Source organism: Leiobunum rupestre, chromosome 3, assembly GCF_980474605.1.
Source record: "Leiobunum rupestre chromosome 3, qqLeiRupe1.1.hap1, whole genome shotgun sequence".
Taxonomy (NCBI): domain Eukaryota; kingdom Metazoa; phylum Arthropoda; class Arachnida; order Opiliones; family Sclerosomatidae; genus Leiobunum; species Leiobunum rupestre.
In genome coordinates, this window is record NC_143386.1 from 36,006,869 (window position 1) to 36,078,957 (window position 72,089).

The window sequence follows — 72,089 nt, forward strand, 5'->3', positions numbered from 1 at the left end:
AATGTCTTCGAACATTCAACTATGCAAATTATTGGATTCATTGGGGCATTACAAAAATCAAATTTTGAATACATATAATTAAAGTTCTAAAGATAAATTACATTTTTCAAAAACATTTTTAACAATGCTCACAATTGAACAAATCCGTAAGCCTTAGAGAAACAGACGAAAAACAGACGGCACGAACTCTAGCCCACAAAATAGTTTTGTTATTTTACTTACGTCATTAAGCAGTTGTTGTAACCATCCGCGTTTTCCCGCCAAAACCACTCTCTACGAAATGGCGCGAAAAAATCGAGAAAGTGACGCCTCGCGAAATTTACAAAGAAACGTATTCCCCCCTATTTTCTTCTGATAAAACGTATTCAAAGCAGCTATGATATTATAGAGATGGTACCCGCGAAGAAATCCAAGATTTGGCAGGATAATAACAATAGCATTATTGGTGGATTATACTTTAGTGCAAGTGGTAAGAAGAGCGGATCAGATATTTTACCTATTTTCTTTACTCTCAAGTGAGAAGTTTGATAATGTTCCCGAAGGACAGGCCCGTAGCCAGGATTTTTCAGTTGAGGGGGCCTGAAAAATTCCTAAGGGGCACGCTCAGTGGCGTACCGAGGGTTTGTGGCGCCCAGTTCCAAATGTGTATATGGCTCCCAAAATTAAAGTAAATTAGGAACAAGTATTATTTACACAACACACTACTTTAAAGCAAGTTTCGGCTCTAGTTGAGTTTCGTTCTGGCTCGACAGTTGTCGCCACCGTGCAAATTTAAACAAGTTGATTAGGCACATTAGCCAACATAATTTACCTATATGGCGTGACCAAAAGCATGCTTTTAGGTCATTGGGTATTCTTACTCACGTATCAGAAAAGACTATTTGTAATCACGTACTCAGTCGACCTCGCTTGGATTGGCTTTTCGGCAAACACGTAATTGTCGACTTGAAAATAAACGATAAATCGTTTTTGAAAGTCGATACTAGGTGGAAGCACCTTCCCGGCGATCTGAGCAACCATAGCCATCTTCGATACATAGACCCAATCAAAAATAACGTAGGTAAATGATCGAGGAGTTGGTCACCCCGCGAACTCGGTCAGGGCTGGATGAAGACCTTGAGGGGCCTTAGGCTAAAGCTAATTTTGCTGCCCCCTTTCATTGACAAATGGATGGAAAATACAATTTCAATGTAGACTTTGCGTATATTTTCGTGACTTTGTACAATGATTGCTTTACATGGTATCAGAAAATGTGGACGCATTTACTCAATTAATCCGGAATTTTTTTTCTGAAAGTAAATGATTGAATTTTTTTTTTTAATTTTTTCGAAACCTGTTGGTGCCCCTTGTAGGCTTGGTGCCCTAGGCCCAGGCCTAGTCGGCCTATTGGGTAATCCGGCCCTAAACTCGGTGTACACTGCCGTACGTCTGACTGTGCTAATAAGAGTTCGTGAATTCTTTAAAATCCGTACCTTTAACAGTACTAAGTACGCGAACTCGGTGTACAGGTCATCCGAAAGTGACTTTCCCCTCGTAAATGATTTAGAAACCTCTACATCGGCATCTCTTTTCCTTTTCCGACAATAATTGCCATTCGCTTTACGTTAAGACATTTTCTACTAAAACACTTTTATTTAAAGTTAGGAACTGTGTCAATATTAGTCCTGTTTTTAAAAATTGTAACTTCTTTTTATAAATAGGACTAGTACTGACACTGTTCCTAACTTATACCGTTTGTTGTATTTTACCAAAACTAACGTGAAAGGCTTAGTTTTTTTAATTACTAATATGTTAGGCACATTGAATAGTTCTGCTATCATAACTATTATAATAAACGATAATCATGTAACAATAGCACAAATATAAATTTACATTTCAATCGATTGCCCCAATTTGGGTTTTGTTTTAATTGTTTGTTACGAACTTTTAAATATTAAGTAACAGAAACTGACACCTAATAGATTAATACCTATAAATATCTGCTGAATTCTTGATAAAATTATTTATAATAGTAAGAGACTCCTTCTGTTAAAGTCTGTTAAACAAAACAACTAGAGATCTCCATTAAATGGCCTTTCGATATAGACTACATTCTAAATTGACGATTTGGACTAATTTCACAACAGACAAGTTGTTTTTCTTCCTTACTTCTTACGTCGTTAGTTCTGTTCTACCGATAATTTAATATTTTATACTGATTAAATTGCCAACGAGATTGAATAAAGATAAGTCCGTTCTTCGACCGGGTTTTTTTAAAACCGTTGTAAACTGAGAACTACGTGGAGGGAATAAAGTGAAATACGCCGCGATTAATAGATGGATAACTTGGAAACAACTGAATACACGACGACGACGACCATTAGCAGTTAGACTACAGTGCTACGGGATATTAACCTTAGTTAGTATAGTCAAATCAATATTTGTACCTGATTACGTCCCATATCATTGTTTCTGCTACAGTTTAAACTTTCAACTTGGCGCACGTGGAAGGGAACTAATATAGTAAAGCGAGGTACACGAAAGGTAATAATATATTTTGTACAGTTGGACTGAACTAAATATAATATGTAAATAGGACATATTTTATTGATTTTGTTTACTTACTTTGAAATTTTTCTAGGGGCACAATAATATTTTTAGGGGGCACCGAGACTTTTTGAGGGGGCGCCACGGGCCACTCTCAGATTTTTTTGAGGGGGCACAAATTATTTTTGAGGGGGCCAGGCCCCCTCAGGCCCCCTCGCTGGCTACGGCCCTGGGACTGTTGGATAATATTGTTTTCGAAGTTATTATAGGAAAAGAGCGTATAGAGAACTTTCCACTAAATCTTACACCTGCAGCGGATCTAACATCGCAACCTGAAAAGCATTAATATCACAGCAACTGCAACGAAGATGATCCCCGTACATAAAAAACTGCCAAGTTCTGCACTCACCAAAAACCAAGAACTGCAGCAAAAGGATTCTAATCTAAAAGTTTGTTATGAAACGTTCATGGAGGTAAGATAAAAACTTCGAAATTCAGATTGCTCTACAACTTGAGAATTTGGAAAGGTATTTTAAATAATCTAATGTATCAGAATAACTGAAAATGTACTTTACCGGATTTGTATCAACAGAAGAATTTAACACTTTGTACACTAGTATTGAGCCAGAATCAGTAAATATTAAAATGTGTAATAACGGTTGTTGCTATGAATGAAGTATAGATTGACAAAGTGGAAACGAAGCTTCAACAGGCCGACCTTAATGTTTCTGGATTTTAGAAGTCAGCTTTTTTAACTTTGTGCAATCTAAGTTCAGTGGCGTCGCCAGACTCTTTTTTTGGGGGGAGGACATGTTTTCAAAGCCCGTAGCTCCCCCAATAACTATAAAAACCTCGTTTTTTTAGATTCGAATTCGCGAGTTCACATTTATTTTCGCGTGATTCAGTCTTCAATTCCACGGAAAAAAATCCATAGAGATAGAAAAGAAATAGAGGGAAGATTACCGCGTTAAGGCACCCCTGTTTTCGACCGGGAAAATTCATCCCCCCGCGCATGTATGAAAGCGGAGATGGGCAGAATTTGCAACGCCATCTATCCTTCCTTTGTTTACATCAAACACAGCCAACTTTGATCTCATTCGTTGACGTTTCTGTGTTAACCTATGAGCAAAATATGTGTATGACGTGAGCGCCCCTAGCGGATTATTATTTTTAGAATAGCTTTTACATTGAAGACAATATAAAAACTGAGCGTGGCGCTGAACTCCAACACATTATAGTACAGTTTATAGGAGGAAAATCCTTGCTCGCGGAATTTCGACGAATGTGTTGGCCGTTGTAGCGCGAACAGCGCGTGATCAAAGTTAGCCGTGCATCAAATGACAGTTGATTTCCATAAAGGAATAATGTATTTCATTTCCCCGCGCGTCGATTGCGCCACGTAACCTGCCCATCCCATGGCTTCCTACATTGGCGAAAAGGGGGTCGGCATTCGCGGTCAACTTCGCCAGATACAATAGTGCCTCTATTTCTTTTCTATCTCTATGGAAAAAACCATCCACGGTTGGCAACACTATCTATCACATGCGCGTAGTCGATAACCCTTGTACCGCTTTCTCCAACTACCGGCACGGACTTAACAATTTCGTTAAGTTTCATATTAATTAATTTACCGATTTGAATTCTAGGGAAGAATACAACTAAACGCTTAACACTGACAAGTAAGAATACAACTAAACGATTAACACTGACAAGTAAGAATACAACTAAACGCTTAACACTGACTTGCAAGTATAATAACCTTACTACCGGCGTTAACGGGAATAACGGCTAGGCCTATTTAGTTTTGCGCCTGAAAATAACGCCTGTAGCCGCGTCGCGGTTCTTGTAATTCTAGTTCATTTTCAGAGTATTTAGTAAATTGCACTTCGTAGAAAATTGATATTGATCGTAAGTAATTTTTTTAAATAAAAGTCAGGTTTATTTAAAATTTATGAAGACGTCTAACCATTTCAATATTGTTGGATTAAGGAAGAGGTACAAAATATGGTTTATGAAAATAAAAAATAAGTGCAAGCCTGAATCTATTTAAAATCTAAGCATTTAGTTTAATCCATATACACACTAGAAACTCAGGTACATCGCTTTATGAAATAAGCTTCAAATGTACTGAAATTCCAGGAAGATTGTCATGTTTCTAGTCTGAACAAATAATTGTGACATACTAGTTTTTGGATGAAGGAAGAAGTCCTGACTCGAAGAAATTTATTAATTAGGAAATCATGGATAAGTTCTTAGTCAGAAAACCGAAAGGTGACTCGTTTAACTCTAATACTAATCAAAATGAGAATAAGGAGGAGGTTTGGGAATTCGATGGAATGTTCGAAGATGATAATAATTCTTATACCGAGAAGGACACTGGAGATCAAGAACCCAGTGTTTCGGATCAGAGCAAGGCAGCCAGTGATTTTAAAGATTTAAGTAAGTCTCCATATGAAGTTCCTGGACAACCGGTTCTATTTCAGTTTCCATCCAGAGAATTAGGCAAGCGAAAAAGATCTTTCAACGGTTCCAGGTACAAAAGTTTTAAATGGTTGGAATATGGTAAAAGCCAAGATGCAACGTTTTGTTTCGCGTGCAGACATTTCAAGACCAATTCCGGTAAACAAGAAGAAATATTTCAATCAATTTCGAATGAGAAACTGGAAACGAGCCATATAAAATTCAAAGAACAGGATTCCATGAAACTTAAAAGTCGGGATCGGTAGCCATTCCAACGGTTACCGCAAATTTGGAGCCAATTATGAAAGAGCGTTCGTACCTTCGAAGAGTCATTGAAATATTACTTTTAACTACTAGACAAGGAATAGCTCAACGTGGACACGATGAATCTCTTAACTCTTTGAATAGGGGGAATTTTCTGGAAATTCTTAAGACTTTTTCGAAGTTTGATGGAAAGTTTGGCGATGCACTCTTAAACGACCTTATTGAAGTTTCTGCTAATATTATATCCAACACAATTATTGCTGAAATTAAAGAAGCTGAATTTTATTCAATAATGCGTGACGACACACGGGATATTAGTAAACTGGAACAAATGAGCTTCTGCGTCCGTTATTTTGCAAATGGTAAAATAGTCAAACGTTTTCTGTTCTTTCAAGAAGTCAGAGACTCATCAGCGACTGGATTAAAGTAATGCATTTGTAATAGAATATCAAAGTACGGCTTTGATAGTGCCAATTGCGTTGGCCAAGGTTACGATGGTGCCAGCTTCATGAGCGCTAATTGTAATTGCAATTTAAAGAAGACCACCCAATGGCGATTTACGTCCATTGTTGCGCGCATCGATTGAACTTTGGTCGACACGTGCAACGACATTCAAGAAGCCAAGGTTTTTTTTTTATCTTTTAAACAGCGTGCATGGGTATTTCTCAATTTCAGGCATAGCACATATGAAATTTCAAGAAATACAGCAGGAATTACAATTAGATTGTACTAAACTTCAAGCCCTTAGCAATTCACGCTGGGCATACCAAATTAGTTCGATAAAGGCAGTTAAGAAAACGTACCCGGCTTTCTTGCAGTATTAAGAGAAACCTAAGGATGGCTCCGAGTGATGCAAGGCTCTCGGATTGTACACTTTTCTGCGAAAGTTTTCAACTTTATTTACTTTACTTGTTTTCGAGAAAATGCTTTCTGTCACTAACTTTTAAATAATCAACTTCAATCAAGCAACCTTGACCTATCCCAAGCTATTAATTATTTACCAATTACTCTGCAGTTATCATTTTCTACCGCCCATATTAATCCTGATTGCGTGAGTTTAAGTTTAAACTTTTGTAGCTTAAGTAGCCAAATTTAATTGGTTCATTAGTACCCATTGGGAAAGCTTGTTTACAATATTGCATTTATTTTATTAAAATGATACTCATCGACAATATCAACTTTGGGGGGGGGGGCATGGCTCCCAGGAAACCCCCCCCCCCCCGCTGGAGCCGCCCCTGGGTATTAGCCTAGCTGATGATAATTATTATGTTTAAAGGACTATGATTTAAGACACTGACGACTATGCAAGAAAAATTCCATCACCAACGACCTCGAGTTTGAATTACTCTGGGTCGTCCCAAACCGGGCAAGATGGAGAATTGTCAAAGCATGTCACGACTACATAGGACACTTCGCTCTCGATAAGACACGACGGGTGTTCGGTTGTACACATCGTAATTTTGTATAGTACATGTACCTATATTCGTTTTCAAATGTTTATATAGCGCACGCGCGCGTGAAAGTGAGTTTTTGGTTGCTGTTAAAAAAGGTGTTATTTTGCGCGTGTAAAAATAAATTAACGGCCAGTTCTGTTTTGAAATAAGAGGAAAAAGGTTTACCGGTTTTTATGTCGGAAAAGTTCGCGTCTTTTATTTCGCTGTTCACGACATTTTTTGGTCCGTCGAGCCGGATACATTCGTCAACTTGATTATGTTCCTCAACTAATCATCGAATCGGCTATCTTTCCGTGAGAGACAGTGAAAATTAGCGTGGATTAAACCATCGATCATATCCCGATCGTAAACGAATCAACATAAGTCATCATGGATGTTCTGGTGAGAAGAAGAGCAGCTATCAAGGGACAGATCACCAGGATTGAAAATGCGGTGGGTCAAACAGCAACGAATCTATCTGACGTCGCCTTGAAGCTGTATGTAGACAAGGTGGAAAAACTATCGAAAGACTTGGATGAGGTTCACGATGCCGTAGTTGCAAATATCGATCCCGACGACGACGACTTCGCGGATCACGAAGATGAATACAACCCTCTAGTCGCTCGACTCGAAGATCTGACAATCCTACTCGTCACTGAATCAAATGAAAGAGCAGCAAACATTCCAGTGAGACAAGTCAGACCAGCTAGTGATGTACGTTTACCTAAGCTGGAACTTCCATCATTCAGCGGTGGTTACGTCGATTGGCTTCCATTTCATGATCTCTTCACGGCCACCGTACACAACAACGAATCGCTCACCGGAGCTCAGAAGTTTCAGTATTTGAAGTCATCATTACGAAACGAAGCAGCGCTCCTAGTTCAATCTATTCCGGTAACTGACGCTAATTATCTGGAAGCTTGGGATATCTTAAACAATCGGTTCAACAATACCCGGGAAATCATCGATGCACACGTAAAACGTCTCTTCAGTCAAACTAACGTCATCCAAGAATCTTCATCCGCTTTACGAACGCTCATCGATACCACCGCCGAATGCATAAGGGCGCTCAAGGTTCTCAAAGAACCAGTACAACATTGGGACTCCATACTACTTCATCTTGTAAAGGAAAAACTGGATTCAGAATCTCGCCGACAATGGGAACTTTCCCTGAGGGGGACCGAAAGACCAACTTTCGAGGATCTCGTTACATTTCTTGAACAACGGGCCAGAGCCTTAGCAGCAGCTCCGCCTACAACTACTGCAATCAAGTCGAAGCCTCCATTACATCAGAGACCGAGTACAAAGGCTCATCATGGTGCTCTGAGCGAGACGTGTCACTTTTGCAACGAAACACACTCGGTATACAAATGTACCAATTTTCTGAATGCATCTTCGGACGAGCGTTGGAACATGGTCAAGAGGAGTGCCATGTGTTTCAATTGCTTACGAACCGGTCATCAAAGCAATGACTGCAAATCTGGTCATTGTAGGAAATGCAACGCACGACATAACACACTTCTACATCAAGAAAAGGAATTAACGAAGACGAAGGCAACCTCCGGTGTAGTTTCATGCCCATCTCGTGAAATAATTGGATCAACCCAAGTTATCTTGGCAACCGCAATGGTCCAAGTCAAGGGACTTGACGAGCAACTTTATCCAGCCCGAGCGCTTCTGGACTCGGGTTCTCAAGCCAGTTTCATCACGGAACAATTCACGAGGAAACTAAGATTGAAGCGAACACGTTTCAACGTCTCAGTTGACGGAATTGGAGCAACCGGAATGAACACCTCTCAAGGCAGTGTCATGGTGAATATTCAGTCAAATATCATTAACACGTCGGAGGTCATCGTCGAGGCAATCGTCCTGAAAAAGGTCACGGATTATTTACCTAACAGTCCGTTCGATCCTGGAAATTGTCTACACTTGAAAGGCTTAACACTTGCTGATCCAACTTTTCATAGCCCTGGACAAGTGGATATTTTACTAGGTGCTGACGTGTATCTAGAGCTCTTACAAGATGGCATTTGCAAGGGGAAAGAAGGTCTTCCAGGTGCCTTTAATACTCTTTTCGGATGGGCAGTTTCCGGTCCATTGCTGATGGCCGGAAGAAGTTCGAAAATAAAGGTCCACCATTGTACATTGGAAGCAGATTTGAAACATCTTTGGGAGCTAGAAGACATCCAGCCTCGAAGAATACTATCTCCAACAGAAATTCAATGTGAAAAGAACTTTGAAGAATCACATGCACGTGACTCTACAGGAAGATTCACTGTACGATTACCAAAGATAAACGATGCACCAAAACGTCTACGTGTTAACCCGAATCTCTATGAGGAGTACCGCAAGTTCATGGGGGAATACATTGCCCTTGGACATATGGAACTCATTCCCTCGAATGAAATAAAAATCGAAACCAATCCATCTTACTACTTGCCTCATCATACGGTATTCAAAGAAGACAGTACCACCACGAGAGTTCGTGTGGTGTTCGACGCCTCTGCCAAATCTACAACTGGAGTTTCCCTAAAAAATCATCTGCTAGTGGGGCCAAAACTTCAAGATGATTTGGTCAACCTCCTTATTCGCTTTCGTCAACATCGCATTTTAATGAAAGCAGACCTTGCCAAAATGTTTCGTCAAATTAGAGTACATCCAGACGACTCCGATCTTCAAAGAATTGTTTGGCGAAACAACTCACACGAACCCTTGCTCGAATACCGTTTGCTAACGGTTACATATGGAACCGCATCAGCGCCATACCTAGCAACTAAAGTCTTGAAGCAACTCGGCCATGACGTGAAAGAGACACTTCCGTTGGCATCTTCGGCTTTACAAAATGACTTCTACATGGACGATCTAATGACAGGAGACGAAACGATTGAGAACGTTTTAAGACTTCAGTCAGAAATCATTCAAGCTACATCTCAAGCAGGATTTGAAATAAGGAAATGGGCGTCGAATGAAGCTGCATTATTGGATACACTACCAGCCAACATGAAGGATTTACAAAAGCCACTATGCATCGAGAACGACGAATCAGTCAAGACTCTCGGCCTATATTGGACTCCTTCGGCTGATAATTTCTCGTTTATGGTTACTTCTCCAGCGTCAAGAAGTTCAATCACTAAACGTACGATTCTTTCGGATACAGCAAGGATATTCGATCCTCTGGGACTGTTGGCACCAGTAACCGTTCGAGCGAAACTGATGTTACAGGAAATGTGGCAGCTAAAATTGAATTGGGATGAGCAACTTCCCCAACCACTTGAAGCTAAATGGAGGTCGTTTCGAACCGATTTACCAGAAATTGAAAACATTACGGTTCAACGGCACATTTCGCAAGCTAATGCTACAGACATTAGCCTGCATGGATTTTGTGACGCATCGGAGAAAGCGTACGCAGCTGCCGTATACCTGAAGACGGTGAATAACAACGGACAAATCAAAATACAACTGATCGCTGCGAAAACAAGAGTCGCTCCGCTCAAACAAATCACACTTCCGAGACTGGAATTATCTGGTGCATTACTTTTGGCTTCTCTGATTCAACTGATCAGGGAGTCATTGAGATTGGATATAGCTGATGTTCATTGCTGGTCGGACTCAACAATCGTCCTAGCTTGGTTGAAAGCTCCACCGCAACGTTGGAAAACGTTCGTAGCCAATCGAGTGTCAGAAATCCACGAGAAACTACCGAGAGCGCAATGGCATCACATTTCAGGAGATAGCAACCCTGCAGATTGCGCTTCTCGAGGAATATCCGCTAGCGAACTGGGAAATCATGGTCTCTGGTGGCATGGACCGCAGTGCCTTATTTTCGCCGCAACAACGCAAGAACTACATGAACTCTCAGAGCCAAATGAATGTTTATCCGAGGAAAGACGAATTATTTCGTTAGTAACACATCATCAAATGGATTTCACGCTCCTCTCCAAATTTTCAGCGCTTAAAAAACTCATTCATATCACCGCCTACATTCTACGTTTTGTCTTCAATTCGCGAAATGCGACAGAATTGAGGATTACTGGACCTTTATCGAAGGAATAGAACGAAAAGGCGCTATCCCATTGGATTCGGGTCGTCCAAAGCAACAGTTTTAACGAAGAGATAGCTTGCCTTAAACAAAACAAGGAATTACCACGGAAAAGTAAAATCCTTTCGATGCGTCCGTACATCGATCAAGATGGGATTCTTAGAGTTGGTGGCAGACTTTGCCACTCCAACTTACCATACGAACAAAGGCATCCAGCACTGTTACCGAGACAGAGCAAATTAACAGAACTTCTACTACTACTAACTTCTGTCTTACAGAAACGTTATTGGATCGTCGGTCTTCGTGATGCCATACGTTTCCATATCAGAAGATGTGTTTCATGTGTACGACAGCAGGCAGTCACTGTAAAGGAACTTATGGGCGATTTACCACCAGCGAGAGTAAATCCTGCTCGGCCATTTTTGAAGTGTGGAGTCGACTACGCAGGACCATTTACCCTTAAACTAATGAAGGGACGAAGTCACCTCAGGTTTAAGGGATACATTGCCGTCTTCGCTTGCTTTACCACAAGATCAATTCATCTTGAACTTGTCAGTGACATGACCACCTAAGCATTTCTGGCAGCATTGAAACGCTTTGTTGCTCGACGAGGAAAATGCGCCGACATTTACAGCGACTGTGGAACCAACTTTACAGGAGCCGATCGAGAGATGAAAACATTCATCAAATTCATAGTCTCTACAAACAACAACGATCATGTGTCACGATGGCTCGCAGACGAAGGAATTAATTGGCACTTCAACCCGCCTGCAGCGCCACATTTTGGAGGCCTCTGGGAAGCCGGGGTGAAGTCCGTCAAGTATCATCTGAAACGAGTTCTTGGCACCATGGTTCTAAACTTTGAAGAAATGCAAACGCTTCTTTGCCAAATCGAAGCTTGCTTAAATTCACGTCCGTTAACGGCGTTAAGCTCGGATCCAAACGACTTCAATGCGTTGACACCTGGACATTTCCTAATCGGAGATGCGCTCACCGCAATACCCGAACCAGATCTCACTTCTGAAAACGTCAACCGCCTGTCACGTTGGCAATTGGGCCAACAAGTACTGCAGCACTTTTGGAACCGTTGGCGAAATGAATTCCTCTCTCGCCTTCAACAACGTCCAAAGTGGACTACACCAAAACCGAATCTACGAGTCGGCGACTTGGTCTTGCTCAAAGATGAAGATTTACCTCCAACCAAGTGGAGAATGGCAAGAATCACTGAACTTCATCCAGGACAAGACAATCAAGTTCGCGTCGTAACTGTCAGAACCTCTGACAAATCACTGAAAAGACCCGTAGTTAAATTATGCCAGTTACCACTAGACTGATTTTAATTGTATTCAAACTGTTTACTAAGTGTTATTTATGTATGCAAATGTAACTTTTCGGACTTTTACTATCTCATTTGAAATTCGTTATTTCAAGGCGGGCGGAATGTTCGGTTGTACACATCGTAATTTTGTATAGTACATGTACCTATATTCGTTTTCAAATGTTTATATAGCGCACGCGCGCGTGAAAGTGAGTTTTTGGTTGCTGTTAAAAAAGGTGTTATTTTGCGCGTGTAAAAATAAATTAACGGCCAGTTCTGTTTTGAAATAAGAGGAAAAAGGTTTACCGGTTTTTATGTCGGAAAAGTTCGCGTCTTTTATTTCGCTGTTCACGACAACGGGTCATAACTGACCAAGGAACGTCTTATACGGGCAATCGTGATGGGCTAGTCACTACGCGTAATCGGTGTACAAGCCCGTACCTTTGACTGAACTAATGTGATTACGCGTAATCTCTAAAGTCTGTATCTTTATCAGTGTTGAGTTCGCGTAATCGCTGTACAGGACATCTGACAGTGGATTTAAAACTCGCTTGATGACTTAGGCCTAAGGTGGTGCCTTGGGTATTATCTTAGCTAATTATTATTATTATTATAATTTTTGCGTTTAAGGAGGGTTTTCATTAGGAAAAATACCACACGACAATGATCGTCGATGCAAAAGATTTGAACGTCAATGTTTAAACGTCGACGCTCGCCGTCGTGGCGTTTTCGGCCAGGTTAAAACCAGACTTAAACTATACAGGGTTCAACAATCATTTTACTGTGAAAGGCAATCAGCATCGCTCATAGCGGCAAACCTCAAGTTCGTTGATCCGCCATCAAACCTCTATTATAACTAATACGTCACAATCTTAACCATTGGTAACTAGCATGAAAGTCGATTTAAGGCGATGATAAATAGAGCCGAGAATCATTACAGCGTCATAGTTCAGTTATTTCGTTCCTAAATCATTTAAGTAGTGAAACGCTAAATTCAATAAATTTAAAACATCTCTGAAAACATGTAAACATAATTAACAATATAAACTTACTACTACTAAAGTAGATATAAAAATTAATTTACCATTTCCGTTATAATATAACTAAGTTAATATTTAAGCCCTAACCTAAAGTAACAATTTCAAATAGTATGGTTTAAACCCGAAACTAATCCGAATACATCAAAAACCGACAGATGGAATTTAAGCAGATTTCAGAGGCCTCGCCGTTCTCGATTTTACGGAGCGCTGGGCTAAATTCCTTTTTAAAATTTTGTTCATTTCCTTTTACTAAACGTAAAAGTCCGCTAATGAATCTGAAGATATTTATTATAGTAGATCAGCTCAGATCGGTTACTTTAAATAATAAATCAGATACAATTTTAAAATCAGATTGCAGGGTGGGGAATATAACAGATAAGCTGGCTCTGACTAACTGATTTGCTTCGGATATCTTAAAAAATCGACCTATATAACCTATTCAGTTGGCCGTTGGGAACACTAAGTATGGTAAGAACCGAATTTTTTACCTGAGTATTTTTCAATAAACGTTTCTTGTTTACTTCAATCCTTTTTCAGGGTAGCTATAACTAGAGTAGTTATTTTAATAATCCATGCCAGTAAATTTTTTCCCTTGAAATGCGAATGTACTTGAATGGGATTTGTCATTTTTAAGCAGGATGCCAGCCTATTTTTATACCCATGCGATTTGAGCTAGTCACACACGCACCAATACACATTAATTTTTAAGTAGGTACATAAATGGTAAATAGTGAAATTTATTTTTGTTGCAAATGTAATTGTCTTTTTTTTGTAATTTAGATATGACGAGATTGAATGGTCATGTCACGCATGAAAACTGTTTTAAAGCTTGTTTATTCAAACTTAGTCACCTGAATCTAGGATAACATCCAGACTCAGTTTGGATATCATGCTCGCATTTATTTATTTATTTTTCGGTAAAATTAATGACTTTTTGGTATATTCATGTAAATTCTGAGATTAGTGAGAGTTTTATAATATGAAATAGCAGAATTTAAAGTTTTCATATCAATGTCGTCGTGGCCATTCTCTTTCGAGTTTTTTAAAGAATCCATTATTCTCCAAAGATCACTGGGAACAACCAGCGAAAATAATGGAGACCTTAGGGCACAATCACATAAAACTACATTAGCCGGGATATTTACATTTACATTTTATTTTAATAAAATATCATAATTTGCTAGATTTACCACTATGCTAGAGAAATATTCAGTTAAGAAGTTAGCTGCTTCTTCAGCTTCTTTACCACTTGTTTAAATATAATCATTATATTTAATTTTAACTATATTGTTACACTTTTTGGGTTATTTGTTGATTCGTTTCAAGTTTTCCAAATTGATTTTCGTTCGCTACTACATTTTTAAATTTTCATGAAAAATAATCGTTTATTGTGATCTTTATTAATTGCGTTAATTTATTTCGATATTTATTAAACGTTTTCTATTACTTTACTTGAAAGATTATGGCGGCTCATCAATACATTTTCAATGGAGAGTTCGCATTTGATGATAGTTTTGGATGCTTGATACTGCATTAAAATAACTTGCGAAACACTTATTTCCTTCCTAAGTGTATTTTACAAATTAACTCTTATACCAAAAACGTTGGATCGCAGTGGAAACAATATTAGATTTTTTGTTTGAAATAGTTCAGTTTTAGTTATTTGACACACCAAAATAACAGATAAACATTATGTCTAAGATAAATGCTTTTATTTAATACACGATCTAAAATAACAATTTACTATTTTACCAATTTACTAAAATGGATTCAAGGATCAAATTCAAGCAAAGGATGACGAAAATTGACAACAATTATTTTCAAACACAAATGAAATAAACTTTTTTTTTTTTCAATTATTCCCCAAAAATGTTTCTCCTAATCTAAAACATCTCCAATATCTGATCCTTTATAGATCCCCCTTTAAATCTGCTTTTAAGCTGCTTTGGTAGAAAAAGTTTTGTTTATATATCTGCCTCTTTATTCTGAGTCCACGTCATAATTTTGCCATGATTCGTTCAAACAAGAAATATTTAGAAACTTTAAAATGTCCGAGAAATTTCAATGTTCCCTATAAGTAGGAAAATTTGAGAGAGCTTAGAAAAGCAGTTTCTATTCATGGGAATGATGGAAGATAACTTAATACTTAGCCACATCTTGTAAAAAATTAATTTATTAATTAACCAATCGAGAAAATGGTTCTTTTCGATACTGTTTAAGCCTAATTTGCCTCGACTTAAATGCTAAGTAATAGAATGAAAATATTAAATAGAAATAATGTTCACTTATTTTGTAAATATTTAATATATAACATTAACACTTTTTGGGAAGTGCTTGAATTTAAGAGAAACAGTATTTGTTTGGTCTAAATTGTTTTTGGATTTATGAAAAGTAATATTAGTATAAATAATAACAATTATTTTTTATTTCTGTCAAATTGACCTACAATTTTATTTTTCAATATAATGCATTTTGGTGGTAAATAATATAAATTTAGGACAATGGCACACTCAGGGAGGTAAGGGATGGCAGCCGTGTTTTTAAATAAAGATAACTCTGTCAAGGGAAACAGTCCATCCAATTCTGAACCACTACTCTTGTTAGCTGGGCATATTTATAACTTAAGTAGAGGAGTGTACCCGAGGTTTAAATCACCGATTTTGATGAAACTCGGGGGGTATAGACCTTGGGGTAACATGAATTTACACCAAGGGAAAAGTTACGCTGGGCTACCGTTTTGCTATGGCAACCGAAAATGTTTTTGACAACTTAAAATGAAAAAATCTACATTTAAAAAAAGCAAGGAATTTTCTCGGTTTCCTGTGAAAATATTGAAAACTCAAAAATAAAAATAAAAAATTTAAATTTCAACTAAAATGCTAAATTTTGGGTGAAATTCATCAATTTTGGGTAAACGTAAACCAAATTTGGGTAAAATTGAGAAAGGTTCATTGAATTTGATAAATAAAGGAATATTTGCAAATTTTACCTAAATAGGGTATTGTCAAATAATTTTTTTTGAAATCGACAAAAATTGGCTAAATTGACTAAAATTGGGTAAAAAGACCAAAATTGGGTAAAATGACCTAAAATGTTTAAAATTGGATAAAATCGGGTTTAACCAACTAATATCGTCTAAAATGGGGTAAAAAGATTAAATTGGGGTAAAATGATAAAATTTGGGTAAAATAATCAGATTTTGCCCAAATGACAAAAATTGGGTAGAATTGTGTTAAAACTACTAATGAATTTGACTAGAATCGCGTTGAGTTAATTGAAATGAACGAAATTGGATAAAAAGAGCAGTATTTACTTATATTAAATAAGTTTCGACTAGAATCGTCTTCTAGTCGAAACTTATTTAATTTAAGATTATTTTACCCAAATTTTATAGTTTAACAGAAATTTTATCATTTTACCCAATTTTATTCAATAGTAGTTGGATTAACACAATTTTATTCAATTTTATTAATTTTTGACTGTTTTACTCAATTTTCTCAAATAACCCCCAAAATTTTATAATTTTACCTCATTTTAGACGATATTAGTTGTTTAACACGATTTAATCCAATTTGAAACATTTTAGGTCATTATACCCAATTTTGGTCTTTTTACCAATTTTGGTCAATTTAGCTAATTTTTTTCGATTTTGTGTACCCCCCTGTGAAACCGAGAAAATCCCATGCTTTATTAATTGTAGATTTTTCATTTTAAGTTGTCAAAAACATTTTCGGTTGCTATAGCAAAACGAAAGCCCAGCGTAACTTTCCCCTTGGTGAAAATTCATGTTACCCCAAGGTCTTCAAACCCTCTTAGTTTCATTAAAATCGGTGATTTAAACCTCGGGTACACTCCTCGTTAGTGAACCTGATGACAGGGCTGCCAACACTTACATCACCCCTCCCCCCATTTGTGTTGTTACTTACTGTAAATATTGTGTTATTAGTGAACTTACTTGACAACCTTAAATTATTTAGGAGCGTCTTTTGGCAAGGCGAAAATAATACAGCCCTAATCATGGGCCATATTTAAATATCAATAATATTTCCAATAATTCATTTCTACCAATTTACATTCCTTAGCGAGAATGTGGCTTTGTTTCAGTAAATTGTTTGGTACCGAAAGTACTAAATCAAATCAATAATTTTTGGAAGAATGGTAAAAAAAAGCATTAGTGGACCAATTCTTTGCTACGTCAGACATCAACAATCTCCAGGATGTGATGAGTAGTACACTTAAATTAAAATCTGTGGCTACTTAATTTCCGTTCTAAAGATCCAAGATACTAACCAAGCTAAAAATTTTAAAATTGGACGTGGTCTTATCTGTAGTTGATTACCATGATAACTATAGAGCACATTTTTTCGGAGCTCCAGCAGAGAGTGGCTGAACGGTATTTACTACGGGCAAGGCAGCAAACCGTAGCATGTGAGTTGGCCTGAGGGGCCCAGCCCCACAAACATAATTTCTGTTGTCCCTTCCCAAAAATCCGAGAGTGCCCATCGTGTCCCCTCAAAATATCAAAGTAAGTAAACGAAATAAAATACAAAATATATCCTATTCACATTTTATATTTAGTTAAGTCCAACTGTCCAAACTATATTATTTGCATTCGTGTATCTTGCTTTACTAAATTAGTATCATTTTCACCATTTGAAGAGAAAGTTTTAGCTGTAGCAGAAACAATAATATGGCACGTAATCAAATATCGATGTATATATATATATATTCATAGCCTCATAGGTCTAAGGAAAGAAATGTAAGGGTACTCCCTTAGGAATTTGCCGGACCTCCTCTACTGAAAAGTCCTGGCTACGGGTCTGCAAGGTGGTTATTTTGAATCTATAGTAAGAGGTTTATATTATCTTTGTAAATAAGAAATATCCCTTGGCGACGTGCTAACTTCCCTTTTCGGGTACTATTTAATAATAATCAGCTAGGCTAATACCCAAGGCACCAAACCCCTGACCCAATAATACATTTAAAGAAAGAAATATACAACGAACCCGATCATATTCGCAGGTCAGCCAGACATAGCTTTCCTTATTTGCGTCCGTTCCAATCTTTTTATTGCAGAGGTGGGCAAAAAATGTGAGATAATTCCAAAATAAACACTCAGACATTTTTAATTTGAATGATTAAGTGAGCAAGTGCTAAATACAGGCAGGCCCGTAGCCAGGATTTTTCAGTTGAGGGGGCCTGAAAAATTCCTAAGGGGGCACGCTCAGTGGCGTACCGATGGCTTGTGGCGCCCGGTTCAAAAGGTGTATATGGCGCCCCCAATTAAAGTAAATTAGGAACAAGAATTCTTCACACACTACATTAAAGCTAGTGTCGGCTCTAGTTGAGTTGAGTTCTGGCTCGACAGTTGTCGCCACCGTGCAAATTTAAACAAGTTGATTAGGCACATTAGCCAACATAATTTACCTATATGGCGTGACCAAAAGCATGCTTTTAGGTCATTGGGTATTCTTACTCACGTATCAGAAACGACTATTCGTAATCACGTACTCAGTCGACCTCGCTTGGATTGGCTTTTCGGCAAACACGTAATTGTCGACTTTAAAATAAACGATAAAACGTTTTTGAAAGTCGATACTAGGTGGAAGCACCTTCCCGGCGATCTGAGCAACCATAGCCATCTTCGATACATAGACCCAATCCAAAATAACGTAGGTAATGATAGAGCTGACACTTGCTTTAATTATATTGAAATATAAATTATTTAAACACAATGAATTTACTGGATTTAGAAGCCTCTACATCGGCATCTCTTTTCCTTTTCCGATGATAATCGCCATTCGCTTTACGTTAAGACATTTTCTACTAAAACACTTTATTTAAAGTTAGGAACTGTGTCAATAATAGTCCTGTTTTTAAAAATTTTAACTTTTTTTATAAATAGGACTATTACTAACACTGTTCCTAACTTTTACCGTTTGTTGTATTTTACCAAAACTAACGAGAAATGCTTAGTTTTTTTAATTACTAATATGTTAGCTTCTACTTTTACTCTGTGATTGAGACGCGATAGATTTAGGAAGCGGATCTTAATTTATTCAGAACAATTGCTTTTAATGAGCGCAACAGGGAGACTACATCCAAATATACAGAATGTCCGTTACAGCCAAAATTTTTGTAAAGGTTTCGTTCGTTGTTAAAACTTAAATCTAAGCCTTTTTTTCTTTCAAAACACGAGACTCGTGCTCGCTCTTTCCCTATAACCCACGAGACGCGAGCTCGAGCTATTCAACAATATATATATATATATATATATATACAAACGTTTAAACAATATTTCTTTACATGAACGATTTTATAGAGTTCATTAATTCTTAATCTCTAAGGGGTACAACAAATTAATGGATCTTTTCACGAGAGTTCCATTTGGCAATCGAATTTTGCAGGAGTGGATCTTCTTGTCGCAACCTTCAAACACTTCTTCCACTTTCACTAATTTCAATATCTGTCTAGGTTCGTTGTCTCCTTTCAGTAAAGCTACGTCTCCCACGTCTATAACGGCATTCGGACTTTTTCTGTCCAGGTGGTGAACGGATTTTAACTGTAAAAGATATTCGGACTTCCATCTTTTCCAGAAATGGTTCAATAATGTTTGGTCTCGGGTTAAAGTGCTGGCCGTTACCGGCTCGGAATTTGGGGGTAGTGAAGTTAATCGTTTACCGACCAAAAAATGAGCTGGGGTTAATGCTGTAGGTTCCTCATTGTCGCTTCCTTGGTATGTTAGTAGACGTGAATTAATCACGGCTTCCACCTCTGCTAAGACGGTAGTTACTTCTTCGAATCTGAATAGAGCGCCGTGTAAAACCTTCTTAAGCGCTGACTTGACGCCTCTCACCATTATTTCATAAAACCGGCCCCACCGAGGAGCCCGCTCCACGATGAACTTCCATTGGGCGCCAATCTTACCAAAAATTCGCTCACGTCCTTTTCTTTTACGCTGTTCCAAATGGAAGTTAACTCTTTGTCCGCTCTCTTGAAACTTTTCTGTCTCGAGGCAGGGGCGCAGTAACTTCCTTAGCTGATTTTGCTTTCCATTTTCTACATTTCAAGCACGCCCCAATTATTTTCTTTACTAATTGCCTGTTACGTATAATCCAATACTTTTCTCTAACTTGCGCTAAGGTATTAACCGTTCCAGAGTGATGGACAATCTCATGCTCGCGGTCGACTATTAAACTGGAGAAGTAATGATCACACGGTAGAACTACAGGATGTTTGTCAGTGTAATCAAACTCTGAAAATTGGAGTCTACCGCCAACCCTAATAAAACCAGCGAATTCCTTTTTTACTCAGTTCCGGCCTTCAAGTCCTTTTGTTCTTCCTGAAAACTTTCAGTTTGAACTCGGCGAATCCAGAATTCTTCAGCCTTCCTTATTTCTTCGGCGTTCAGAGGGATTATCTCGTCCACTTTTACTAACGAATCTCTTTTTTGGTGTTTGCGCAAGTTTTGGAGAAACCTCAGTACCCATCCTGTTACTCATAGGACTCTTGACAGTCTACTGCGTTGCTTAATATTCAACAGTGGTTCGGTAACTTGCTTTGCCTCGCACACCGTGAGAGCGACCTCTTCATACTTCCTTCTGGTTTCTTCTTCAACCTTTGAAATCTCATCTTCGCCTAATTTCTCTGGTTCGTAGTTTTTGTTACCGCAATTCTTTACTTTGGCTACAAGCCAGCAGGTCCATTCCACCAAATCTCGCTGCCTTGTAGATCTTTTAAGGTTTTTCCTCTCGTTAACAAGTCCGCAGGATTCTGAGAACCCTGACAATGATTCCATGAGCCTGGTTCGGCTATGTCTTGTATTTCTTCTACTCAGTTTCCCACGAAAAGTTTCCATTTTCTGGGTGAACCTATTATCCAGTGAATGACGATTTTCGAATCTGACCAAAAATTGATTTTTTCGTTGTTGATATTCATACACTTACTAACTCTGTTTGTCAGTCGGGCTCCTACTAGAGCTCCCATTAGCTCCAGCCTGGGAAAATTTATCCTCTTCAGCGGTGCAACGCAGGATTTTGAAGTTACAAGACGACTGGATACCTTTCCGTTACTTAATGTGGCTCTTAAATAAACGACCGCTCCAAAGGCGGCCTCACTAGCATCTGAAAATCAGTGTAGTTGCATCTCTGATAAAATACGCGAAAAAGTAGATTAGTCCATAAATAAAAGGGATAATATAGCTAAATCCTAAACAAATTCGAAGAAATTAAAAAAACTTTCTAATAACTCGTACCAATAGGTCTTCGAGCAAACAAAAAACGCGAAACTCGGATCAAATAGATCTTCCAGTAATAAATTAATAAGAAATAAAAAATAAAAAATAGCCAGAAATTCCAAAGGTAGACCGGTTTCGTTCTATTTGGAACTCATCAGTACCGTGCGGGAAATTGGCTGGCGACTGTCAAATCTAAAAGAGAAACTAAGCCTAAACATTATAAATTTCAAAACGCGTTGCATATAGCAACGGAAAGCCGAAAAGGGGGGAGATATGTCTTCCTCATTGAAAAAACCGAGTCGGGGTGTGGATATAAGTCGTAAATTGGGTAGCTCTGAGCACCGTGAGTTCCAAATTTTGGCAAGATCGTGAGGTGATTCGTCGTCCCAAGATCTCTGTTTATCCAGCCACAGCCTTTGGAAAAGCGTCTTCCCTCTGATTGAGAATGGCGTTATTAACCCCAAGGGATCAAATATTCGAGCGGACAGCTGCAAAACGCATCTTTTCGTACTGTCCAACTGTTGTACAAGGAGAAGCAAGGCCTCTACTTCAAAGGAGAAGTTATCTGTTTCTTCATTCCAGGTCATTCCTAGAACCTTAGATGACAACGAAGCGCTAGGTAAAATCAGGGTTTCTTGATTTTCGCTCGACGTCAATGCCTCGTTGAACTTTTCCGTTTCGATACGCTCTTGTAGACCCTTGTCATTAGTATGCCATTTACATAGATCAAAATGTCCCCTTTTAAGGATCTCCTTCGCTTCCTTAACTCTGCCATAGGCCAATAGAGCGTTATCAGCTCCCGAGACAAAATCATCGACGTATCGATCTTCCTTTAGTATCTTACACGTTTCCGGAAATTCATTTCTCAATTGTTCTAGATGTTAACTCCAAATAAAACTTTGGTGAATCTAAATATTATGTATTTTTGATTTGGGTCTTCGGTGTTTTCAATCCACAAAAATCTTACAGCGTTTCTATCTCTTTCGTGTAAGTCGATCTGAAGGAAGGCTTGCTTAATATCGGCGACAATTGCTACTTTCTTTGTTCGAAATTTCACGAGGATTTCAAAGATGTCAGGATTGAGGTTTGGACCGGACATTAAACAGTCGTTTAGCGAATTCTCGTTCTTCTTATGACTCGACGCGTCAAACACAAGACGTACTTTTGTGGTCGCTCTTTCTTCTCTTATAACCGGTTGATGAGGGAGATAAAAGAGGGGGTCAATCTCATTTGTCTCTCTCGCGACCCTTTCGATAATTCGTATTCTTTAAAGGCCTTTTGTACGCTTCAAATAAGTTGGGATCACGTTTGAATCTTCGAAATAGTCCGGCTAATCTCCACTTCGCCATATCGAAATTGTCCGCCAATTCTGGCATTTCTTCTTTCCACGGGAGGCTGACCTCCTACCTTCCTTTGTTGAAATGAACCGTCTTTTCGAAGAATTCCACGGCGTTCTCGTTCATCGGAGCATGGCCTCTTTCTTCGGTGTCTCTTATTCCTAGCGATTCTAATTCCAAAAAGCGCTTAAGACTATTTCCCGTTAGTTCTTCTTCTTCGTGGATCATCATAATGGAAACGGGGTCTATATTGACTTTATCCGCGCAAACTTGCATGTTTCTTATTGTTGTCGGTCCCTGCACGACCCATCCAAATAGGGTGCTCATAGCGAAGAGAGCGTCGTTTATTCTTTCGAAATTTCCCGTATAAATCTTCCCACGCAAGTCTGAACCAATTAGTAACTGTATTTCTCCATTATTGTTGTCGCTTTGGCTTATATCTGCCAGTGGTAAGTTCTTTGATTCTAGGTTCCGTTTAATAGCTTCTCCCGGAACTTGAATTGTAGCCGAGCTGATTTCATCAGATTCCAACGCTTCGATAATGATTTCGGTCTCGTCTACTAGGCTTCTTAACTTTAACTCTACCTTGTTTGTTTTTAGCAGTGACGGTTTTCTACTTCCGAAGGTTTTATTTTGGAGAATCTCTATGCCTGTACGTTTTAAACCGAGCTTCCGCGCTTTATCTTTCTTTATATAGGTTCGCTGCCTGCCATTATCCATCAAACATCTGATAAGTTCATTCCCGTTCGGTCCTCTTGCCAGAACTGAAGCGGTTTGGAGAAGTATTTTTTCTTTCGTAGTAGGGTACGAACTTACTGTCCCTACGGATACTTCTTTAACTGTAGTGGCGGTGTTTTTTTTCTCGAACTCGATCTTCTCCCTTCGCCCCTTCTCTTTCTCTTCACACATGGCTGTATGGTGGCGCTTTTGACAGTGGTTACATTTGATCTTAAATCTTAGCCTGCAGAATCGAGAAGAATGTTCCCCTACTAAGCATCGAAAACAACGGTTTTTCTTCGTTAGGATTTCCAACTTCTGCTCTAGTGAAACGTCTTTACATTCTTCCGGCTTATGGGGTTCTTTCTCGCAAAATATGCAATTTTCCTTTTGGCCTTCTACACCTGCCATTAAAGCGGATGTCCCGGTGGCTTTTTTGTACTGTTGATTCCTCGATAACTCTCTACTTTAACCTTGATCTTTGCCACTACTGCCGTGGTTGAACGCTCTGTCTTTTCTTCCGCCTTTATTTGTCAACCTTAAAATGCGCTCCCTTCCTTCCAAGTCTCTTTTTATATATTCCATTAATTCCGCTAACTTCCATTTTCCATTCGCTGACGCGCTCTTATTGAATCCTAGCGCTATGTCTGGTGGAATTCTCTTAATTAGGATTGGACACAAAAGTGACGCGCATGCCTCTGGGTCTTGACCTAATGACTCCAAACTACGTAGCTCTACTTGACATGTATTGTAAAAATTTCTCAGGCCTACCACGTCTGATGAGCTTTCAACGGACTTCAATTTTAATAAATTTTCAGTGTGGGCATCTATCTGAATTTCTACTTTTCCGTACGTCTCTTTTAATAGCTGGATAGCGATATCATAGTTCCGATTTGATATTTGTAGCCCCTTAATGATGGCTTCCGCGTCTCCTCTTATTAAGCTGCGTTCAGACTATGTGAAAATATTACGTTTGCGTCGATCGTGTCGGTTCTTTCGATTTCTTACACCGTTCAGACTTCTCAACAGAGACTTTAAATTTTCGCGCGTGTCGTTTACATTTTTTCATTTCGTTCCGCTCAAAAAGTTCATAGCAGGCGTATAGCCTTATGCCTCATCAGCGCTGACTCTAGGTAGTGGCGACCTTTAGAACCATCGAAATACTATAACCAATCAGAGGTGGATAAAAAATTATTTCAATTTTTCAGCCGTTATTACTGAGCTCTGATTGGATGAACAATCACTTTTTATGTTAATCTCCGTGCAAGGTTGGTTCCTCTCTGAACAGTGAAATGAACGAACCGACGCGACCAACATAACCGAAACGACACGACCGATGCTAACGTAATATTTTCACATAGTCTGAACGCTGCTTAAGGAGTGATGCTAGGTTGTAAAACTTGTTTGCCTTGTCGGGTACGTCCTCGTTGTCGTGTATAGTTGCTTTATAGTGGTTCGAAAACTTAGACCACTCTGTTGCGTCGCCGTCAAATTTCTTTAATTCCAATGTGGGAAGTTTTACCTTTATCGCGCGTTTTCTCACTGTTCTATAGGAACCGGCTAAACTCGCTGAATCCTTTCCATTTTCTATCGCACTTTCGGCTCTTGTCTTCCATAATATGATTTCGTTTCTGAAGGTTTCAACTTCCCTATACTCTGCAGCTAGGTCGTCCAATGAAATTGCCTCCTCTATTTCTGAGTCCAAGTCTCTTAAGGCATTTTCTTTTGGCTCCAATTGCCTTACGTTAACGCTCAGTGTTTCCAAATCCATTGGATCGGATTCCATTTCAGACAATATTTCTCCGATAAAGCCTCTGTATACTTCTCTCTTATTCTTTGCTCTTTGGACATCCCCGATGTCTCCTCCGCTTGCCATCCTGATTGATTACCTTACTCAATTTTAATCCGACTTTCCCTAAAATTACTCTAATCTAAAGGTCCCGGGTTTCGGCACCATGAAATAGCTTCTACTTTTACTCTGTGATTGAGACGCGATAGATTTAGGAAACGGATCTTAATTTAATCAGAACAATTGATTTTAATGAGCGCAACAGGGAGACTACATCCAAATATACAGAATGTCCGTTACAGCCAAAATTTTTGTAAAGGTTTCGTTCGTTGTGAAAACTTAAATCTAAGCCTTTTTTCTTTCCCTATAACCCACGAGACGATAGCTCGAGCTATTCAACAAAAAAACAATATATATATATATATATATATATATATATATATATATATATATATATATATATATATATATATATATATATATATACTAACGTTTAAACAATATTTCTTTACAATTACTAACACTGTTCCCAACTTTTACCGTTTGTTGTATTTTACCAAAATTAACGAGAAAGGCTTAGTTTTTTTTAATTACTAATATGTTAGGAAGATTGAATAGTTCTGCTATCATAACTTTTATAATAAACGATAATCATGTAACAATAGCACAAATAGTTCTTACTTTTCAATCGATTGCCTCAATTTGGGTTTTGTTTTGATTGTTTGTTACGAACTTTAAAAATATTAAGTAACAGAAATTGACACCTAATAGATTAGTACCTATAATTATCTGCTGAATTCTTGATAAAATTCTTTATAAAAGTAAGAGACTCCTTCTGTTAAAGTCTGTTAAACAACTAGAAATCTCCATAATGGCCTTTCGATATAGACTACATTATAAATTGACGATTTGGACTAATTTGACAACAGACAAGCTGCTTTTCTTCCACGAGTGTCTCAATCCCGATCCTGTACGCATCTCTGATTCGCTGTTTTTCTCGTCTGCTTTCGTGGCGTCGTCTGCTTTTTAAATAATAAACGATTTTTTAAAAGCACATTTTTATCTTGACGTTTTAATTTCTTAAACACCATTAAAATTTTCTCATGCATATTCAACTTTATTTTCTGTTTATTATAGTATCAAATGTGATAATTTTTGACTTTACTAACAAGGAGACGACCCGAGGTGTTACACACCGATTTCGTTCAAACTCGGGGGATTGGTAGACCATCATGTAACTTGAAAAATCCTAAAGGGAATTTATTCAATGGGCAAGGGTTTTGCCATGGCAACGAAAAATGTTTTTAACAACATGAAATGGAAATTTTCCTATTGAAAATAACATGGGATTTTGACCATGTGAAGAATTTTTAAAAATGTAAAAAAATATTTCAAAATTGATTAAAATAATTTTTTTTTCAAAATTGAAAAAATATATAAAATTGAAAAAATACTGATCAAAAACGGTAGTTTCGATCAAAATTCATAGGAATTGACGGAAATTTATAAGTTGTGTAAAATTGGATTAATGTATAGATAAATTACGATTTTTTGAAAAACAAAGTATTTATTTTGGTCAATTTGATCAAACTTGACCAAAATTGGAAAATAATAGAGCTAAATTAGCCAAATTTTAAAGTTTTGTAAAAAGTATATAAAAATAAACTAAATTCGACCAACTATCTTAAAATTGTTTATTTTTTTTTCAAAATTGAAAAATGTTAATAACCCTGAAAAAATTATCAAAATCAATAGTTTAGATCCTAAACGATCAAAATTGATAGGAATTGATGGAAATTTATTTATATAGATAAATGGCTTTTTTTTTAATTATTTTCCTAATTTGGAAAATAATAGATCAAAATTAGCAAAATCTTTAAATTTTGTTAAAAAAAAGTATAAAAATTTAAAAAAAAACCGTAGTTTCGATCAAAAACCGCATTTATTTCCAATCTATATCCGTAGTTGTTTTGGTTCTAAAAGTTCTAAAATATTATTTACTTGATAAATAATAAATAAAAAAATTAATGAAAATCATTAAAAATTATTTCTATCAAATAAAATTGGGTAAAAACCTTTTAAAAATTAAATATTTGGATTAAATTGGGTAAACCTTTGAAAATATGTAATTTGTAATAAAATTGGGTGAAATTCATTAACAATTATTTAAATCAAATTAAATTGGGTTAAATTCATTAAATTGGGTGAAATAAAGAAATTACGCTAAAATTGACCCAAATTGGGAGAAAAAATATAAAAAATATTAAAATTGGGTAAAATGAAGAGATTTCGCTAAAAATGACCCAAATTGGGTGAAATAAAGAATAGTCGCCAAATGACAGCGATTTTGACGATTTTGGGCTTTTATAGGTAATTTTGCATGCCTACAATTAAATACGAATGAAAGCGAACAAATTTGGGTAAAACAAATAAATATTAGTTACTTCAAGTAAAATTGGGAAAAATTATTAATTATTTCAAATAAAATGGGTAAACGCGTAAATATTTCAATTATACTTGAGTAAACCATCGAATAAGTTACTTTTAATGAATTCACAATTGTTAGTAAAAAATCATGTTGGAACGGGAATGGCGAACTAATTTCTTTCCTATATAGTATTATAGTTCAGTATAGAAATATGTTTGTGTAAATATAACGTACTTCAAAAGGTAAAATGTGAGAAATCAAATGATTAGAAAAATCGAGAAACGTTTAATAACAACGAATAAAACAATTTTGTAATACACTGTTTCTTAAAATAATCAATAATAATAATAATTTAAAAAATTTGATAATTTTGATCTATTATTTTCCAAATTTTGAAAATAATAAAAAAAAGCCATAAATTTCCATCAATTCCTATCAATTTTGATCGTTTTGGATTTTGATAAATTTTTCTGTGTTATTAACATTTTGAAAAAAAAATATTTCAAACAATTTCGAGATAGTTGGTCGAATTTAGTTTATTTTTATATAATTTTTACAAAACTTTAAAAATGGGCTAATTTAGATCTATTATTTTCCAATTTTGGTCAAGTTTGATCAAATTGACCAAAATAAATACTTTGTTTTAAAAAAAATCGCAATTTATCTATACATTAATCCAATTTTACACAACTTATAAATTTCCGTCAATTCCTATGAATTTTGATCGAAACTACTGTTTTTGATCAGTATTTTTTCAATTTTATATTTTTTTCAATTTTGAAAAAGCAATTATTTTAATCAATTTTGAAATATTTTTTCAATATTTGCATTTTTTTATTTTTTCTCACATTTTTTCCAATTTAAGCCATATCGGTTAATTTTCACCCATTTGGTTCAGATTGATCAAAATGTGATCAATTTTGATTTTTTCGTCAATTTTTATCAATTTTTTTTTAATTTTTTAAAATTCTTCACAGGGGGGACCCTGGGAATCGGTCAAAATCCCATGTTATTTTCAATAGGAAAATTTCCATTTCTTGTTGTCAAAACATTTTTCGTTGCCATGGCGAAACCGTTGCCCATTGAATAAATTCCCTTTAGGATTTTTTAAGTTACATGATGGTCTACCAATCCCTCGAGTTTGATCGAAATCGGTGTGTAACACCTCGGGTCGTCTCCTTGTAACTTAATGTCAATAAAATTTACAACTCTATAAAATATTTTCTAAATTTAGGTTTGAAATTGATGAAGACACTAATAGGCTAGTGTAGATGTAATATTTAAAACTATGAAACATGTAACGCACCTTTTTAAAATAAAAAGAGTTTTATAGTGTACGATAAACCGTTGTTTTTCTAAATAATTACTAGAACTAACTTTTACACTAGTCGTGGAGTACCAAAGTCATATGATAATGATGATAAAATATCTGTAAAATTTATTTTTTTAGTTTTTAACTGTCACAGTTTACTAATCTATTTTACAAAATGTACAACCCTGAATTTTAAATTTTCCTAAATTTGATTGAAATTGACTAAGTCGCTAATAGTGGCAAATGAAATATATTAAAAATTATATTATATTTTCATAATATCTGTAAATATAATATGAATTTAGTCTTCCCTACACTGTCACAGTTTACTGACTTTATTTTCTAGAAACTGTCACCCCTAAAATAGAAATTTAGCTACAAATGTTTATGTACATATATAATTTTTATTAGTCCTTCCTAAACTGTTAGAAATTATTGAGGTACGAACTCTTTTCAAATGACTGGTTAAAGACGATCTAGTATTAAATTCTTTAGAACAAAACCCGTAACAAAAATTTTTATCCATCGTCGATAAATTAAATTAAATTAAAATCCTGATAAACGCGAAAATGCATATTCGTTAAACAGACGAAGCAGACGAGAAAAACAGCGAATCAGAGATGCGTACAGGATCGGGATTGAGACACTCGTTTTTCACCCTTACTTCTTTCGTCGTTGGTTCTGTTCTACCGATAATTTAATATTATATACTGATAAATTGCCAACGAGATCGAATAAAGATAAGTCCGTTCTTCGACAGTGTTTTTTAAAGCCGTTGTAAACTGAGAACTACGCGGAGGGAATAAAGTGAAATACGCCGCCATTAATAGTTGGATAACTTGGATTCAACTGAATACACGACGACGGAGAACATTAGCAGTTAGACTACAGTGCTACCAGATGCTACGGGAAATCAACCTTAGTATAGTCAAATCAAGGGTCAAATCAATATTTGTACCAGATTACGTCCCATATTATCGTTTCTGCTACAGCTTACACTTTCAACTTGGCGCACGTGGAAGGGAACTAATATAGTAAAGCGAGGTACATGAAAGTTAATAATATATTTTGTACAGTTCGACTGAACTAAATATAATATGTAAATAGGACATATTTTATTGATTTTGTTTACTTATTTGAAATTTTCTAGGGGCACAATAATATTGTTAAGGGGGCACAGAGACTTTTTGAGGGGGCACAAATAATTTTTTTCTGGCTCCTCAGGCCCCCTCGCTGGCTACGGGCCTGAATACAAGTGACGCTATTTTCTCTTTCTCCAATGAGCCAGCTCAGGCTGAGCGCCAAAACGTTCTCGGCGCGTTGAGAGAGATCAGCCGATCGATGCGCTAGCATGCTCACTTTTGAGCTGAGCGCTGCGTCCTCTAGTGGCCAAATAGTTAACTTACTAGAAAGCGTACATTTCAAAATACTGTTTTTTATCAAAAAAATCTTTTTTGTTTGTTTTATCAGTGACGGAATTAATATTGTCCTTTAATTTCTCATCGATTTCGGTTTTCTAAAATCTCATTCTGAACAAGAACAGCCAGCTTTAAATTTAATTTTCAAATATGTGCGTTTGAAATTTTGTTCCATCGACGCTTTACAAATATTAAGCGGGCACAGTGCATTCAAAGAAAACTGATTGGGCTATTATCAAATTCGAGAGTGTAGGCCACAATTTTTCCAAAAGAGTTTATAGTTAAAATTCTGACTCTTTCAAGAATACCTGTATATTTACAACAACTTACATTAATATACATAATTTTCATCGAATCGTCAGGGCTAGACTGTGTATACTGATCTATTTGTGCTATTTTGTAAAGTTATCGCTCACGTTAACTATTTCTGAATTAGTCATCCGCAAAGGGGAATTTTTGACGCACGCCTAAACGTTGACAGAAAACTGTAGAGGTATTTCAAACATTTAAATTTATCGTCCCATGGAAAAGGTATTTATTCGTATACTTCTGCCATCTAGGCCATTCTTAAATATAAATTCTTAAACGTTAGTAGTGTATTGTGCGGGGTTTCGTCAATATTTAATATTAAATAAAAATGATTAAACAACGTTGTTGTTTGCGATGGCGAGAAGAAGATGCTTATCTAAGGCAAATTATTGTTTTTTAAATACTATAGGTTATATAAAACTAACATAATAAACCTTAGATTTATCCTGGGAAAGGCGAAGGCTTTGGCTAAAGAGGACGAGGCTTAGGGCCTTCGATGATGTAAACAAAATTAAAATAAATTACAGACATTTTTTCTAATAGTATTTTTTACTCAAAATGTAGTAAATATTGTTGTAACACTTTTAAGTAGCTTCAACAATTAGATTAACCCTCGTCGCTGTATGAAGGAACTAATCCAGATTAGAGACCAAATTTGTGTAAGGAAATGAAATTGGTGGTAAATGCTAAATGTACTAAAACTAATAGAAATTAAAATGTTTATTTAGATCATCAAACGAAATAAAAATACTGAACTCTAATTTACCGACTTTCTTGGAATAATTTGAAAGCTAAATTTTAAAAAATGAAATTTATTTTAAAAGTAAAAATAAGAGTACACAATTTTGTATGTAAAACAAGTTAATGAAAATCTCCGATACACCTTTATTTTACTTTGGATTTGACTTTATTTTCTGACTTGGCTTAAGAACGGAATTTGCTGAAGAGCTTCTGGCAACAACAGTAGCGGTAGGTTTGGACCTAGCTTGGGCTAAAACAGTATTCAATGTAGATTGCGAAGAGGGAGGTTTCGACGTAGCTTGAGTTATGGTTTTCTTTATCTCTTGGCTTGTCGAATTTGATTTTCGTTGGGTGGTAAGCAAAGGCGATACCTTTTGGGCAGTTGCCGTGGAGGATTTCAGTGAATCAATTGGTTTTTGAGGTAGTCTTGCAGATTTGGTCCCTGTGCTTGCAGCCCTAGAAATTGGTTTTGCCGCGCCAACTGGCCTGACGCTGGAAGAAGATGTTACAGATTTGGTCACTCTTGGTTTGTCAATTAATGTAACGGGCCCCTTCTTGCTAACAGAGCTTGACGCCGAAGTGGCTCTGCTACTTAAGGCGGCAGCGGCTGTGGCAGATCTTGTACCGGAATTTGGTTGAACCACAGGTCTCCTAGCATTAATCGCTTTCGAAGATGCAATTGCGCCAAATTTTTTCGGGACCACCTGAGACGACGCGGTGACGGGCTTAACCGCTGGTTTAACATCCTTGGTAACTTTTGCACCAGCAGTTAAAAATTTCTTAGTACCAACAACTGAAGCTTTATTTTGAGGACTCACTGATGGTTTAAAATGAAGATTGCCTTGTAACCTGGATGAATAGGGTTTCTTCGTATTTGAAGGTTTTGCTTCTCTTATGAAGGTTAATTTTGTTGGATCCTTGTGTAATTTCTGGTCTTTACTGTCCGTAAGTGGTAATTCTGAAATTAACTCCTCGGGATCATTTCCTTTCTGCTCGGTAGACATTACATCGCCTTTAATACTGATGTTGCTCTGTTGTTCATCGCTGGTTTGTACTTCAGTTAAATCCTCAAAGTACCGGAACCCTGGTCCATTATCAGATTGCGTAGTAGAAAGCGAGGGTAGAGCAAATTCCGTCTGGAATTGCGACTGGATGCTATTGTCCGATACGACAGTAGCATGATCCGCCTCCGAAATTGAAGAAGAGCTGTATTCAAGTGATGTTGAGGTTGAGATTTGACAATGGGGACAAGCTGAGGACTCTATCGCAACAACAGGAGATTTATCCAATTCGGTGCCAGAATCATCACTAGAAGAAGATTCCATTTTACGAATTTTGATGCTATCAATATTTTGCATAGTTTGTACGCTCTTATCGTAGATGTCCAAGATGATATTCGCGTGTATGTTTATGGCCTCAGAGGCTTCCTGGACATGATCGAGGAGCTTTCCATTTGCTTCGTTATTTTTGAAACCATCGTGGAGCATTGGAGACATGGGAATGTGAAAGCTATCTTGAACGCAATCGTGATAAACCGAGTCAAGACTTTTGTTGGTTACATTAGGAAATTCTGGAAACAATATTATCCTCTCAATAACTTTCGTTTGCGCTTTTTCTACGTTTATGGCTTTGACCAGCTCATCATGTGAAAAATCAGAGTCATCGTCTTCATTGAAACTGTCAGCCTCGGGTAATTGCTTGAACGTCTGGTTGAGAGGGCTGAAAGTAGGATTGTGGAAACCGCTATAATTGGTGTCGTAAGATGCCTCATTGCTTGAGGCATTAGGGCTGGCATCTATTGGAGAAACAACCGGACTAGCATTTAACTCCTTATTGACAACGCAAGAAGACACCATTATGCTCTTGGATTCATATTCTTCAGTGATATCAAGCTCGGCTGTTTCTTTATATTCGTTGGTAAGGATTACAGTTACTGATTTATTGGTTTTTGGAACACCAGCTTTGCATTTTCCTGATAGAATTACATCCATTTGAAGACAATTGAACGACGCTTTGTCAACTTCAGAAATTGGGGAAAACGATTCGATTACAGCGGAACGCTGGTATTTAAGTTTCTCAGTTAGCTGATCGACGCCCACATGGTTTGAAGTATCGCTTTCAGCGTTGGAAATAGAATTCTCTGCAATTGAAGAACGGATTGGTGTCAAATAACTCGTATCGTCCGATAGTTCTCCGTGGTTGGACGATTCAAGAAGCTTCGACTCGGGAATATTGCTACCGATGGCTGCATTTGATTCACTGGGCGTTTCTACATTAGCATTCCCAAAAAGGTTGCTTTGTGAATTATCGACTTTGCCATATAAGAGTACAGATTTTTCCCAATTTATCTCGGTTGCTTCTATCCTGCAAGATGGCGCATAAGGTAAAGAGTTGTCTTCCTTTAGAGCTGCACTAAGTTCAGATTGCATCGGAGCTTCTTCACCGTTCGTGATAGGTGCAGGCGTTGTCTGACTCATCTTAACTCCTAAAATATAAAAAACATTTTATCGACATGGTCAACAATAACAATTGTAGGAATTGAATCGTTATGAAAACCAAATGACCGAAAAAATTTGCTTACGAAGCGAAATATTTTGCAATTCTTTGAAAGCTAAACTAACTTGCAACCCCATTTTACAGCTATCACGCGAAAACTCTTCCTCTAACAGTCGTCCCCTTCAGGACCCTAGAATTTATTTTTTTTCGCCTTTTCTGTCCATTATAGGGCGATAAAACGGGGAAGAGAAATGTGGATGCTCGGCTTTACGTCTCTTTTCCACGAGTGTCTCAATCCCGATCCGGTACGCATCTCTGATTGGCTGTTTTTCTCGTCTGCTTCGTGGCGTTGTCTGTTTAACGAATATGCATTTTCGCGTTTATCGAGATTTTAATTTAATTTAATTTATCGACGATGGATAAAAATTATTGTTGCGGGTTTTGTTCTAAAGAATTTAATACTAGATCGTCTTTAACCAGTCATTTGAAAAGAGTTCGTACCTCAATAATTTCTAACAGTTTAGGAAGGACTAATAAAAATTATATATGTACATAAACATTTGTAGCTAAATTTCTATTTCAGGGGTGACAATTTCTAGAAAATAAAGTCAGTAAACTGTGACAGTGTAGGGAAGACTAAATTCATATTATATTTACAGATATTATGAAAATATAATATAATTTTTAATATATTTCATTTGCCACTATTAACGACTTAGTCAATTTCAATCAAATTTAGGAAAATTTAAAATTCAGGGTAGTACATTTTGTAAAATAGATTAGTTAACTGTGACAGTTAAAGGCTAAAAAATTAAATTTTACTGATATTTTAACATCATTATCATGTGACTTTGGTACTCCACGACTAGTGTAAAAGTTAGTTCTAGTAATTATTTAGAAAAACAACGGTTTATCGTGCACTATAAAACTCTTTATTTTAAAAAGGTGCGTTACAAGTTTCATAGTTTTAAATATTACATCTACACTAGCCTATTAGTGTCTTCATCAATTTCAAACCTAAATTTAGCAAATAATTTTAAGAGTTGTAAATTTTATTGACATGAACTTAGTTAAGTCAAAAATTATCACATTTGATACTATAATAAACAGAAAATAAAGTTGAATATGCATGAGAAAATTTTAATGGTGTTTAAGATACTAACACGTCAAGTTCTTTTACATTCAAGATAAAAATGTGTTTTTAAAAAATCGTTTATATAACCACAAAAAGCAGACGACGTCACGAAAGCAGACGAGAAAAACAGCGAATCAGAGATGCGTACAGGATCGGGATTGAGACACTCGTCTCTTTTCCTTATTACCTCTAATTTTCATGTCTTAACTAAAGGAACCGGCTTTGACATCTAATTTAATTTAAAATACCTAGGCGATACGAAACACAACCTGGGCCCTCTAAAAATATTCAGACCTTAATTTTTGACTAATTAATTTTAATAGCAAGATGTTACGAATAGCCGGGAGTAGTGGCTCACTCCTGTAATCCCAGGCGTCCGGGAGGCAGAGTTCGTGGATGGCCGTGTGAGGACGACCACCAATCCCCTAACAGGTGGTCGGAATACTTCCGCCAAGGGTGTCCCCACCCCTGTCCCCACGTATCCCCCCGTTGGCGTGGCCGTTACACATATCTCGCCCTGATTAATCAGTTATTGTGTGTGTGCTGGTGTCTAAGGCCACGGGTCGACACCGATGTGTGTGTATCTCAAAAAAAGAAAGAAAAAAGATGTCACGAATATTTAAGTACACACTATCCCCCGATGTATCAACTATGTTTAAAATACATTAATTTAATAAACCCCAGAGGAATTATACGCATAATGAATTTTTAGTGTGGAATAGTAAGTACGTAACGAAACGCGATCACGTTAATTTATATCAAGTTGTATTTTTTTAAGTAACTTGATTATGGAAATAAGGTAGTGAAATGCGAACGGATTTTTACTTAAATGGCGCCTGAATCAATTGGTTAGAAATTCAAAAAGCACATAGGCCCCGCTCATAAGCCATAATTCTTGTTTAAATTTAAAATTTCTTAATACAATCGAATAAGTTTTTCGGAAATGATTTATACTAAAAAAATTATAATTTTCTAACAAAAAAGTGTTAATTTAAATTATTTCTTTATATGGACATGGACCAACAATGAAAGGGGATTCACTGATCAGGATTTAAACAGGACGCGAATAGGAAAATCACGGCTAAGTTAGGTTCAATAGAGAAGTTAGGCTACAGCTGCCGGAGCATGAACGTTCAATTTGGCAAAATGGCGCCGTTATTGTAGATTAAATTATTAAGCAAATTAAGTTTTAAACTTTTTATTGTTGAAATTGGTTCATTAAAAGTTTAAGTAAGGTCATTTCATCATTGTATTAAGTAAAAATAGCCGCATATAGCCGAGGTTATTATTTCATTTCTAAACTTAAAAATTAACGAAGTAAGCTAAGCCAAGCTTTCTCGCTCCTACTGTCGCCTAAGTCCCGACTAAACTTTTAACAGGAATAGCTGAACAGAAATCTTGCAGCGTTTCAAAGCGACTGGTATAACCCGGCAAGCCTTCCGATTTAGTCCACGCTTACATTGTCCAAATATTCTTGGTGCATGATCTTGATTGAGCTTAGCAATTTATATTTAGGCCGTAAACGTTAAAATTACGATTACTTTTGGCAGTGGTTCCTAAACTTTTTTAATGGCGGAACCCTTTTGTAAAAAAAAACCACGGTACCCCTAATGGGGGGGGGGGGGGGGATTAGGGGTTCAAATCTATGTTTTGGTATTTTTATAAGTTTGAAAATATTTAATAACAAATGAACTAGAACAGAAAAGAATAAACAGCATTTGTTTTACGTGCTACAAAATTAAGCCCTATGGGTTATTAGCACTTTAATTTTTTCCCAGATAAGATTCCGCGGTACACAGGTTGGGAATCACTGCCTTATGGCAAAAAACTTTAAAATCCGTATCCATCTAACACGCAGTTTAAAGAATTTCCATAATATTTCAAACGCGGCGGTAAAATTAAACAGAACAATAAAAATAAATTAACAGAACGCTAGGCCTAGCTAAAATTAAATCCGATACTTACCGTATCGTAATATGAAACCGTCAATGCAAAAGGAACATTTACTGCTGTAACTAAATCGCCACTTGAAAGGAGCGAGAAACACGCTGCAGCTCCAAATCCGAAATATCGAAAACACAAAACTGCAGAACAAGCTCTTGTGAAAAGTGCAAAGTGTAAACAACAATTTAAATTTTTGTCGATTGGAATTTAGACTTCAAGGCCATTGTTGTGCTGCGACGAGTGATCAAACTAAAAAACTTATTTCAAGAGATTTTTTACCGCTGTCTAGTTTATTTTTTTTTAACTTAAAGGTTCACCACTATAATAACTGACATGGTGATTATCGCCTCTAGTTAACATCGCTGTAAATCGGCTTTCATGCTAGTTACATAGTGTCGTAAAATATTTTAGGACCATGGTTCATTAGACATTTTCAACTCGTATTGACCCATAGAACACATTATAAAAGTTTCGGTACTCTTATCCGTAACACCCTGAATAGATATCGATTTTGTTGGGTTCTTGATGTATATTTTTATCAAAGACCATGTAAGCTGTAGCGATAGTCTTTGATTATTATTGAGCAGTCGGGTGGGTATTTTTTTAAGGATTTATAGAAATGTGGGAGGGCAATGGTAACATTGTGGAACGCGGGTTACAGCCTTTATTATTTGTATTATAGAATAGATCGATTCCGAAATTCAGTGTATAAAAATTTCGTTTACTATGTTATGTAAGGGCACTCTTCATCTGCGTCAGTGTCGTCTACTATTAAGCTGAGGAAATAGACTAATAAAGCTACGCTATATAGATAGGAACGTCGAATACGGCGAATCGTTCGCCGCGACGGCAGCGTTCCTAGTGTGTAGACCTAGACATTATTAGTATTTTTTTCTCGCATGATTTACCTGCATTAAGTACAATAAAATGATTTTTTTCGGTTGAATTTTATTTTAAAAAGGACTAATTGCTTAGGCATATTAAGAAAAAGTAAGACTTTCCTATATTTATGCTTCTTTAATTTAAAATGTGTATATAAAAAATTAGGTCCTTTTTAGGTTTAACAAGTTGGCAAGCCAAAATATACGTGGTTCTGCAGTAGAACACTCACCTGTCGTGCAAGAGGGCTCGGGTTCGAATCCCGGCCGTTTAACAAATTATACTACACCCAATGACAAAAAGAGGTCGCTTTTGGAAAAACCTTTTCCCTGATTCTAAGAAACTGCGTACGCAGTGATTACCCTTTGCCCCGAAAATGCGAACGCGTTCGCAGGCCTGACCCACAGACCGACACGGTGGTTGTATAACCCCTCCTAGGGTACAAAGTCCCCTCGGAGAGGTAAAAATGCTAAACAAATTTAAAATATGTAGAAATAAAAAGGTTAAATCCATCATGTGACTATAAAATTTCTAAAATATAAAAATACTCTGATCTGAAAGCAGTGACAAGCACTATAAAAGTTGTCCAGGACTGACCACTAGATGGCGCCACCGCCCAAAACGATCAACACTTTTTTTCACATTGACGTTCCTGTCTATGTAGCTTTGGCTGGGGATATTCAAGGATAAGATGACGTAGCAGACGACTATATTACCTAAGTGAAGTGAACCTTTGCAAGGTGGGGTGGCGGGATGGTTCGCACTTTCACCTCGCAGCAAGAGGAGCCGGGTTCGATTTCCAGCTTGTGGCACTGGATGAAAACTCGGAGTTTGCTAATTTTTTCCCTACTTGTTAAAGGGGTTTCCCTCAAGTTCTTCGTTTCCCCCTTTCCATAAAAACTTATTGGAGGAGCTGTTGGCTCGCGTGGCAGGAAAGCTTGCCACGACCCTCCCACGCATTGTAACCTGGCCACCAGTATAAGCCATTATAAGTCGCTAGTGGACTAGGTGTCTTGGTTATTTTAAATCAGCTGATTATTTTATTTCTTTAAGGTTGCGAACATTTCACCCACTGATTTTCAGCATCCAAATATTAGTATTTAGTAGAAAATATTAGACACATTATTTCTGTCAAAAAAAATTTCCCGATACAAATTAACCTCAATTTTCAAAACACTTTACAGTTTTTACTCTCCTTTAACCATAAGTAACATAATAACAATAAGTTTGACACTTCTAATTGCTTTAATGCTTTTTTTTCTAACCGAACCGGCACTGTTACTCTCTTCAAGCTGTGACTTGGACTCGCGACTTACCGTTTTGGATGACTACGTTTTGATAAAAATTTAAGCATAATATCGGAGAGCACGTTCTAGAGTCGCGAAGGGCTTTGTCTTTGCTTAGAAGCCCGCGTGCGAATCATGCGTGAGAAGAAAAACATGAGCTCGTGGCGCCGAGAAAAACTTTTAATTTTAATCATTTTAGCCTAATATTCCGCCTATCGCAAACCAGATATTTTGGTTTTGCGGAAGTCTCGCATATTTTAGACACTAAAGGGCTCTGTGCTGAGAAAACACCTTGATTAAGCAATAACTTTGACAATCAGTTTGGTAGTAAATCTCGTTAATTGTCATACTTGTTAATTAATTAATTGGTGTCTCAAGGTTTCACCTTATATAACATAACAACGATTTTCGTTCCGTATACAAGATCTTTCAATAAATAATAATCAGCTACGCTAATACCCAAGGAACCAGCTTAGGCCTAAGTCCTTGAGCGACTTATAAAGCCATTAATTCAGGTGGCCGCGGGTTACAATGCGTAGGAGGTTGGTGGCGAGCAATTCAAGCCACGTGAGCCAACAGCTCCCTACACTAACTATTACCATGAATCTATTTAACCCATGAATATCCAACTCTATCATCTATTTTCGCGCCACGCGAGTGATTCTCTTTTTTAAGCCAATAAGAACGAATTCGGAAATTATGTCATTTTAGCGCCAGATAGTTTACGAGAGCAAAATAGCCGTGAAATAACTTCTCAAGTTCTCTCAGACGGTTCACGTTATTTTGTTAAAAATAAGATTTCTAGAATAAAAAATATAAAATGAAAAGGAATGTAACTCCGATATTTTCAAAGCAATGCTATCGAGTGCCTGTGCACAGTGTTCCAAAAGCCCGATTTTTTGGAAAAAATTCTAGAGAGTACCTATGATAAATAGTTTTACTTATTTCGTTTATTCAGAATACCTGGATTTGTCAAATGTACAAATTTTTTTCATGCGACCCCTAGCGGCCAAGTTAGCTTAATATTGCGTTTTTGACAATTTTGACGTTTACATTGGATAGATTAAGCTATTCATATCATGTAGTATTTTTTGGATAGCGATGTCTCGTATATAAATAAAGATACGAAACGAAAACCATCTCAAAATGCACAAAATCAGTCGTCTTTGACTGGCTCTAACTCCAAACGATGCTAGCCAATTTCGTAGAACTTTTCACTATGGGTAGACAAGAAGTCATATAATGTAATTACGGTGAAAAATCGTTGCGATATCTGTTAGTTCGGCAACCATTGACGTTTATCTATGTTAAAACAATTTCTTTAATATAGCCCAAAGCTAGCCAAAATTTGGGCGCTTTTTGGGCTGGAAAAATTAAATGTTTAAAGAAAAATCCGAAACTTAAATTTGCTCACAAAATGGTTTTGTTTTGTTTTTTAAGAATAGCAACCTATGCAAGATTAAGAAAGGCTGAGTTCACACCTATTCGAAACAATTTAAATCGGCGTTTTTTGGAATTATATGATTTTATTACACATTTTGCATTGTTAATTCATTGCACAAATTTACGTTTTGCCATTCGGTAAATGATTGTTCGTCCTCGGATTCCTCATCGTCGCACGGTGAATTAAACGAACGATTTATATTTGGAACTTCCGGTTCTTGGAGTAAATCAATTGCTTCTTTCGGAAGGGTTAGACGATAACGCCTGTCAAATCTTTTACTTAGAGAGTTGTTTGACACGATTGGATCTGAGGAATCAAGAGCTCGACCAAAAATATCGCTTATATTGTCCTTTCGACTGGTCTTTCGAGCGTGCATTTCCCTATCGCGACGGTATATCTTGTTCCTGGATTCACCAGCTTGCTCACTCAACATTCCTACCGGTAATGCTGATGTTTTTATAATAGCTTCTCCGTGAACGATAATCTTGTGAAGAGTAACAGGCATATAGAACCATTTGTACACCTCAACATATCTTTCAGCAAGACACCGACAGTATTGTCCAAATTTGGTGGCGTCTACGGGAAGCGCCGACGAAATGACGCAAAGAATGACGTGTAAATTTTGAATTAACCATTTTTCTATTCCGAGCATATCCCAGATAACTTCCTGATTCTCTGGCGAAAAGGCTCTTCTAGCGGTATTCCCATCATTACTTGTCCCGGCGCCACCTGGATTCGGATAATCAACTCTAAGCGATAGTTTTTCACACATTAAAGTTTGGATTCTTTGTTTTCTTTGGATGAAGACTGGATTGTTTACACCGCCTTTAATTCGCCATGTTTTTAAACCTTAAACGTTACGATAGCCCAAATGAAGGCAAAATTCAAAAAATCTAATCCAGGCGTGAAGTAGACTAAATCCGTAATTAAGTTGGATATCGTTTACGTGATGTCTTGTTTGGAGGTTTATTTGATTAAATTGTGTTGGGGTGGCACCGCATATCGAACAGGTTTGCTGAGATTTTGCTCCAGAAATGATATTTAAAACCTTTCCATCAATTACCGTCAAATAGAGACTATATTAGATCGATACATTTAGATTGTTTGAAATTGTTCAATTAAGAGACTGAATATCTTCAATCTGTTGTTCAACCCAAACCTTTTCTTTACAAATGGAATCTTTGCATTCTTTTAAAAATTGAGTTCTCAGAGGCCTGCAATATCTAATAGACTGTGGAGATGGATTTTTCCAAATGGTATGTCCCACGCTTGAACAAATTCGTAAAGGAATCACTGTTGTCACAAATAAGGCCGCGTCTGATAGATCTTCTAAACTGTTGAATTTCTGCTTGTACATAGATTGGGCGGTGCTTCCATCGAAACCCCACGACGCGATCACAGTAAGATCAAGGTTTTTAATATTTGAAGTTTCGGCGAAGCTTTGTAAAACTTCACTTTGAAGCTTCAGAATTTATAGAGTCGTGTGATCCAAAAGATCTTGTAATAAAACTGACGCGGTAGTTTCTGATCACAAATTCTTCGCCTTTTCGTTCTAGACGACGCCGAGGTGTAGTCTATTTGTGGCTTCCCAGCATTTGCAGATTCTACATTCGAAGAGGTTCCTGGTACATCAAATATTGGTTGATTTCTTGGTGCCTTCAGTATCTCTTTAGGAATGGTATAGTCCGAATCCAGCCATGAACCGTGAGCCATCTTAAAGTTTTTCATACATCTGGAAGCGTCTTTCCACCACTTATCAAAGCGACACTTTTCCTTTCGCAAAGATATTTTAAGTATTTCAAAGTCATCAGTTGAACAATTACCTTTTGAGTTGTCTCCTAGCAAAGAAAGTGTTTTCTGGGCGCACACGTTGATATCTTTTACAGATTTAAATATATCGACTAAATCGGACTTCTGAATGGAGATGATCGATTCCAGCTGCACCTGTTTATTTTCAATAGTGCATTCAGTCATATTAGTAAGTTTCCGTGTCTGAGTTGACCTAGTGGACCATCAACTACAATTTATACCTAACTGAAAACAATCGTATCGCCTGCAAAGCAAAAGTGAAAACAGAATCAAAATTCCAATAATATAGACTAAAAATATTATTCCAAAATAAAGACGTTTATAACGTTTGCGTACAAAGTTCAAGGTTGTCTCTTACATAGGTTGCTATTCTTAAAAAAAAAAAAAATTTGTGAGCAAATTTAAGTTTCGGATTTTTTTTTAAACAATTAATTTTTCCAGCCCAAAAACCGCCCAAATCTTGGCTAGCTTTGGGCTATATTAAAGAAATTGTTTTAACATAGATAAACGTCAATGGTTGCCGAACTAACAGAGATCGCAACGATTTTTCACCGTAATTACATTATATGACTTCTTGACTACCCATAGTGAAAAGATCTACGAAATTGGCTAGCATCGTTTGGAGTTAAAGCCAGTCAAAGATGACTGATTTTGTGCATTTTGAGATGGTTTTCGTTTCGTATCTTTATTTATATACGAGACATCGCTATCCAAAAAATACTACATGATATGAATAGCTTAATCTATCCAATGTAAACGTCAAAATTGTCAAAAACGCAATATTAAGCTAACTTGGCCGCTAGGGGTCGCATGAAAAAAATTTGTACATTTGACAAATCCAGGTATTCTGAATAAACGAAATATGTAAAACTATTTATCATAGGTACTCTCTAGAATTTTTTGCATTTAAACAAAGTTACATAGAATGTTATGGTGAACCAAAATAAAATAAAATAAAAGAAATTAGCACAAGGTTGCCAGGTAATCGGCAAGCGAAGCACCAGGGGGGAACGAGTTAAGAACTGATGCTGCGTTCCCTCTTTGAACCGCAATAGCAATTCGTTGCGTGAGAAATTCCACCAATCGCAGCTCGCCGGTAACCTCACGAATTTGACGCCCGATGGCATGTATCAACGCCAAACCGTCCCGACCGAAGGAGCCGAGGGTTTCGATGGCGACGGCCTTAAACATGTATCGGCTCTCGAGGCCCTCGTATTTGACTTTCTTTTTTTGTTCAGCCTGGGTAGCCGCCCAGAGGGGGGCTGAGGAAGAACAGGCCAAATAAGAGGACACTAGAGGGTCGGTACAGGTGAAATTAGGTAGGGAAAATAGCAAATAACATTTATTAACTTTAAAACAAGCAAGTGTATTATAATATCACACCTAATCATTTGTAACGCTAGATCCCGCTCTCGTATAGGGTAGGAAAAAATAGTTTCAAAAACGGCGTACAAATCATCATGGAAGAAGAAAGCTAAGGAATAGAATTGAGTATCGAAGTTCTACCCACGGTTTGATGCCCACTCCCACAAACGGGTGAATGGGGTGGGTTTGAAAATATGGGGATCGCATCGAGGTAAAATTGACACGTGACAGCAAACTAGCTTCATCGCACCATGATGCGGCCATCTAGATAACTAATATATTTTTGGCCGTTGCGGTTGCGCGCGTTATTTTCTTAACCACAACATCTCCACAATGACAAGATTTTAACTGTTTTTGCTGATGATTTTAAATCTAATTTAGCTATAAAGTTTATAATAATATCACTTTAATTTTGAAAATATATTTTTTCCTATGGAAAGAGGGCGCCAACATGGACTACGCCAAACAGTTCTATTTCTATGCTACGCCACAAATATTTTACCACGATAACCCCTTTTTTCACTCCTCTATTTCTCCCACCAGGGGGCCTATTCTGTAAATATTCGAAATCCAATTTTTGATCGAAAACTATATTTCGAACTTCGACATCTCGACGAATGGTATTCGGTAAAGATTTCGAATAAGCATAAATCAATGCAAATTGTCGAAGTCGATCTCGACATGGTATAGGGTATCGAGATCGAATTCCCATTCGATTTCTTACAGAATCGCCCCCCTGGGGGTGGCGGAGTTTTCGCATGGGGTGTGAATCGCGCGCCTCAATTCTATTCCTTAGCTTTCTTCTTCCATGAAAACATGTTCCAGAAATTTCCGTAAAATGTTTAATAAATATTTTTTAATTAAATTGAGAGCCCCGGTGGCCCGCAACCCCCGTTCGAATGATTTATTTTAAGAGCCCACTGATTTTTATTAAGAGCCATTGGCCCCAAGACTCCCGCTAATTCCAAGTCTGGAAACGAATATACTTCAACCTGTGTTGCCACGTCAATTTGCCGTTGTATAGCGCACTTGATGATCTACACAACGCAAACTAAGAGGAATTTCCCCCGCTTGGCTACGTTTTTTTCGCGTTCCCAATCATACCCGATCTCTCTCACACACACACACACACACACACACACGGACGATACCAGCCTATAATAAGATTAATGACTCGTTTACTGAAGTACACGATTCATAAAAACTGCGTGGGCTCATGACGACAACCCAACAAAGCCGATAAATATCAATGCAATTAAAATATCTTAGACATGAATTATTCCCCACATTATCAACAAACAAGAAAAATAACCAATAGAAAAATATATCATAATAACCCAACTAACAAGGAGACATCCCGAAGTATAACCCACCGATTTTGTTCAAACTCGGGGGATTGGTAGACCTTCATGTATAATGAAAAATCCTAAAGGGAATTTATTCAATGCCATGGCAACAAAAAATGTTTTTGACAACATCATATGGAAATTTTAACATTGAAAATAACATGGGATTCTGACCGATTCCTAGGGCCGCCTCCCCCTGTGAAAAATTTCAACAAATTTAAAAATTTCGAAAATGCCAAAACAGAAAAAATAAATAAAAATTGACAATAAAAACATAAAAATTGATTTACTTTTGATCAATTAGAGGTTGAAATCCCATGTTATTTTCAATGAGAAAATTTAATATTTGGGGATTCTTTAATATCTGGGACAACAATAGTAGAACTGATGAAGACGAGGTTTTATTGTTTAATCTATACTAAGTAAAAAAGAATATTGATACATTTTGATATTCCGTAGGGTATACGAAGATACAATTATTATTTGTAGAAGAAACTAATGAGTTTTGTCAATATTCATATTATTACTACCTCAATATTATTGGTTTTTGTCGTTTTGAGCACGTAGAGCACGTGATGCACGTGCAATTTTTGACCACTTTTTAGATTGTAGGCCAAAGTAGACGAATATTGGGAGATACCGTAGGCCTCGTAGGGTTTTGGCCTTAAAAATTGAATTCGACTACGGTGCTTTATCGATCTGTGGCTGGTTGTGTATTATATATAAAAAACTCGTAGCTTCTCTCGTCCTTATGGCTAAGAGTATTGTTGTATCTGTTACGCTCTCGAGCACCTTGTGGAGCGTTCGGCTAAGTGAAAAGTATAGTATCTGCTGAGTTGCAGAACTTGCTTAATCGTGTTGCTGATAGCGAACAGAGGTGGATTTCTAGCTTCTTTTCGGGTAACTCTTTAGCTTCTTTTCGGGTAGTGTTTTTGAATCTGATATATTATGTCCCATGAAAGCCTTATCGTTAGAAATGGATTCTAAGCAATTAAATCGCATAAAATCCACATTGTTATTAAGATAAAACGGTAATAATAAATATAATTCAAACAAACCGCGAGAGCAAAAAAATGTTTGAAATAAATATTGTATTTTTAAGATAATTGCAAACTGAAATTTCGTTGTTATTAAAGAAAACCTTATATAATACAGATTTTTAACCTAACCTAACGAATAAGCAACTTAGCAGATACAATGCTTTTCGCTTAGCCGAACACCCCACAAGGTGCTCGAGAGCGTAACAGATACAACAATACTCTTAGCCATGAGGCCGAGAAAAGCTACGAGTTTTTTATATATAATACACAACCAGCCACAGATCGATAAAGCACCGTAGTCGATTTCAATTTTTAAGGCCAAAACCCTACGAGGCCTACGGTATCTCCCAATATTCGTCTACTTTGGCCTACAATCTAAATAATGGTCAAAAAATTGCACGTGCATCACGTGCTCTACGTGCTCAAAACGCCAAAAACCAATAATATTGAGGTAGTAATAATATGAATATTGACAAAACTCATTAGTTTCTTCTACAAATAATAATTGTATCTTCATATACCCTACGGAATATCAAAATGTATCAATATTCTTTTTTACTTAGTATAGATTAAACAATAAAACCTCGTCTTCATCAGTTCTACTATTGTTGTCCCAGATATTGAAGAATAGCCTAATATTTTGTATTGTCGAAAACATTTTTCGTTGCCATGGCAAAACGGTTGCCCAATGAATAAATTCCCTTTAGGATTTTTCAAGTTACATGAACATCTACCAAAACCCCGAGTTTGAACAAAATCGGTCGGTTACACTTCGGGATGTCTCCTTGTAAGTAACAAGTTAATTAAAATACTTAGGAATCAAGAAAAAGTCAATCTAAATACCCACAGTAATAAACATTGTATTAACAGAAATATGCAATAAAAAATATAATAATAACCCAATCAAACAACAAGGTAATTCAAATACTTAGAAATCCAGAAAATGTCAATCCAATGAAAATTGTAATAGATAGAACCAAAAACACGTTACCGTTAACAATTCCCGGCTTATAACGCACACAAAAAAACCTTAACTGAGTAGTGGAACTAAACAACAGCGCATATCTCAAAATATAAAACCAACGTAACCACATTAATGAAAATGTATCACACATTTAAAGCCGATAAGAAAACACGTAAAATAAATAACGAAGTTACGAGTAAAGTAAGTAAAACGAAAAAAGCACGTTGTATACCACTTGAAATTGTATTCATAAATGACCCTTAATGGTTGAAAAGTACCGATAGACAAAAAACTAACTAAGTGGACCACCCACGGGTTCTATCCTTTAACTCTCTTATCTCTGCTGACTGCGCTAAATTAAGATTTAACATTTCAAATTTGATACGTAAAAAAAATGTAGACTTTAAAAACTATTAATATTCTTTTCCGCTTAAGCTGAGCTTATAATTTTCAATGAACCGTACATGTATCGGTGGTTCTGTGGTAGATCACTAGCCTGTAATGCAGGAGGGCTCGGTTCGAAACCCACCCGATGCGATCGAAAAATGATTCTATGACGTATACCGTGAACATTTGATGGAAACCCTGCCATTGAGACCTTTACCGTAACCCTCAGCACTCCGTCCGTCCCAAACGTCGAAGATTATTCACGTACAATCACAATTCGCAAAAGAAAATTATAATAGGACCAATGAAAAAAAAGAGGGTGCTTTTGGAGAAACCTTTTCCCTAATTCTAAGAAACTGCGTACGCAGCGATTACACTTTGCTCCGAAAATGCGAAAGACTAGGTACTGGGAAAACCTTGGACTCCCATGATGAAAACATGATATTATTTTGCGGAATAAAAGTGGGTAGAACTGTTAGCCTTGATTTTCACTAGCGCATAAAACGGCACGGCACTCAACCTTGGGACGTATTTACGTTATAACGCTTTTATTTCAAAATGCATTTTGACGAACGCAGGTGGAAACCAAGCTTGAGGTGGCAGACGTAGAGGCGTTCGCAGAGGTTTTATCAGTCTTAGCTCGACGTCGAAAGTAACGGTGACTTTGAAAACGAATTGAAAATGAACATTAATTTTACGGGAAAACGCGCTTTGGTCACTGGCGCCGGGAGAGGTATGTGCTATTAAAATTAAACTGTTAAATTATCATTCAACAATGTGGGAAATTTTTCTAGGGATGGGTAGACAAATTTCCAAACATTTGGTACAATGTGGAGCTCAAGTGGTCGCCCTTTCCAGAACACTTAGTCATTTGGAAACTTTGCAACAAGAAGTGGCTCAGGTTAGTTGGTTTTCTTGTACTTGTAAAGACGTTTACTTAAAAATAAAGTTAATTTTATTTCATTATCTTTTAAATACAAGTACGACAACCACGTTCCATCAGTGTATTGATTTATTGCTAATATAATTATTTATTTATTGCTAATATAATTTTTTTTTTATTTGCTAATATAATTATTTATTTATTTATTGCTAATATAATTATTTATTTATTGCTAATATAATTATTTATTTATTGCTAATATAATTATTTATTTATTTATTGCCAATATAATTATTTATTTATTGCTAATATAATTATTTATTTATTGCTAATATAATTACTTATTTATTGCTAATATAATTATTTATTTATTGCTAATATAATTATTTATTTATTGATAATTTAATTACTAATTCATTGCTAATATAATTATTTATTACTAATATAATTATTTATTTATTGCTAATATAATTATTTATTTATTTATTGCCAATATAATTATTTATTTATTGCTAATATAATTACTTATTTATTGCTAATATAATTATTTATTTATTGCTAATATAATTATTTATTTATTGCTAATATAATTATTTATTTATTGCTAATATAATTATTTATTTATTGCTAATATAATTATGTATTTATTGCTAATATAATTATTTATTTATTGCTAGTATAATTAATGGTTGATTGTTTATTATTTTACGATATCTGAATGATACCAGAAATATTTCCATTTTAGTATTAATACATTTTGAAATGTATTATCTTCATAAAGGTTACTTAAGCTATATTATATAATATAATATAATATAAATAATTGCCAGCTGAGACTAGTGAAGTGACCGAAAATTTATAAGGATCACTAACTTTTGAAGATTGCGTTACTTTCTTTCCATTTTTTTTAAAAAAGAGCACCCAACACAGCAAGTTTAGGACTTTGCAATTAAGCAAAGGGTTTTACATAGTAAAACAAATGTTTACTGTCAAATCGTCAGTTTTTGCTTACATATTCTGGCAATAAAATGGTTGCCATGTTCTTTTTCCGGATAAAGGTTAAAAATTCCGTGAGTGACTTTCACCAAGAATGAATTGATATACCTAAGAATATGTAAAGGCAGGGATTTTACACCAATCCTTACATACCCTTAGTCGGCTTTCGATTTTTCGTCACTTTCCCTACCGACGATTGCCATCTGCGTTTACGTTTTGTAATTAAATATCAGATAAACAAAGCTACCATGTACGCGAGCATAGTTCCAGAGATGAATGCTATGCTCATATATTCTTGCCCTTACAAAATGAGTCTTAAGAAATCTTAAGAAATTTCAATGGGGTTTGAAGGAGCTTTTGGGAGTTTGAACGTTGGGAAAAAATTTCCCAAGAGTTCTTAAGGAAATTAAAGGAAAGTTTTGGGAATATCCGTCTTGGGAAAAATAGGTATTTTTGGTATTAAGAATCCTTAAGGAAATTCAAGGGAAGTTTTGAGATTAACCGTCTTGGGAAAATAATTAATTTTGGTAGTAAGAATTCTTAAGGAAATTAAAGGGACGTTTTGGGAATATCCGTCTTGGGAAAAATAGGTATTTTTGGTATTAAGAATCCTTAAGGAAATTCAAGGGAAGTTTTGAGATTAACCGTCTTGGGATAATAATTAATTTTGGTAGTAAGAATTCTTAAGGAAATTAAAGGGACGTTTTGGGAATATCCGTCTTGGAGGAAAAAAGAATTTTTAATGCAAAAATTACTTAAAGTTATAGGAATATCCAAGCACCTTGGAACAAGTAAGCATTTGTGTAAATAATAAGAATTCCTACGAAATTAACCGCTTTTATAAAATAAAAAGATTGTGTTTTACGTAGCTGGTATAGATATTAAATTAGACAGAATAAATAACTGCTTAAGTTTTATTTTAATATTTTTAAACATTTTTTTTACGACAAGGAAATGACTTTTAGCTTAATCGAATAATTCCATTTTTTGTTAAATAAGATTAACATATTAATTTCCATTTAGTACTATAATAATTTTAAAAAGGTATTGTTATCCCTTGGAGCTGTCGACCACATTTGGTATACTATCTCATGGTACCCTGACTGTGGTTTTCAACGGTTATGGTCGGCAAAACATCTTTAATTAATTGGATTAATTTAATAATTAGGTTTATCCGCTATACACCAACAGACGGAGTTTCTTTATTCTTTGGCCCTACACACGAAAAACGCTTAAAGAATTGTAATATTTTTAAAAGCCTTCTTCTATAGACACTAGGCCCTATGCTAAAAAGGACATTATTGTGTAATCAACGTATAATTGTTTTAAATTGGCATAAATCAGTTGGTTATATAGGGTACGGTGCCTTGCGTGGAGAGAGTTATGGCAGCGTTGTACTTTCGTGTTGAATGTGACGGTAGATTGAAACTAATACTTTATATTTGGTAATTGCTTGCATTAATTTGTAAGAGGTATTTTTCTAAGGGAAATAATTGGCTTTTTTTCCGTAATAGGCGTATGTTCCTGGATATAATTGTTTAATGCCAACGCTTAATCAACGTCAGTTCTAAAACGTTCATACTTGGTGAATTTTACATAATTTAATAGTTAGGTTTTCGTTTAATATATACTTCAAATAAACGTTAATCATATATCGTTCATACTTGGCTTTCTGTTAGTATTAAGACTTAATATCAACCGTTTTATAAACCGTCTATTTTGGTGACATCGTCAACCATTTCATAACGTTTACCTCTCAACATAGTTTCAACGATTCACAAACGGTTTATCAACGAGATTTTGCTACCTGGGTCCTTGGGAAGCGAAGGGAAAATCCGTGGGAAACTAAGAGAAAATCCTTGGGAGGGCAAGGGACAATTCTTAAGAAGCGAAGGTAATATCCATGGGAAGCGGAGGGAATTACTTTGGGAAATGTTACGAATTCCTTTTCAAATGTTCTTAAGAAATTCTTAAGAGCGGTCATGGGAAAAAGGTGCCAAACTTCCCAATGTTTCCCAAGGGGAACTCGTAAGAAATTCCCAAACATTTTCGTTACAAATGTTCTTAAGATTTCTTAAGATATTTTTCGTAAGGGTGGTGCTTGTGTTTATTTTTGCTTTAGCGCGTCTGACAATTGGTTAGTTTAGTTCTTACGTCTCATGAATTTGCGGCGCAGGTGGGGAAGCTTGAAATACTTTGCGTTGATTTGGAGGACTTGGAAGGGTCACGTCGGGCGATTGAGGAGCTTGGACATTTCGATTTATTGATCAACAATGCCGCAATTACGACTCAGGAACCATTCGATGAAATTAATTTGGAAAGTTACGACAGACTGTTAAACATAAACGTCAAATCCGTCATTAACGTTTCACAGGTAATAATCCGTTAGTGCTAATTAAAAGGATTTCAAATCCCTTGTTCAAGACACTAATGTTGGTAATGCGCTTTAAATTTTCAAAATATGCTAAAATCAATGTGATACTTTATTTAACTGAACATAACTAAATATAATATCAAGAAAAGTAAGGATGGTAGATATAATTATGATGAGTCTTTTCATTACATGGAAATCTATCATTTAAAACCAGGAATCAATACCTCATAAATCAAATAGGAAATTTGTACAAAGGAAATTTAAACATGATTTGACTTACTGAAATTCGAACATTTGCAACATGATTCTGCTTATTGAAATTCAAATATTTGCAACGTGATTCGACTTATACATAACCGACAATTATCCAAAAATATCACAAAAAAACTATTATTATTCGTATAAAATGTTCGTAAATAAACAGTTAACCAAAAATTTTATGATTATTGAAAAATTTGCCGGTTAATTTATTTGTTCCGCCGATCTTTACTCTCGTTTCAGTTTTAGCTTTTTTGAAAGTTCGTCGTTAGTTCAGCATCCCAATATTCTGCTGATAATAAAAACACAATTTCTACATATTTTAGAAGAAGATGTCTCAAATGTGGTATTGTTTCTGCTGAGTGACAAAGCTTCGATGGTGACAGGCGTTGCGTTACTCGTTGATGGTGGACTTCTGGCTGGTCAAGCTCCGAAAAACTAATTTAGTATTATAATTTTAAATAAAGTATGATGTACTTTCGTTGATAGTCAATATTTTTTCCTCAACATTGTGAAGTCATAAATCAATAAATTTCTACTCTATTAAGAGACGACTCTTTGCTTTTAAAAAAAACAATTAAGGTCAAAACACTACGTGACGTCACTAGGCTTATAATTCTTGTGGTGCTATATTAGTGAAAAAGTCTCTAACCGCAAATATCTTGATACGAACCTAACCTAAATCTAAGACCATTTACACCTGGACTACAATGCCAACGTTATAACTCCGATTTCAGAGTGTCCGCTACAAAACACCACCAAGTGGAGAAAATCTGCGATAGTAATCCACAAACATGCAGCAACCCCCCTTTTTTTATCCCCTTCTTTAGGAAGCGAACGGTTCTTAAATAACGGGCGAAAATTGGTCACGACTCACGGGGTGACGCGAAGTGAACGCGTTTTTTCAGCCCGAATTCTCTTGTGGACGACAGTTACCTCTAAATAACGATGGTGGCGTTGGGGTAGCGGCGACACTAGCCTAACAACAACGCCTACCTTCATTGCAGTCCAGGTGTAAATGGTCTTAGCCTAAATTGATCGAAACACTGAAAAAAACCAGGTTTAGGGAATAATTCGCAAATTTCATAAGCTACAGAACAGAAATAAGCTGACGTAATAAGCAGCCAATGAAATTGCGTTTATTTAATTATCTTTGTTATCAAGGGTTGAATAGTGTAGATAAAGTCCTACTCATATAAAATGGATCAAGTTGATATTGCGTGGCGTTATGTTTCTCGTGTGAACGTAAATGAAAGAGTATGGTGGGTGGTACCCAAATATTTCAGAAAAATGAGTAGTATCCGAATATCGTTGGTACAACTTTAGGGGGCGCGTCTGGAGGGCGGTAGCCCACCCAATAGCTTTTTAGGGATTAATAATTAGTAATTAATTAACTTATTAATTAATTATTATTAAAATTCTTTAGAACTTACAAATATACACTAATTACCACCCTGGTTAAGCAAAATCTAATATATGTTAGGTATTTTAGATAGGGGGCGCTACATACGCCGCCCCCTTCGCACATTTGAAGTTAACTCAGTTTTTGAACTAAACCACGTGATGTAGGGTAGTAAAACCGGTTTCAAAATGAAAATTTAAAATGAGAAAGTAGTTCTATTTAAGTTTGGCTCTAACTATCTTGCTATAAACATCCGATGAAACATTATTTGCTATTGATAATCCCTGAATGAACAAACTTGAAAATTAGAAGCCACTCCAAAATCTAGAAGAGGGCCGCTTCTCATACTTACTTTTGCTATCACCTGTACCTCATCTATTACCTTTTACCATTCACCGTACCTATCATCTATCAACTATCACCTCACCTCACCTAACCTAAACAATACTTTAGTCGCACGGAAGTCAGTTGGGGGCACAGAAGGTGACAGCGAGGTCATTAGAGTGGCGTTGAGTTAGAAAAAGAAAGTCGAGAACGTGGTGATATTTTCAGAATGCTACCTAGTAGCGTTTAGAAGTTAATACATCCATCCATACAAACATACAGGACAGATTCAGAAATATATTACAGATATTGCTACTGAATTACCTAAAATGACCAACAGAAAAATAGTGCTGCTGAAATTATACTCCTTGTATAGTTGCAACTTACCAAACACGTTTTTACCAAGGCTTAGTGTGTTATTTAATATTATAATTCCGACACCACACGGTATGATCTTCCCCAACGCGACCATAATTAACATTTTTTCTATTAAAAATAAAGAATTTAACATTAATTATATTAAATCAAAATAGCTCATTATTGAAAATAGAAATAAAGTAAGTGAAACTATCAAACGATTTTGCACCAGCTTACGTGTTAAGGAAATGCGTGGTAAGTTTAACTACCCTTTCACTTGAAATTAATTTAAACAATATCTAATACACTATTTTGCTGTTAAAAATAAACTAAAATAAACTGAAAGAGTTTGTTCAGAAATTGATATTAGTGTTTAACTAATATAAATAGCGTTTAACAAAAATAGATGTTAGATTTACAGGTATAGCGATTCACGATTAGAATTTTATTATCAATGATCGTTATCTACTTATCTTATCTCCTTGTATGCCATTTCTTATCTTGATAAGTTTACGTTTCACGGATATTTAAAATATCAATCTGTTAAAACCCGTATAATACATAGGAACGTAGAATTTCTTAGTGCCGAAAATTCTCGATAGGGGTAGCCATTATCACGTTACAACGTGGTTCTTGTTATGGAACTAATGACAATAAGGTATAAACTTGGCTGATCTTTGATAAAAACGTCTCTTATTCCAAAGAACTTGTATATTTATCGAGAATGTACTTGCCCTTTTAGATATTTTGGAGGAAAAGGCCCTCTGAAATTTATGCTTATTTACTTAAATATTCCATTTCAATTTATCCTTAACCTAAGCAGTGTTTATCCTTTATATTTAAATATAACATATGATGTTTTTTATATTGACAACATTCAGATTAATCAGAAGCGAAAATATAAGAAAAAGGTTTTATTGGAATATCCATTTCAGAAGATCAACGCCCGTGAATGAATTAGACTAAATTTGGAATGATGTAATGAATAAGGGAATTGTACATAGCATAAAACTGAATTGTAGGAAGATACAAGGTTATATCAAATTAATGTGAAAAAATGGATGGAAGGTGCGGAATAAGTAAACGTTATCTGAAACACTTAACTTGGAAGAAAATCAAAATAGGGCTGATATTATTTCTACCCTAAGAACACACATTTTAAACTTTATATACGGAGATCCCCCAAAAATCGAGAACAGTTTATGAATAGACTCGGTTCGAGTAAAAAGTACGTGTTTGTCTCCTTTCAATATATTCCAAATGGGTCGAAACAAATATATTCAGTGTCCAAGTTGCGAGAAACGAATACGTAGCTATAGATTAAGAACCCATAAATGTAAGCGTACATCGTGTACAACGTGCAATAAATCGTTTAAATCACAACTGAGTCGACATATTAGACGTTGCAGTCTAAACCCTCACAAAGTAAACTTAGGCAAAGTAGAAGCGGAAATTGATAAACAACGAGTCCGCTCAGAAGCCGTTGCTCGATCTGGACTACCATCGCATCTCTTTGGAAATTTGACAAGTGCTTGGGTGGAACAAATGAAAACCCCTAAACGAATAAATAAAGATATAGAACTTAGACCATGGCAGAAAAGTTTATTGGAACATTTAATTCTCTCAGACCGAAAAATAATATTTGTAATAGGAAAAGATGGAAATGAAGGAAAATCGTGGATGTTAAATTACTTGAAATCCCGTAAACCCAATTTTACACATTGTCAGCAAGTGACAGTTTCGGGGAGTGAAATGCTTTTTCAATTGAAAAAAGTTTGCTCTGGTGTGAACCAATTTTCTTTAACACCTTGAGAAGTACAAAAATATGCGATGAACACTTGGCAGTATTTGAAAGTTTAAAAGATGGTGAAATTGTTAGTACGAAATATAATTGTGTGAGTATAAATATTAGTACTCCAAATGTAGTTTGTGTATTTGGAAATTATATGCCTGAATCTTCCGGTTTAAGTTCTGATAGAATTGTACGATTTTATATAAAAAATAATTATTTATGTAAATATTAATTATGAAATATGTATAGTAGAAATGTTAATATAAAATTTGCATAATTGAGGACGTGTGAATATAAAAAATAGTAAACTTAAGGTTGTTTTTGTTTAATTCCCGATTTTTCTTAGGTATATGTTCATATTATAGCCGTCCTCAGGTTTTTTCTTGGATATGATTTATGGAAAATGTACTTTCATGGGTTAGGCTTAGAAATTTAGTCTTAGCTATTTACACTTTACGGGTTTTTAGGTCTAGCTTTAATTTTTTACGTATTGGGAAATGTATTTCGGCGTATTATTTAAGTAAAATTTTAGTCTTAACAAAGTCCACGAGTTAGGAAATGATTTATGGATAGGAAAATATTTATAAATACTAAAGACAGAGGCAGAAACTAGGAGATCAGAGGAAAAAGAACCAACGCAATCGAAAATAATAAAGCCTTTAAATACGTTTTGCGTTCTTTATTGCATACTATTACCATATTTTAGTTTGGGGTTACTGTATTTAGTACCATGGCGCCATCTAAACTTTGAAATAATCCTTAATTAAATATATTGATAAAAGGGCCCAAGTGATGACACTTCCCCTATTTCCGGTGACGTACCAATTCTCACGTGACTCGCTCATTTTTCTGTGCGCGCTCACGTTTAATAAGATAACTGAACTTTACACGTAGAATTTCATAGTACCATGTGAAATATTTATTCGTTGAAGGATCTAGCGACATCTGGCTGGTACAAAGATACACCAGGCAGCATGGATCTGATAACAATCGCCGGATTCATACTATCTTTGATAAAAAAAGTCTCTTATTCCCCAAGAACATGTATATTTATCGAGAATGTACTAGCTCTATTAGATATTTTGGAGGAAGGGCGAACTAAAATTTATGCTTGTTTACGAAATTAATTAGCGTATTTAAAAAAAAACATTTATTCTTAACAAATGCATTCATGTTAGGATATGATTTACGAAAAATGTACTTTCATGGGTCAGGCTTAGAAATTTAGTCTTAGCTTTTTACACTTTACAGGTTTTTAGGTCTAGCTTTAATTTTTTACGTATTGGAAAATGTATTTCAGCGTATTATTATAAGTAAAATTTTAGTCTTATGGATAGGAAAATATTTATAAATACTAAAGACAGAGGCAGAAACTAGGAGATCAGAGGAAAAAGAACCAACGCGTTCGAAAATAATAAAACCTTTAAATACGTTTTGCGTTCTTTATTGCATACTATTACCATATTTTAGTTTGGGCTTACTGTATTGAGAGCCATGGCGCCATCTAAACTTTGAAATAATCCGTAGATAAATAAATATAATGATAAAAGGGCTCAAGTGATAACACTTCTCATCCGCCGGATTCATACTATCTTTGATAAAAAAACGTCTCTTATTCCCCAAGAACATGTATATTTATTGAGAATGTACTAGCGCGATTAGATCTAATGCTAGTAAGACGCCCTAACATTTATGCATAGGGGCTCGTGACATACCGATTCTCACGTGACTTGTTCATTTTTCCGCGCGCGCGCGCGTACGATTGATAAGATAACTGAACTTTGACTTAGCGAGATCTTTGTTTTATTTGACGCTGCAATCGGAAAGGTTTGAGTAGAAATTCTGTTTTGTTCCATGTTACATTTTCAGCCTTTTGGAGCGTTCATTGTACATATAAAGTAAGTATTTTTCATGAATATTTATTATATTAGACAGTATTTGACCTTTAAGGCATATTATACTTAGTATATTAAATTTGGGCTTACCAGGTAGGAATCTGAATTAGAGTTAAAAAATGAATTTTAGTAGTCTGCTTTTTTTAGGCGAAGATTAGCGTAGAAAGTAATTTACTATTTTGTTTTTGTTGTAGACTATATATTTTAGACAATTAGCTTATTAAGCGTTTATTATGAGAATGGTATTTTGAAAACGTTTCTACCGCAAAATGGTATTAATAGTATACTAATTTAATGTAAATTTCTATTAATTGTATTGTTTTCTAGGATATGATTGCATCAAAAGCTCTCGAGAGGAATCTACAATGGGAATTTTTCTAGTGGGTTAATTATGTGACGTCAAACAATAGGTTCCACTTTAGATATTAAACTGGGTTAATTATGTTACGTCAACACAGGTTTTTTTTCAAGTGGGTAAAATTATGTGACGTCAATGGGTATCATTAGTTGCAGATTTGATCACGTGATAATTATTAGTTCGGAAATATCTCGTTCAATAGGATCTCATCTGGGTGACGTCAGCAGCAGACGAATTTTGGAGGTAATCCAACAATTCTTTTAAACCGTTTTCTCGATCGAGACCCCATTGGGCTTAGATATTATAAATTCCAGTGTAAGATGTTTTATACATGTAGAATTTCATAGTACCAAATATTCTCGATAGAGGCTCGTGACGTACCGATTCTCACGTGACTCGTTCATTTTTATGTGCGCGCGCACGTTTAATAAGATAACTGAACTTTCAGAGAACTTTAAGCAATGGGTTTTTTCCACACGATTATAGGTTCAGAAAAGTCTCGTTAGAGGTCCTCCTCCTGATAAACCGTCAGTGGGGCTTTTTTTCCACTGGTACTTAAGATATGACGTCAGTTTAGTCTTGGGAATCAATTCTTAGTTTCAGTTTCGATATCTCAAGTCTTATCTACACGTCACATAGCGTTCTTTCTTTCAATTCTAGGGAATTGTCGTTGAAGGTCACGGAGTTTTTTTGCTCCGTTTTCAGACGTTCGTGAGCTCTATTTAACGGCATAGGCTTAGGGTTTCCGACCATCAAAGAGAAAAAGTAAGTTTATATCTTATTATATTTAAAATAAAATTTTTAGGTGCTCTTTTATATATTAGACAGAAAATTAGGCCTAAATTAGGTCGTGTAGGGGTAAGATTAGCGTAGAAAGTAAGTTTCTATTTTTATTTTGTAGTAAACTATATATATATATTTTAGACAATTTTCCAAACAATTTGCATATTGAAAAAGCGTTTATATTGAGAATTTTAGCGTAGAAATTTAACCATATTGAGAAAATTTGGTTTAGTAGGCTTAGTGAATGTATCATTTGAAACTATAGAACGTATTTTGTCTAGATCAACTATGGAAAATGAAACGTATCGACTTGAAACGTTTCGTCACTGGAAAAACCCGCACGTCACTAAAGATAAACTAGCGAAGGCTGGATTCTACTATATTCAACGTGGCGATGATGTACGATGTTACAAGTGCCATGGAATCTTAGGAAACTGGGAATAAGGAGACGTACCAGAACTTGAACATGCCAGATGCTTTCCAAACTGTCCGTCAAGGGATAATTCACCCTCGGAAAAAAAGTATCTCTCGCAAGAATGGGACATTCCACCTACGCCAAAAGCAACTACTGTCATCGATAAAAGCTTCTCACCTGTACCTGAAGAAGACGACGTTTGTGACTGTCCCTCGTATGTCAGACGATACTGCTGTTAAACACTACAAATACGTTAGTTAGAACTTTAAATTTGGGGATGGGTGGAAAAAATTACGGCTCTTCGTTTTTCCAACTGCATTTCTGATGTACCCAAAAATGGACCAAAATGGACCAAATGTACCCTATAAACGACCAAAGTCACCATTTTCGACCCTATGTACCCCATTTCGGACCAAAAGTACCCTAAACTGGACCTTTTAGCTTTAATGTAATGTTAAACTCCCATAGAGATTCCCCTAAAAATAAACAATTTGCGGTCCAATTTTGGGTACATGAAGTATTTCGGTGAGGTAAAACTAATTCTGGCAAACTGCTGCGATTTATAGCGAATGGGGGGAAAAACCGATTTCTAGCTATTGGGAGCGATCGTGGATATTTTAGAGTTCAGGAATTATTGAAATTAGCAGCGCTTAAGAAAATATGGGTAACGAGGGGGGAGGGGAAGCAGAGAGAGAGAGTCTACTGATTACGGACTTAGGATTGAGAGATAATAATAATGGTTAACGGGGCTGGGCGAGGGGGCGTGCAGAGAGAATATAGCGATTATAATCTGGTTAATGAGGTATAGCTCGGGGGAATACAGATTCTGGAGAATGAAAAATTCTGGCGATTGGTGAGGGGGATGAATCTTGCTGTTACAGTCTGGTTAACAAAGATAGTAGCACTGAGAAAAACGTTCTAGGGATTATGGTTAAAGGGGGGAGCAAAGAGAGAGAATCTTCTGATTATGGACTTAGGATTGAGAGATAACAATTATGGTTAATGGGGCGGGACGAGGGGGATGCAGAGAGAGAATATAGCGATTATAATCTGGTTAATGAGGTAGCGTGGGGAATATAGATTCTGGGGATTATGGTTAATGGGGGAGCAGAGAGAGTCTACTGATTGCGGTACGGTTAACGAAGATAACAGCTCTGGGAAAAACGTTCTTGGGATTATGGTTAACAGGGGGGAGCAGAGAGAGACTACTGATTACGATATGGTTAACGAAGATAACAGCGCGGGTAGTACAGATTCTAGAGAATGAAAATTATGGTTAGTGGAAGCAATGATAAATTCTGGCGAATGGGGAGGGGGAAAGGGGTAAGCAGAGAGTCTACTGATTGCGGTACGGTTAACGAAGATAACAACGCTGGGAAAAACGTTCTGGGGATTATGGTTAATGAGGGGGAGGAAAGGGGAGCAGAGAGAGACTACTGATTGCGATATGGTTAACGAAGATAACAGCGCTGGAAAAAACGTTCTGGGGATTATGGTTAATGAGGGGGAGGAAAGAGAGATAATCTACTGATTACGGACTTAGGATTGAGAGATAACAATTATGGTTAATGGCGCGGGGCGAGGGGGATGCAGAGAGATAATATAGCGATTATAATCTGGTTAATGAGGTAGCGTGGGGAATACAGATTCTGGGGTTATGGTTAATGGGGGAGCAGAGAGAGTCTACTGATTGCGATATTGTTAACGAAGATAAAAGCGCTGGAAAAAACGTTCTGGGGATTATGGTTAATGAGGGGGAGGAAAGGGGAGCAGAGAGAGACTACTGATTGCGATATGGTTAACGAAGATAACAGCGCTGGAAAAAACGTTCTGGGGATTATGGTTAATGAGGGGGAGGAAAGGGGAACAGAGAGAGACTACTGATGATGATATGGTTAATGAGATAAGATATCAGACTGATTATCTCATTAACCATGTCATCATCCTTCTCTCTGCTTAATGTCACCGAAATTCCCGAGCCCCGACTTTCGGTGGCAAATAGTCGTGGCGCGCGATCGAGACTATTTACCCCCGACTTTCGGTGGCAAATAGCAATGGCCGCGTGGTTGCGCTATTTACCCCCGATTTTCGGTGGTAAATAGATACAAGCTATTTACCACCGAAAATCGGGGGTAAATAGACAGGGCGCTCCTGGTGCGCCACCGCCTTTATGGGTTACAAGAGCCGGACCCCGACTCCCCGGTAAAGCCACCAGTTATTGCACACTCTAACCCATTTAGGGCCAGAAGTTTAAAATAAGTGTGACACTCTCTTATCGAAGCCGCGTATGGCCAGAAGTAATAGATAATTGTTGCACTTACTTATCGAAGCCGTGTATGGCTAGAAGTAATATTTCACTCAAATTACTAATTCACAATTTTATGCTACCTGCTTAAATGGAATACGGGCACGAAATTATATAATCGCCTACTTGGTGAACTTATTTTAACGAAGACTGAAACAAGTCCACATTTGTTTTTAATTTTATGATCCTTGCGTGAGTCCAGTGAGATAACTGGTTTTGTCAGATGAGCCTGAGCGGAGTTCGTCTAGTCCCATTCGCATCCCAAAATTTTTTTGGTGTAAAACATGCATTTATCCCAAAAACATTTCTGATTGAGCAGTGCACATCTTATTGTAAAGATGAGAAGAGTCGATTGTGAAATAGATGAGCCCTAAAGGAGGAACAAGGAAAATTACAAAAATATTCTAGGCTTAGCCTCCAGTCTCTAAGAAATTAACAAGATTGAGAGCCCGAGACAAGTAATAATAATAATCAGCTAAGCTAATACCATAAAATAATTAATTACTAGCTCCCTATAAGTGAAACAGACACATAGACCCAATGCATTCGGCGATTTCTCCTTCCGAAAAAACCCTTACGTCAATTTTAAATGATTTTTCTTTCGCTCGCAACCGCAATGCATGATATTCCGGTAGCTGTTCAAAGCCGATTAGCCAATTAGCGATTAGGATAAATATTTACGGTCCATTTACGTTCTGTCGGTATTTCTACAACGTAACGTAAGTAGATAATGATTGAAACAGTTGTGTCCGGAATAATGTATAAGGAAAGCGTGATTTCAGGCTTAGCGGATGTTAGTCGGTCACTTATTGTAGTTTATTTAAAATGGTTCCGCGAATTTCTATCCGAATCTCCATCATCTGAATAAAAATGAAGGTAATATACACGCTGAAAGAAGTTTTCTCTTTGAAAGAATATTACAAGAAAAAATGCAATATTTACTATATGTAAACTGTATGACATTTTTAAATTGGACGCAGATTTGTTAAAAACGAACATTAAGCCCAGGGAAAATCCGTTTATGAATGAAGATGACCCTCCCCGGAGAAGGCCTAGCAAACAGTCTTTCATCCAAAACGAAGAGAGTGAATCTGCGCCTCTAAAGAAGGAAAAAAGACCCCAAACCACTAATTTCACGTGGCACGATTGTTTTGTTTCGTTTGAATCAAGCAAATCTATTAAAGCAGACCTTCTATGAAGATATGAGAAGACTCACATTTTATGAAAATTTAAATACAGAGATTTTGAGAAGATTTTCAATTTTCTGTCACCCACCACCTATGATTACGGGTTTGAACAACTTTGTTGTCATCAGTAGCGGCGCCAGGATTTTTGGGGAGGTAGGCCAACGATTTGGAGGCCCCCCAAAATTATGGAGGCCCATCCACCACAATTTTTTAAAATCCGTCCACGTCGATTATTTAATTTTTTTAAGCAAGTGGTGCAATTTTTGGGTAAAATGGGTACGCGACGAAAAAATTAGAACTATCTAATAACACTTAAGAAATGAGTGGTTATTTACTTATTTTTACGACTGAATTCAAGTCTATCAATTTACATTCATACCTTCGCTACTTCACGTGTACATCCCTTACATCAGAACTTACAACTTTACGAAAATGAATGTACATAGGTACACTAAGTAAAGGAAGTTTCAGATAAAATTAAAGATACAATTTGGATATAGTAGCGCTCGCCAAAATACACTACGTTCAAAGAAAAGTGACTCGTACCTTTGAAAGAAATAAAAACAGCAGTGTCGTTAAGAAAATCACTCGCATTGAATATTGAAAAATTAATAAATAAATAAATTATTTCGCAAACAGATTACAGAATTTTCTGATATTAAATAATTTGGAGTCCCCTTAAGACGACTTTTGGAGGCCCCTACCAAAATTTAAAGTAGGCCCAGGCCTACCCCGGCCTGTTGCTTTTGCCGCTACTGGATGTCATGATTTAACCAACATTGATTTTGGTATGGAAGCTGAAGCGAGTAATGAGGATGACATGATGATGGATGATGAGTTTGAAATTGATCATAACATTTTAGACCAACTAGAATCTCAAGGAATGGAGTTGTGCTCTAAAGAGGAATTGGATAAAAAATTACTCAAAATTGACCAAAATCTATCATTGTCTAGAGAAATTATGTGTCTCGAGGAAGACCAAGCGTTATACAGGTTAGCTGGTGGCTCTATAGGCCAAATTATAAATGTGTCTAAAAACTAAAAGAAAAGAATAGTTATACTTTAAAGCAAAAGATCAAAGAGCGGAACATCTACAATATGGTGAAAAAAGTATTCCAAAATGGAAATGAAAAATCTACATTACCTAAATGCTTGCAAATAAGTGATTATGGGAAAAGGGGGGCCTAATGTTCCCCAAGAAAGAATTCCTCCCATTTATTCGACTTGTTATTAACATCAAAAAAAATTTGCCTCCCTAGAAGGTTTAGAAAAATACAAAACTAACATGATTAAAGTAAGAGTAATTTTTAAATATTTTTTAAATTTTTCATTAAAATTAATTTTATTTAAGGCTAAATTGGTCTGCAAAGAAACCATATCTCAGTATTTGGGAACTATTTGGATTTTGTATTGCCATGGACTCCCTCAAGATTGTTTACCAACAGATGATGGAGATAAGGATTTTTTGGATATTTGGGTCAGAAAAATGGTGAATTCCCGAGTTCAAGAGTTAATGGGCAAATCGAAAACTACAACTTGGTAAGGATGGCCAAACTTTACAATATAAACTTTATGCAGCAGTGGCTCCTCATCTTAAAAATCTAGTTTTAAAGATGAGGAACCTATACTACAAGTAGAACAAGTCGGCCCAGGCCGTAATATTAGTTCCACATCAGTGTATTCGAGTGGGCAAACCCATACACCCTTAGTAGACACAGGTAGGCAAACTAATACAAAAACTGTTGAGGCAACGTGATTTCTTATCGTTTGATATATAAATTGCCATCCTAAGTTAAAGAGTGGGTGCCGCCCACCCTCAGGATACCCGGGTGGGCAAACCAATTTAAAAGCTGTTGAGGCCATGTGATTTCCTATCGTTTGATATATAATTTACCATACTATGTTAAAGAGTGGCCACCGCCCACCCTCAGGATACCCGGGTGGGCAAACCAATACAAAAGCTGTTCAGGCCATGTGATTTTATATTATCTCGGTGATTAAATTATTATTTTCTTAGAGCAGATATTTAATATGGATTATAAACAACTGCATAAATCATATTATTGCAAGAATGTATTTATGTATAGAGTATGGCAAGACGGAGATTCTGTCCCCATGGTCGCATACTTTTCAGCTTAAGGTCCTCTAGCCAAAGTGCTAGCCCATTGAACTTAACATGTTTGATTCTAGCAAAGCAGACTTTTGCAACACGCCCTAAGTTCGACTGCTTTGGATTTTTTGGTCTCACTCTTTCAAGTAGACGCTAGCGTAGACGATCCAATCTTTTACTTTTATTGTTCTATGAGACCAAATTGTTTTTTTCGATCACTCCCTTTAAGGGGGTTGGTCGGTGGGGGCGGAAATTAACGGCACTGCGTGCGCGTCAAAGAGCTCTATCGAATGAGACCAACTTGTTTTTTTTCGACCACTCTCCCTTTAAGGGGGTTGGTCGGAGGGGGCGGAAATTAACGGCACTGCGTGCGCGTCAAAGAGCTCTATCGAATGAGACCAACTTGTTTTTTTTCGGTCACTTTCCCTTTAAGGAGGTTGTTCGGAGGGGGCGGAAATTAACGGCACTGCGTGCGCGTCAAAGAGCTCTATCGAATGAGACCAACTTGTTTTTTTCAGTCACTTTCCCTTTAAGGGGTTGTTCGGAGGTGGCGGAAATTAACGGCACTGCGTGCGCGTCAAAGAGCTCTATCGAATGAGACCAACTTGTTTTTTTCGGTCACTTTCCCTTTAAGGGGTTGGTCGGTGGGGCGGAAATTAACGGCACTGCGTGCGCGTCAAAGAGCTCTATCGAATGAGACCAACTTGTTTTTTTCGGTCACTTTCCCTTTAAGGGGTTGGTCGGAGGGGGCGGAAATTAACGGCACTGCGTGCGCGTCAAAGAGCTCTATCGAATGAGACCAACTTGTTTTTTTTTCGGTCACTTTCCCTTTAAAGAGGTTGTTCGGAGGGGGCGGAAATTAACGGCACTGCGTTCGCGTCAAAGAGCTCTATCGAATGAGACCAACTTGTTTTTTTCAGTCACTTTCCCTTTAAGGGGTTGTTCGGAGGGGGCGGTAATTAACGGTACTGCGTATGCGTCAAAGAGTTCTATCGAATGAGACCAAATCTCTGGACCAGCTATAAAAACTATACAAGTTCTCTAAGAAGGCGATAATATTATTTTGTGCCACATATAAACGACTTCGATAAGAAAGTGTCACACTTATTTATTACTTCTGACCATACACGGTTTCCATAAGAAAGTGGCACACTTATTTATTACTTCTGACCATAAACGGTTTCGATAAGAAAATGCCACACTTATTTGTTACTTCTGAACACACACGGTTTCGATAAGAAAATGCCACACTTATTTGACACTTCTGACCACACACGGTTTCGATAAGAAAGTGCCACACTTACTTATTACTTCTGACCATACACGGTTTCGATAAGAAAGTGCCACACTTATTTGACACTTCTGACCACACACGGTTTCGATAAGAAAGTGCCACACTTATTTGTTACTTCTTACCACACACGGTTTCGATAAGAAAGTGCCACACTTTTTTATTACTTCTGACCATACACGGTTTCAATAAGAAAGTGCCACACTTATTTATTACTTCTGACCACACACGGTTTCGATAAGTAAGTGCCACACCTATTGGTTACTTCTGACCATACATGGTTTCGATAAAAAAGTGCCACACTTACTTATTACTTCTGACCATACACGGTTTCGATAAGAAAGTGCCACACTTATTTGTTACTTCTGACCACACACGGTTTCGATAATAAAGTGCCACACTTTTTTATTACTTCTGACCATACACGGTTTCGATAAGAAATTCCACACTTATTTATTACTTCTGACCATACACGGTTTCGATAAGAAAGTGCCACACTTATTTTTTACTTCTGACCACACACGGTTTCGATAAGAAAGTGCCACACTTTTTTATTACTTCTGACCATACACGGTTTCGATAAGTGGGTCGAAATTAGGGCGTGGGGAGGCGAAGTTTGAGGTTAACTTGACCCTAAAACGCCGTAAATATACGTAAAAAAACCGGAAAAAGGAACGAGAATTGCGACAACTTAAGTTGACAAATCCCCCCGCGTTGCAAGGAAAGACTAGATGTTCCGAATAAAATTTAGCCAGAGCGATGTGGCGTGGTTGGTAGAGGCGTCGTGTTTTGGAGTTTACGCGGCCCGCAGCTATCTCTGTTCGAGTCTCGGTGAGGCCACTTATATAAATTTTATTATTAAATTATTTTTCGCAGCTCCATCTACCGTGTCGTCGCTTTCCACAACAAACAACAACACTTAACGACGATTCGTCCATAGCAATAGTCCCACTTCGATATATATATATCTCGATGTGGAACTAAAAACTGAAAATACTAGTTTCTTCAAGTTGCAGAAGGGGCTCGGCAGTCTCCAAAAGGAGTTCCAATACCACTGTAAGTGGTTCGAATCATGCCACCAGAAGTGAATTCAGTTGTGCTACCAGAAGTTAATCTAGGAGTGAGGCCAGATCTTTAAGTCATATGAGAAGTTCTAGTCCTGTGAAAAATCCACGTATTAGCGCAATTTGTAGTCCAGCTAACTCAACTAGCAGTCAAATTAGCTCAACTTCTAGTCAATTAAATTTAATAGGTACTTTTAAAAGAAATGGAACACCACCAAATAGTGGTTTGAACTTAAGGCATAGTAGTAGACTTAGGACTATTTTAAAATGTATAGATTATTTTAAAATGTAAAGACTATTTTAAAATGTAAATATAAACTTATAAATATTTTAACCACTTATTATTAATCAGTTATTTTAGCAGATTGTTAAAAATAACCGTCAACCTAGTATATTTTAGAACTAAGATCAAGAAACAAAAAAATTGGATTTAAATCTTTAGCTCTAATCTTAAATCCTATTTTCTTTAATTTTGGCTAAAGCTCTAGAGTTATTAAAATTCAGACTCTCTAATATATAAATGAGTGTCCCTAATGTTTTTATTACAGCTCAAGAACTTATTTTGAAGGGGTGATTTCAGATTTGTATCTTGATTTTCATTTAATACTTCTTTGATCCATGTACAAAAAAAATCAACGCCTAATTTGATCGAATCAATACAACTTGAATCACTTACGCAAATCTTGGAGCTTTTTGATAATATTCCCATTTCAAATATTTGATTGCACGCTCTTAAATAATTGTAAGTGGATTTTGCACTTTTCTTTGTCTCTTCATTTCCTCCTTTACTGTCAATGAAATGTGTTAACTCCGACAACATTGGTTCTTGTTGCATGATTTTACTCGGTGTTGCAGAGTCTCTTATCAAATAACTTACTAAGAGTTCAGGTACAAACCGGGTTTGTTTATGTTTGGCCCGGAAATTATCTCTACGTTTAACAAACCAGCCATGTTCAACCCCATTTCTGCCAAAGTTCTTGGTTCCATTTCGTCTGGAAGAAAACAAAGCTTGAATCATATTTTTCAGTTGGTGCGTTGGGCCAATAACCCAGTGTACTTTTCTTCCATCTACGAATGGATTTTCAAAGCTAGGATGGATATTAAAATCTTAAGTATTTGTTGGAAATGCTCCCTGATGACCAAGAGTGAACTTTATGAGGCACAGATTTTCACTGGCACCATCACAAACGAGACACATAGTTCCAAATGAATACGCGTTGAGAGCTTTTATAGTTTTAAACAAAGCGCCTGCAACAAAGTGTTGCTGGAAAGTGGATGAGGCAGTAAAGTAGAGTCCAATGAAGTGATAATCGGAGGTTAAGTCTCTCAAACAAATTGCAATACGTATTGTGTTGGAGATGGTGAATTTTTCTTTCTTGGCTCAAATATATCATTTAAATCATTAAATGACTTCCGTGACATGGCAAAACCTTTGAATTCGTTAGATTTCGAGTTCCATATTACCTTCTCAATAACTCTAGTTTCATCAAAAATGATAACTCCTCGGTCCATGGATTTTCTTTCCTTTTTCATTGTGAAAAGCCTTATGTTTAATTTCTTCTCTGGCTATATGCACTTGATGGATTCCTAGCTTCATATTAAATTTTTGGGATCTCGTCTTTAAAGTTTTCTCACATGGAAGTTGCAAAATTTTGAATCCCCTTAAAGCGTTATAAGCGGCTGGTCTGCGACTGTAAACTGCCAGAACTTTTCGCAGAGTTATGGCACTGCATCGATTTTTTTTTAACTAATCTTTGTTTTCTCTTGCTCTTTAAAAAAATATGTTTTGTCTTTGAGTCTTTTTTGGATAGAATCTTTTTCCCAAGCAACTCTTTATTATTTCTGTTTAGTTTGGAATCTTTAAGAACTTCATTCAATTCACCGCTACAATTTTCATTAATCAAACTTATGATATCTTCCATTTCATCAGACTGTTCGCGATTAAGGTTGACCTCTTTTAATTTAAGTTTAGCTTAGCCTCCTAAGCCGCAAATTTTAACTTGATGGAGACAATTTTTCCAAACTGAAATTGCTAGTTATTCTTTTCCGTTTGAATTTACGTGTTGGTGATTCTTCTTGCTTTCTCTTTTTAGCTTTGGTTTAACCATTCGTAGAGTACTTACAATTTTTATACTGTTTCACTTGCAAATTGGACGATTTCTCACTTTTAAAATAAACCTCACGTTGTTTTGACTGATATCTAAGAGTTGGGAATTCAAAACGCAAAATATAGATTCATGCATTTTACAATCGTTTAACATTTTTAATTTGTAATTATTAATTGACCATCTGAAGCTGGTAATGAATGATTGACTCCTTGATCCTGCTTTGTGTTCAAACGTTTCACTGTAGGTTCACTAAGGCTTAGTTTGCCAAGTGCACTAATTTCACAAAAGGTGCTTTTATGTTTACGTTTAACAGAACGTTGCCGTAAAAGCATATTACATTGAGTTTGGATGTGCTATCTGCACAGAACCGACACAAATCCTGCCATATTAACGAGAGTACTTGTACAAACACGTTTAAATAATTAATCCGCCAAACTTTCAGCTGTTCGCCTAACTTTTACTCGTAGCGACTTAGCGTACAAAATACGTTCCCAACACAAGGCTAAGCAGTCTCGATAAAAATCGGGCGTAAAAATGAAATGGAGTACGATAATTTTAGTAACAGATGGCGCCGTAAAACGTTAATCCCTAGCTGTGGAAGAAATTGTCGAATACATTAGGTCTATGTGTCTGTCTAACTTATAGGGAGCTAGTAATTAATTAACTTATGCTAATACCCAAGGAACCAGCCCGGCCAAAGTCAACCAGTGACTTGTGAAGCTAATCAGCGGTGGCTTGATTCAATTGCGTAGGAGAGTGGTGGCACACCTTACAAGCCACGCGATTTAATAACTCCATTCACCTACAATTACTGGTAACCTAACTAAGACTGTAACAAGTCCACAATTTTTTGTGTGAAAATTAACCCGAGCCAAGTTAAAACAGTTTTAACTAAAAGTGTGAGGTGCTTCCGACTCATTGCGCATAGCTTCTGTTTATGGGCAGTGAAGTTTTTGATGTTGTACCCGTAATTTTCACAGCGGTTTCCATTATGACAATCAAATTACAAATTTCAGAACGCAATGATTTATTTAGCAAAATCTTCCACTAAATTTGGAAAAACGCACGTAGACAAATTTAGTCTAAATATTGGTTTTCATTAGAACATGTGAGAATTTATATCCACTTGACATACATGCCGAACACTTAAGAGTCTTACTAAGTCTAGCTGTCCAAGGAGAGCCTATTCCTCTCCGTGATTATGATACGTTCCGGGAATCCGCGAGGCTCTCACTATTGGGCCTGTGGCAAAATTAATATAATATTTGTCAAGGGGAATTGTTAGTTGGAATGTAAAACACACAGAAGCTTCTGTAGCAATTTTGGGTCGGCCCGACGTCTAAAAAATTCTAAAAATGCCAGGTCGATCGACGGTCGACTATATAATAAGCTTTAACCCGTAAATAATCCGACTGTAAAATAAACGTGATAATACCTCAAAACAGGCATGGGCCGACTAGAAAACGACGTGTTTTAGTGTAATAAAAATATTTCTAAGACTGAATAACATTTAAAATATAGTTTATTGACAAAATTTCATAAAATCTTAAAAAAATAATTTTTTTTTCAGGTTGTGCTTCAATCTTTTAACATAAAAGTTGCTTAGTTGATAACTTTCAACTTATTAATAATAAATAATAATAATCACTTAAATGCCACCAAAAAGATGTAACCTTGAAAAATATTTTTGAAAAAAAATTATTTAAATTATTATACTTTCATCTTTTACCACTAAGACGTTTGGTTGAGAACTTTCAACTTTAATTAATTTTTAATAGAGAAAAAACAGCTGCAACTGATCTTTAAAATCAATAGTTCCTTTAGTATCTGCAAATCTGTTGGGGTAAACAATAACCCACAAAGGCTTAACAGCTATAACAAAAGCCTGTAGTTGAAATAGTTATTTCACAAAAATAAGAAATTTTTATTGAATTTCTTACCTTGGAAACTTAATATTTCTTTAATTGAAACAGTCTTTAGAGTTTGGCACTTTAAAATATTCAGTAAATAGTAAAATTCTCGAGCGGAATTACATTTACAATTCGCCTAAGAGCAAGGGGCGATTATTCGCGGGAAAATTTTTCTCTCCGCAGAAAAAAGCGAAACCTCCACGTGCCTCAGGTGATGACGTAGTTGGATCATAACTTAGACGAAATACGGGAGTCTTACATAGCTCAAAACTTTGTCTGCCCTTGAAATGTAAAAGTGGCTTATGGAGTAATTTTTATTTAAAAATTATATTTTAAAATTAAAGTTAGGTCCATTAAGTATTGATTTAATAAATTGAGAAACGTATATAGACTTAAAAATATTTTATTTTAACAATTAAAAATTTAGATGCTTTAAATACAAAAATATTACAATGAAATATCACACTGGCTTGTGAAATGATAAAAAAACCTTAAAAATAAATTGATAATACTATTTCCGTAAACTTAAGTAGTTTAACTACTATTTCAAATTAAAACAAAATCATTTCGTAATGAACTTTCAAAATTTAATATTAGAAAACTTACTAATACAATGAGACTTATACGGATATACAATCCTAATACTTTTAACTTTTAAAACTTTAATACATATTTAACTTTAATTGTAACTACATTATCACTTTTACAATAATGTGTTGGCACTTTTAAGTAGTTTCACAATATCCGCCAAAATTAGACCTGGCGCTTTGCTGCAGCCGAACTGAAAGCTTATTTTCCCGCGACGTTTGTTCGCT

General features: G+C 36.3%; 3 protein-coding genes across 3 annotated transcripts; 1 reads left to right on the forward strand and 2 right to left on the reverse strand.

Moving 5' to 3' along the window:
• Positions 1-19,408: 19,408 nt before the first annotated feature.
• Positions 19,409-22,415, reverse strand: LOC149951607 (uncharacterized). Its single transcript, XM_090169616.1, has 6 exons — positions 22,284-22,415; positions 21,659-22,155; positions 20,640-20,981; positions 20,391-20,525; positions 20,189-20,349; positions 19,409-20,139 (listed from the first exon to the last, which is right to left on the reverse strand). Exons 1-6 carry the CDS (start codon positions 22,413-22,415, stop codon positions 19,409-19,411), a joined length of 1,998 nt encoding a protein of 665 aa, XP_090025742.1.
• A 304-nt stretch (positions 22,416-22,719) lies between these two features.
• Positions 22,720-23,781, reverse strand: LOC149951608 (uncharacterized). Its single transcript, XM_090169617.1, has one exon. It carries the CDS (start codon positions 23,779-23,781, stop codon positions 22,720-22,722), a length of 1,062 nt encoding a protein of 353 aa, XP_090025743.1.
• Positions 23,782-48,125: 24,344 nt separating this feature from the next.
• Positions 48,126-63,833, forward strand: LOC149951609 (L-xylulose reductase-like). Its single transcript, XM_090169618.1, has 5 exons — positions 48,126-48,195; positions 48,257-48,363; positions 51,518-51,715; positions 54,233-54,311; positions 63,589-63,833. Exons 1-5 carry the CDS (start codon positions 48,144-48,146, stop codon positions 63,831-63,833), a joined length of 681 nt encoding a protein of 226 aa, XP_090025744.1. The 5' UTR covers positions 48,126-48,143.
• The last annotated feature ends 8,256 nt before the right edge of the window (positions 63,834-72,089 follow it).

Coding starts and splice junctions, on each gene's coding strand:
- LOC149951607 (XM_090169616.1), bottom strand. CDS start 22,415: ATGTCCGGTCCAAACCTCAATCCTGACATCTTTGAAATCCTCGTGAAA. Junction 22,156..22,283: donor ACGAAAGAGATAGAAACGCT/GTAAGATTTTTG, acceptor GAAACGTGTAAG/ATACTAAAGGAAGATCGATA. Junction 20,982..21,658: donor GCCAAAATTTGGAACTCACG/GTGCTCAGAGCT, acceptor ATTTTTGGTCAG/ATTCGAAAATCGTCATTCAC.
- LOC149951608 (XM_090169617.1), bottom strand. CDS start 23,781: ATGGCAGGTGTAGAAGGCCAAAAGGAAAATTGCATATTTTGCGAGAAA.
- LOC149951609 (XM_090169618.1), top strand. CDS start 48,144: ATGAACATTAATTTTACGGGAAAACGCGCTTTGGTCACTGGCGCCGGG. Junction 48,196..48,256: donor GGTCACTGGCGCCGGGAGAG/GTATGTGCTATT, acceptor AAATTTTTCTAG/GGATGGGTAGACAAATTTCC. Junction 51,716..54,232: donor CCGTCATTAACGTTTCACAG/GTAATAATCCGT, acceptor AAATCAAAATAG/CTCATTATTGAAAATAGAAA.